The 72,089-nt window shown below is 47.8% G+C and overlaps 2 protein-coding genes and 1 long non-coding RNA gene across 4 annotated transcripts; 1 reads left to right on the top strand and 2 right to left on the bottom strand.

Annotated features, from left to right (window-relative positions):
* Positions 1 to 12,679: 12,679 nt before the first annotated feature.
* On the bottom strand, positions 12,680 to 15,924 carry LOC142919873 (uncharacterized). The gene is made up of 2 exons (XM_076062544.1): positions 15,122 to 15,924; positions 12,680 to 14,511 (listed from the first exon to the last, which is right to left on the bottom strand). Exons 1-2 carry the CDS (start codon positions 15,898 to 15,900, stop codon positions 13,566 to 13,568), a joined length of 1,725 nt encoding a protein of 574 aa, XP_075918659.1. The 5' UTR covers positions 15,901 to 15,924; the 3' UTR covers positions 12,680 to 13,565.
* A 15,423-nt stretch (positions 15,925 to 31,347) lies between these two features.
* Positions 31,348 to 34,090, bottom strand: LOC142919872 (uncharacterized). Its single transcript, XR_012938522.1, has 2 exons — positions 33,985 to 34,090; positions 31,348 to 32,216 (listed from the first exon to the last, which is right to left on the bottom strand). It is a non-coding gene; the product is annotated as an uncharacterized LOC142919872 (long non-coding RNA).
* Positions 34,091 to 51,264: 17,174 nt separating this feature from the next.
* Positions 51,265 to 67,293, top strand: LOC142919871 (uncharacterized). Of its 2 annotated transcripts, none has more exons than XM_076062542.1 (8): positions 51,265 to 51,315; positions 58,752 to 59,195; positions 59,523 to 59,758; positions 60,611 to 60,833; positions 61,357 to 61,577; positions 62,108 to 62,330; positions 62,843 to 63,024; positions 65,767 to 67,293. In XM_076062542.1, the coding sequence occupies exons 2-8, from the start codon at positions 59,048 to 59,050 to the stop codon at positions 65,770 to 65,772; spliced, it is 1,239 nt and encodes a 412-aa protein (XP_075918657.1). In that variant the 5' UTR covers positions 51,265 to 51,315; positions 58,752 to 59,047; the 3' UTR covers positions 65,773 to 67,293. The 2 variants fall into 2 exon arrangements, with proteins under 2 accessions (XP_075918657.1, XP_075918656.1); XM_076062541.1 differs by lacking the exon at positions 65,767 to 67,293 and adding an exon at positions 64,700 to 64,826.
* The last annotated feature ends 4,796 nt before the right edge of the window (positions 67,294 to 72,089 follow it).

The raw sequence follows: 72,089 nt of genomic DNA, 5'->3' as shown, positions 1-72,089 counted from the left end.
ATGAAGGCCGCTTGTGTTGTGGCCGAAAAGTCGTGGTTTTTGTTATTTAATTTTTTTACCTACGTGACTTTACCCAATAGAACCAAAGAGTATGGATCCTAGCAGTCACGAAAGCTTTAAAATCTAGAATAGAAATGTAATGCAATACAACACAGAGAGTCGGCCAACATAAGAGGCAACACCCCACCTGGTTGATAACGTTCTTCCAAAGATTGCTCAATTTGAAAGAGAGACAAAACACAGACACGGAGACACATAGGCAGAGAGAGATAACACAGAGACACACAGAGAGATACACACATACAATGAGGGAAAAAAGTATTTGATCCCCTGCTGATTTTGTACGTTTGCCCACTGACAAAGAAATGATCAGTCTATAATTTTAATGGAAGGTTTATTTGAACAGTGAGAGACAGAATAACAACAAAAAAATCCAGATAAACGCATGTCAAAAATGTTATAAATTTATTTGCATTTTAATGTGGGAAAAAAGTATTTGACCCCTCTGCAAAACATGACTTAGTACTTGGTGGCAAAACCCTTGTTGGCAATCACAGAGATCAGACGTTTCTTGTAGTTGGCCACCAGGTTTGCACACATCTCAGGAGGGATTTTGTCCCACTCCTCTTTGCAGATCTTCTCCAAGTCATTAAGGTTTCGAGGCTGACGTTTGGCAACTCGAACCTTAAGCTCCCTCCAGATTTCCTATGGGATTAAGGTCTGGAGACTGGCTAGGTCACCCCAGGACCTTAATGTGCTTCTTCTTGAGCCACTCCTTTGTTTCCTTGGCCGTGTGTTTTGGGTCATTGTCATGCTGGAATACCCATCCACCATCCATTTTCAATGCCCTGGCTGAGGGAAGGAGGTTCTCACCCAAGATTTGACGGTACATGGCCCCGTCCATCGTCCCTTTGATGCGGTGAAGTTGTCCTGTCCCCTTAGTAGAAAAACACCCCAAAGCATGTTTCCACCTCCATCTTTGATGGTGGGGATGGTGTTCTTGGGGTCATAGGCAGCATTCCTCCTCCTCCAAACACGGCGAGTTGAGTTGATGCAAAAGAGCTCCATTTTGGTCTAATCCGACCAAAACACTTTCACCCAGTTGTCCTCTGAATCATTCAGATGTTCATTGGCAAACTTCAGACGGGCATGTATATGTGCTTTCTTGAGCAGGGAAACCTTGCAGGCGCTGCAGGATTTCAGTCCTTCACGGTGAAGTGTGTTATCAATTGTTTTCTTGGTGACTATGGTCCCAGCTGCCTTGAGATCATTGACAAGATCCTCCCGTGTAGTTCTGGGCTGATTCCTCACCGTTCTCATGACCATTGCAACTCCACGAGGTGAGATCTTGCATGGAGCCCCAGGCCGAAGGAGATTGACAGTTTTTTTGCGTTTCTTCCATTTGCGAATAATCGCACCAACTGTTGTCACCTTCTCACCAAGCTGCTTGGCAATGATCTTGTAGCCCATTCCAATCTTGTCCCTGACATCCTTGGAGAGCTCTTTGGTCTTGGCCATGGTGGAGAGTTTGGGATTTGATTGATTGATTGCTTCTATGGACAGGTGTCTTTTATACAGGTAACGAGCTGAGATAAGGGGCACTCCCTTTAAGAGTGTGCTCCTAATCTCAGCTCGTTACCTGTATAAAGACACCTGGGAGCCAGAAATCTTTCCGATTGAGAGGGGGTCAAATACTTATTTCCCTCATTAAAATGCGAATCAATTTATAACATTTTCAACATGCGTTTATCTGGATTTTATTGTTGTTATTCTGTCTCTCACTGTTTAAATAAACCTACCATTAAAATTATAGACTGATCATTTCCTTGTCAGTGGGCAAACGTACAAAATCAGCAGGGGAACAAATACTGTTTTCCCTCACTGTAGGCACACAGAGAAACAACGCCTCTGTGTCGAGGCCTTAAATAGAGAGAGAGAGGGGGGCAGAGAGAGGGGAGGGGGTGTAGAGAAATTCGCGAGTCAATGCAAGGCCGTAGCCATGGAGTCAACATTGGGGGGGGAACAAATCTACCAGGGGCTCTGGGGTCTCCCCCCCCCCAGAAAGAAAATCTAAATTTGAAAACTAATTTCTAAAATATTGAAAAATTTCACTAACAATATTGTATAATATTGTATTGTATTACATTGCTCTGTTGTTTATTTTTTAACTTTTCTTGTTTCATAGTATGTAATGGCAGAGATTAGGGATTCATAAAGTACAACGCAATCATACAAACACAAATCTACGCATTGTTACATGAAGACAAGTCCACATTTTGTGGCCAAGGTTTAGCATATTGTTTTTATTAACATAGCATAGCAATTATTATTTGAAATAATATTTTTATAGCAATATATTTTGAGCATATTTGATTATTGGGGGGGGATATGTCCCCCACCAATATATATTATAACTATTATAACATATTATCATTACGGCCTTGTGTCAATGAGAGATTTGGAACTTTGGTGACTGCAGGAAATAATAATAACACGAGCACACGCAGAGAGAGAGAAAGCTCACTTATAATCTTGGTTCTTTCGGTAAAGTCACCACGTAGAAGGGAAACAATAAAATAATAAAAATATAAAACAATAAAATTCTCACGACGTTTCGACTGCAAGACGAGCAATCATCATCAGGTGTGAAAACCACAGCAACACATGCACATTTTCTTGCTGATGGTTTTCACACCTGATGATGATTGCTTCTTGTGTTGCAGTCGAAACGTCGTGAGAATTTTATTGTTTTATATTTTTATTATTTTATTGTTTCCCTTCTACGTGGTGGTGACTTTACCGAAAGAACCAATAATATTAATCCCTGCAGTCACGAAAGCTTTAAATCAAAAGCACACTTAATCAAACAAACTGAGTAAAACTTGTAAATGTAATGCAATGCAACACAGAGAGTCGGTCAACACACAATAAACGCATAGCCTGGTAGATTACTTTCTTACAAAGATTGCTCAACTAATCGAGATAATTGAAGCAAACACGATCAGGCGAGGGCAGGAGGCAAGGCCCCGCGTGGCTAGGCCCCGCGTTGTAAAGTTCCAACCTGGACATCGATTCCCATGCTCGCTGCTACTCAACTGACATCCCTACGAGAGAGAGGCTCTACCTCGGTAAACAACAACAACAACCACCACCACCACAACCACCACCACAACCGCGATGAGAATTTCTCACCTCGGATTTCAGTTCACGCGCGGAGCGGCAGATTTCTGTTACCTCGTGACGTCACGCAGCAGCAGGAGTGACGTCACTTGCATGGTACAAGAACACTCCCCTCCCGCAACGAGCGGGTCTTAATTTAAATAAATTATGTTAATGAGTCCGGCCAATACGTCGCAATAAACTCGCGACGGTCGACACGAACACATTATGTTAATGAGCCGCCAGTCACCGGGCGTAGCTTTGCCCAAATAAGGATTGTACTTGAACAGATAACGCAAGTTGACCCAGGCAGAGGTGACGTCACGCTCAAGGGCGCGGTAGACGGGGTGGGGTGAATACCTTGGTGACATGACGTCACTGGCGAGGTACACCTCACCCTGGCGTTTCACGCCGATGAGGTGATGCTGAGTAGTGACGTCACAGAGCGGGATTGGAGTTTAAGTTGATTTAGATTCATTTTCCATTGCTCCCTCCCTTGAACTCAGCAACAACAACGTGGACATTGCATCCCACTGGGATTTTTAGCACACAGCGTTGGTGTACGGTGCTTTTTTCAAGAACATTTTGCTGTTTTTTTCATGGATTTTCTGTTTGCAGAGTCACACAAAGTAGTAACTTTAAGATGTGTTTCTTGTTCTTGTTTGTGTTTGTTGTGGTTGCACTTGATTCAAGAGCCGAATGGCTCACAGGGGTATACCAATATATATCAACTGAAACTATTGTGTACACACTATGTGTATGTAAACTGTGTGCGTGTACACTGTGTGTACGTGTACACTGTGTGTACATGTACACTGTACACATACACACAGTGTGCACTGTGTGTGTGTGTACAGTGTGTGTACACAGTGTGTGTGTGTACACTGTGTGTCACTGTGCCTGGCACAAGCGTCGTGGTGACGTCACCCCCACTTAGTGGCGAATGGCAGTTGTTGTTGTGTCACTGTGTGTGTGTGTGTACACTCTGTGTGTACACTATGTGTCACTGTGTGTGTCACTGTGTGTATATACACTGTGTGTGTACCCTGTGTGTGTACACTGTGTGTATACACTGTATGTGTGTACACTGTGTGTGTACAGTGTATACCCTGTGTATGTGTACAGTGTATATACTGTGTGCGTGTACACTGTGTGCGTGTACACTGTGTGCGTGTACACTGTGTGCGTGTACACTGTGTGTGTGTGTACGGTATGTGTGTATACACTGTGTGTGTACACTGTGTGCATGTGTACACTGTGTGTACATTGTGTGTGTACACTATGTGTGTGTACACTGTGTGTACACTGTTTGTGTCCGAACCCCCGGCAAGGCCATCTACTTAATGACGAGAGAAAATTCACACGAAATGTCCTTTTCAATGAAGTCTTCCAGATGTAAATTGATACAAGCTTTTAATGAAGAAATAAAATCATCTAATTCAAAACACAACACAAGTCAAAGATGTTTCATTTTAAAACTTCAAAACGGAGCATGGGGTACTTGCGTGAATGCGTCCTTCGTGTGCCGGAAATGTTGTGACTTTCCTGGCCTGAAGGCCGTCAATGTGTTGGACCATTATTGGTGCACAGCGTCTCAACAACAGCAGTGGGGTTTGCTTCAACCGATAGGTAACGAACATCCAGACGTGAATCAGCAAGGAGCATTTCTAGTCCTAGTTAGACAAAATCTACGTCAACACGTAAGACAAAACTACAATTCGTGTTGTAGAGAATGTACCTCCTCCTATACGTGTAACTTTCAAGTGGTATGCCTTGTAACTGATGAATGATCCGAGCGTGCTCCCTATTTCAAAGACGATGAGTTGCTCCAGAGGCAGACGCTTCGTGAAACACAAGAGTTCTCTGTACAGGTTACTTCCAAAACACACACACACTTTGTCCTAACATCACTTATTCAATGTGTGACCCTCAGACAAAATATTACATGTACGCGCACAATCAGACAAGTATTCATTCTAAATCATTGACGGACATATTAGCAACATTGAATTACTGCAGCGAAATTGACTGCATCACGTTACATCGTATTAACAAGAAGTTATTTTACAAATACGCACCGTCTGCTTAACAGTGAATGTACAACGTACTATTGTTGCGTCATTCAAAACGAGTAGGCCGTTGCATGCTGGCATCTGGGTCAAAATGTAGCAAACTCTAAACATTACGCTACAAATAATAAATCACGGCGTTTCGATGGCAACACAAGCAATCGTCATCAGGTGGGACAAGCACAGCAGCAATAAGAAGAAACTGCTGGAGTACGCGCCTACTTCTTCAGCAGTTTCTCTTGCTGTGGTTGTCCCACCTGATGACGATTCCTTGTGTTGTGATCTAAACGCCGTGGTCTGTTATGTTGCTACCCACGTGGTGACTTTACCGAAATAACTCAAGTGTGTGGATTCCTGCAGTCACGAAAGTTTCGAATCAAGATTGCCTACAAACAGCACAACTGAGATGACGCATCAATCATCGCCCCCTACTGACAGGCTCTTGTCCACATGCAGGCCGGTGCAGGGCCACACCTTGTGCCACACAGGGGCAGATGCTACTTCGGGATGCTCTTTGAGTGTTTCAGACGAGGTACGACACAAAACTCCGTGTTGCTGATGCGATTAAGCAAGCACCGTGTAAATGCAATTATTATAACATAGTGAATGCTTGGGAGCTTATTGTCTCTCGCTGCTGGTTACAAATCTACCCAACCCACGGGCCCACAAAGCCTGGCCGCCCTTACTCTGCAAGTTGAACTAGGAACTGAGTGTCCAACTTCACATTCTTGTCATTAAAGGCCTGTGACAAAGGTGCATCTATTGGAGCGACATCATCTCAAGCTTACACATCTACCGGGTCTCCACTTGACTTTGTATTGTCTTGGAGTAAGTCCACCCACACCTCCACTTCCACGAACTGCTGGGAGTTGCCTCACTCTGACTCAGTCAGAATTCTCCTCCTGCTTTACGATGTGAAGGTCCCATTTTAGAGTTGAATCTTCTTCACATTTCACTTTCACTTCTTCGCTCTTCACCATCACCTCTTCACATTTCACCATCACCTCTTCATATTTCACCTCGATACCTTTAAAAGTGTCCAAGCTGGGATTTTCGTCCGGTTCTTGTTTCATGAGGGATGGGCTCATTGCGGCACTTTGACTTTCACAAGCTGATTTCAGACTCCACTCCTTGTGGATATTCTGATGCTTCTGTGTTCTCTGGTGTACTTGAAGATTTAATGAATGTGCAAATGCATTCCCGCACACACTGCACTTGAAGGGTTTCTCTCCCATATGTGTTCTCTGGTGTTTTACAAGAGCAGATGACCGTGAAAATGCCTTCCCACACACACCGCACTTGAAGGGTTTCTCTCCAGTGTGTGTTCTCTGGTGTATTGCAAGAGTAGATGAATCTGAAAATGTCTTCCCACACACACTGCACCTTAAAGGTTTCTCTCCTGTGTGTGTTCTCTGGTGTGTTTTAAGAGCAGATGACCGTGAAAATGCCTTCCCACACACACTGCACTTGAAGGGTTTCTCTCCCATGTGTGTTCTCTGGTGTGTTTTAAGAGTAGATGAATCTGAAAATGCCTTCCCACACACACTGCACCTGAAGGGTTTCTCTCCCGTGTGTCTTCTCTGGTGTTTTTTAAGAGTAGATGAATGTGAAAATGTCTTCCCGCACACAGTGCACTTGAAGGGTTTCTCTCCCGTGTGTGTTCTCTGGTGTGTTTTAAGAGTTGATGACCATGAAAATTCCGTCCCACACACACTGCACCTGAAGGGTTTCTCTCCTGTGTGTGTTCTCTGGTGTGTTTTAAGAGTAGATGAATCTGAAAATGTCTTCCCACACACACTGCACCTGAAGGGTTTCTCTCCCGTGTGTGTTCTCTGGTTTGTTTTAAGAGCAGATGACTGTGAAAATGCCTTCCCACACAGAGTGCACTTGAAGGGTTTCTCTCCCGTGTGTGTTCTCTGGTGGGTCTCAAGAACTGATGGCCATGCAAATGCCTTGTCACACACAGTGCACTTGAAGGGTTTCTCTCCTGTGTGAGTTCTCTGGTGCTGTGTCAAATTTCCAGTCCGATCCGTGCTGTATGCACGCTGGTCGCATTGTTGACTTGTCGTACCAAGCTGCTGTGCTGAGTGCCTTTGCTCCATCAGACCAGCGTCAGCTGCAGACAGAAAATAAGAATATCCACACCATCTACACGTCAGTATCGAGCCATGGAGGAATGAATATATACAGTCACACGTGACTTACACGTCTATATTGATTCATATATTCACGACTAGCTGTACTACCCGGCTTCGCCCGGAACTTGGATTCACCACGTTCGGCCACCTTTGTCTCCCCAGTGGCGATGTTCACACCACAGCAGTTACTCGTTTGAGGCTGAGTCGACCTAAGGGAGGCCCAGAATCGGTTCAAATAATCGTCGCCGGTGGTGGCCGTGAGCGGGAATCGAACTCGGGTCGCCGGGTTTGTAGCGCAGCGTAGCGCTAACCGCTACACTACAATGTGTGACGCTTCCACACACACAGATACACACGGACACACACACAGATACACACACACAGAGACACAGACACACACACACAGACACACACACAGACAACGCTAACCGCTACACTACAATGCGCGACGCTTCCACACACAGAGACGCACACACACAGACACACACACAGACACACACAGACACACACACAGACACACACAGACACACACACAGACAACACTAACCGCTACACTACAATGCGTGACGCTTCCACATGCGAGGGTCACGTGACAGATTTGACGTCACAGGTCACTTGCCGTGCAAAAAATCTATACATTATTGAGCTCCCCCCCCCAACAAAAACACAAAAGTGTATTTGTATAATGTTTGCACGGTGTACAGTCTGGAAAGTACCCACATGGCAAATTTCCAGTTTGTTGCATGTCGGGAAGTACGCTAAACATTTTGAACAGACAACACACACAATCACAACTTTGCCTTTTATATGTATTTGGAGATGCAGTGAAAAACTTTCCCAAATTCATCACGCGGTTTCAGTTTTTTGATTTTCAGTTTGATTTATTTTGGTTATAGTCCCGTGAGCCATTTGGCTCTTGAATCGGGTGCAACCACAACAAGCAAAACAAACTAAAACACGACCAAGAAAAACATCTTACAGTGACTATGTGTGACTGTGCAAACAGCACTGTCATGGCACGCAATGAGAGGGCAAATGTCATAAATATTCCTGTAAGCCCTTGCATCTTCAACATTAATGTTGCCATAGAAACGTCGTGGGGTGTTTTGCTTCATTGTAAAAAAGAATTATTTTTATCTGTTATTTTAATTTTATTTTCTATCTACGTGACTTTACCGAAAGAACCAAGAATATTAATTCCTGCAGTCACCAAAGTTTTAAGTCAAAACATTCACACACGTTGACAAAGCCTCACCTTGTGTTGTTGTGGGCAGGTCGCTTCTGATAACAAGAGCGGTATAGCAGCTCAAGCGGGCTTGGTCTGGTAACAAAAGAAAATAAAAACTGCGTGAATATTGACAATAAAACAAAGTTACAAAGTGGCGAGCCGGGTGAAGACAAATTAAACTTAAGCGAGATCATTAAAGTTAACGCAATCAGGCGAGGGCAGGAGGCAAGGCCCCACGTGGCTAGGCCCCGCGTTGTAAAGTTCCAACCTGGACATCGATTCCCATGCTCGCTGCTACTCAACTGACATCCCTACGAGAGAGAGGCTCTACCTTGGTAAACAACAACAACCACCACCACCACAACCACCACCACCACAACGATGAGAATTTCTCACCTCGGATTTCAGTGCAAGCGCGCACACGGCAGCTTCCTGTTACCTAGCGACAGCAGGAAGTAGTATAACGTCACTTCCCTCCCCCAGCGGCTCTGTAACTGAATAAATTATGTTAATGAGGCCGGCCCATATGTGGAGGGATGGGGGCGTGGGCGCTGAACCCGTCGCAATAAACTCGCGACGGCTTTAACAGAAACATTATGTTAATGAGCTACCAGTCACTGGGCGTAGCTTTGCCCAAATAAGGATTGTACCGGAACAGATATCGGCAGTGACCAAGCAGAGGTGACGTCACGCTCAAGAGAGCGGTGGACGGGGGTGGGGTGAATACCTTGGTGACATAACGTCACTAGCGAGGCACACCTCCCCCTGGCGTTTCACACCGATGAGGTCATGCTGAGTAGTGACGTCACAGAGCGGGAATGGAGTTTAAGTTGATTTAGATTCATTTTCCATTGCTCCATCTCTTGAACAGAGACCCCTTGGATGCGTGAGCTCAGCAACTACAACGTGGACATTACTGTGTGTACACACTGTTTCTGTGTGTACACACTGTGTGTGTGTACACTGTGTATACACTGTGTGTGTGTACACTGTGTGTACACTGTGTGTGTATACAGTGTCTACACTGTGTGTGTGTACACTATGTATGTACACTGTGTGTGTACACTGTGTGTGTGTACACACTGTGTGTCTGTATCTCTGTGTGTGCCTGAGTCTCTGTGTGTGTGCCTGTGTGACACCTGATGATGATTGCTTGTGTTGCAGTCGGAATGTCGTGAGAATGTAATTGTTTTATATTTGTGTTATTTTATTGTTTCCCTTCTACGTGACTTTACCGAAAGAACCAAGAATAAATATCAGCTCTATGTTTTCAAGTAAATACATTTTGGGTAGTGAATACATTATAGTCTAAATAAGCTACACATGACGAATTGTAGGCAATTATAGTTATAATCAAAGATATTTTTAAACAATCACGTGGTCCCTGTAGTCGCCGTTAAAGACACAAAACCTGCTTGAAAACAGTTCATCAACATATATGAATACATTGATTCGAATAAGCAGAGTTAATTTCCAATTTATGGCATGCCAGCTATGTGTCAGTTTTCGATATCAACATCACCTTATAAAAGAATAACATTTAAAATAAAAGCGCACAACTTTATCCGTGATGAACGCTGCCCTTTCCGTCGTTTTCACGCAGGGGGCGCTGTAAACCTACACGCACCCCCTACATGCGAACGACGGACAGGCACACCTGGCTACCCCAGTAACATTCACCACAATATGCGCAGTCTGCTAAACGGCGGATGTAAAACATAACGTTGCGTCATTCACAACGCATGTTGGTGTCACGGTCAAAATTGGGGTAATTCCAAACATTATCCAGCACCCCCTGTACCAACTACGGAGGCGCAGGGACAGACGCTCGATTACGTTGGAATCGATCTGCAGACGGCCAGCCGCTCCGTGTCGCCTCATCTCGATCCCGCGATCCCCTACCAGGTGAAAGTCCGCATCGAACCGAACCCCCGGCAAGGCCGTCTACTTAACGACGAGAGAAAATTCACACGAAATGTCCTTTTCAATGAAGCCTTCCGGATGTAAAATGAAATAAGCTTTTAATGAAGAAATAACAATCATCTAATTCAAAACACAACACGATTCAAAGATGTTTCATTTTAAAACTTCAAAACGGAGCACCGGGTGCTTGCGTGAATGCGTCCTTCGTGTGCAAATGTTGTGACTTTCCTGGCCTGAAGGCCGTCAATGTGTTGGACTATTATTGGTGCACAGCGTCTCAACAACAGCAGTGGGGTTTGCTTCAACCGATAGGTACGAACATCCACACGTCAATCAGCAAGGACCATTTCTAGTCCCAGTTAGACAAAATCTACGTCAACATGTAAGACAAAACTACAATTCGTGTTGTAGAGAATGTACCTCCTCCTATACGTGTAACTTTCAAGTGGTATGCCTTGTAACTGATGAATGATCCGAGCGTGCTCCCTATTTCAAAGACGATGAGTTGCTCCAGAGGCAGACGCTTCGTGAAACACAAAAGTACCCTTTGACCTGTATCACAAGAACAACGGGTCTCACCCGAGTTCTCTGTACAGGTTACTTCCAAACACACACACACTTTGTCCTAACATCACTTATTCAATGTTTGACCCTCAGACAAAATGTTACATGCACACGCACAATCAGACAAGTATTCATTCTAAATTATTGACAGGCATTTTAACAAAATTGAATTACTGCAGTGAAATAGACTGCATCAGGTTACATCGTATTAACAAAAAGCTATTTTTAAAAATATGCACCGTCTGCTTAACAGTGTATGTACAACAAACTATTGTAGTGTCATTCAAAACGAGTAGGCCATTGCATGCTGGCGTGTGGGTCAAAATTGATCAAATTCTAAACATTGCCTACAAACTCCACAGCTAAGATGCCACATCAACCATCGCCCCCTACTGACAGGCTCTTGTCCACATGCAGGCCGGTGCAGGGCCACCACCTTGTGCCACACAGGGGCAGCTGCTACTTGGGGATGCTCTTCGTGTGTCTGAGACGAGATACAAAAGTCCGAATTGCCAGAGGCGATTAAGCAAGCACCATATAAGTGGAATAATTAAATAACAAAAATCACGACGTTTCGGCCACAACACAAGTGGCCTTCATCAGGTGAAGGGACCGTGCTGTCATGATGAAGGCCACTTGTGTTGTGGCTGAAACGTCGTGATTTTTGTTATTTTATCTTTTTACCTACGTGACTTTACCGAATAGAACCAAAGAGTATGGATCCTTGCAGTCACGAAAGCTTCAAATCTAGAATGGAATTATTAAAACCGAGTGAATGCTTGGGAGCTTATTGGCTCTCGCTCCTGGTTAGAGATCTACCCAACCCACAGGTCCACAAAGACTGGCCACTCTCACCATGCAGGTTTAACCTAGGAACTGAGTGTTCAACTTCACATTCTTGTCATTAAAGTCCTGTGACTAAGGTGTATCCATTGGAGCGACCAGAGTGGAGTCGGCTCCGGGAGAGGCAACCACCTCGCCCCACGCTGCTCCTCCACTTCGAGGTCTGCGGAGAACTTCGCCACCACCACCACCACCAGCGTGGCGATCTTCACGGCTGTGCTCACTGTGGTTCTGCTGCTCACGCAGCCGATGGTGGAACTCCTCGGAGGATCTCGGCGTGGGGGTTCGAACATCAACGGCTCCAACGCCATCACCACCACCACCACCACCACGATCAACAACTACTCGGGACTCGTGAAGAACGTCTCTCCACCGGCAGCGGTCGCCACCTGGGGACCGATGTTCACCAGCGGCCACGCAGACGGACAGGAGAGGGACGGCCCAGCCTGGCCCCCTGGGATGTCCTGGCTCATGGACAGCGCGCCGACTCCTCTCCTGCAGCCTGCGGGTCAGCTGTGCAGTAGCCACAGTGAGGACATAGTGGACAGCATGCTCCCTGCCCTAGTGCAGGCTATGGGTCAGCTGTGCAGTAGCCACAGTGAGGACATTGTGGACAGCTAGCTCCCTGCCCTACTGCAGGCTATGGGTCAGCTGTGCAGTAGCCACAGTGAGGACATAGTGGACAGCGTGCTCCCTGCCCTAGTGCAGGCTATGGGTCAGCTGTGCAGTAGCCACAGTGAGGACATAGTGGACAGCGTGCTCCCTGCCCTAGTGCAGGCTATGGGTCAGCTGTGCAGTAGCCACAGTGAGGACATAGTGGACAGCGTGCTCCCTGCCCTACCGCAGGCTATGGGTCAGCTGTGCAGTGGCTGCCAGGACATAGTGGACAGCGTGCTCCCTGCCCTGCTCCACGTCGTGCGTCAGCTGTACAGCGGCAGCAAGGAGGCCATCGGCTCTACCGTGCCGCTGGACACCCCGCACATCGCCGTGCGTCTCCGGCGTTTCGTACCTCGCAGAGTTGAGTGAGCAACATCCATCGTCGTCGTCATCACCATCAGCCACCGTCAATCCACTGGCGGGTAGAGACCTCCCTGAGCCGTCGCCACCTCCCACGATGCCGCTGTGCGGTGATCCACCCAGCGCCTGACACGTGGAGCGATTTCATTGCTTAATCTCCCCACTGGGCATCCTCTCGGATGACCCCCTCGCCGCCCATCGGCATCACTCGCCCCCTTCGCGCCCTCCACCGTCACCCTCAATTCCACTCGCGGTTAAATTTTGATTTAAAGCTTTTGTGACTGCAGCTCTTTCGGTAAAGTCACGTTGAAGGGAAACAATAAAATATATATAAAACAATAAAAATTCTCACGACGTTTCGACACACCTGATGACGACCGTTTGTGTTATGGTCGAAACGTCATGAGAATTTTTATTGTTTTATATATATTTTATTATTTTATTGTTTCCCTTCAACGTGACTTTACCGAAAGAGCTAAGAATATCCACTCACGGTGTTTTCAACAGCCTGGTTGGGCACTGGAACGGTATCCCGGACAGTGCCGGATTAAGCTCGTGCGGGTCCTGTGGCATATATTATAAAGGTGCCCAAAATAAAATAACACAATTATTAAAACGCGAAGTTTACACATCTACCGGGTCTCCATTTGACTTTGTATTGTCTCGGAGGAAGTCCACCCACACCTCCACTTCCACAAACTGCTGGGAGTTGCCTCGCTCTGCCTCACAGTCAGAATTCTCCTCTTGCTTCACGTTGCCTCCATCAATGTGAAGGTTTGCCCATTTTGGAGTTGAATATCCATCTTCACATTTCACCTTCACTTCTTCGCTCTTCACCATCACTTCTTCACATTTCACCTTCACCTCTTCCCTCTTCACCATCACTTCTTCACATTTCACCTCGATACCTTTAAAAGTGTCCAAGCTGGGATTTTCTTCCGGTTCTTGTTTCATGAGGGATGGGCTCATTGTGGCACTTTGACTTTCACAAGCCGATTTCAGACTCCACTCCTTGTGGATCTTCTGATGCTTCTGTGTTCTTTGGTGTACTTGAAGATGTTGTTGCTGTGAAAACGCCTTCCCGCACGGAGTGCACCAGAAGGGTTTCTCTCCCGTGTGTATTCTCTGGTGTTTTACAAGATCAGATGAATGTGCAAACGCCTTCACGCAAACACTGCACTTGAAGGGTTTCTCTCCTGTGTGTGTCCTCTGGTGTATTACAAGAGCAGATGACTGTGCAAATGCCTTTCCACACACACTGCACTTGAAGGGTTTCTCTCCCGTGTGCGTTCTGTGGTGTACTTCAAGATTTGATGAACGTGCAAACGCCTTCCCACACACACTGCACCTGAAGGGTTTCTCTCCCGTGTGTGTTCTCTGGTGTGCTACAAGAGCAGATGAATGTGCAAACGCCTTCCCACACACACTGCACTTGAAGGGTTTCTCTCCCGTGTGAGTTCTCTGGTGCCGTGTGAAATCTCCAGTACGATCCGTGCTGTATGCACACCGGTCGCATTGTTGACTCGTCATACCGAGCTGCGCCGAGCGCCTTTGCTCCATCAGACCAATTCTGCAGAGGAAGCATCAGAGGAAGCGTCAGCTGCAGACAGAAAAAAATAATATCCACACCATCTACACGTCAGTATCGATGCACAGAGGAAAGCATATATACACAGTAACACGTGACTTACACATCTATACTTATTCATATATTCATGATATAGTGAAAAGTGTCCCAAATTCATCACACAGGCTGTTATGGCACACAATGAGAGGGCAAATGGTTATAAACATGCCTGGAAGCATTCGTATCTTCAAAATGAATGTTCACCCAAAACTCCGAGCACACAATTTCAGCTGTCTGGCTTCAAAATGATTAATTATAGATTTAAAGCTTTCGTGACTGCTAGGATCCATACTCTTTGGTTCTATTGGGTAAAGTCACGTAGGTGAAAATAAAATAACAAAAAAAATGAATATTTATGAAAGCTAAATTCAGCTGACATAGCAAAGGGTGTTTAAAACAATACTATTTGTGTTCGGCAGAAATGCATAAATTAATGTTCAATCGCAACTTAAGAGATGTGAAGCCAGGCACAGAAGTCCTTGAATGCTGGGATGAACAGATCCGACTTCAGCTGCACGTGTGTGCTGTGTTAACTTCCTGACTCCATTCTTACAAAGAGTTGCAGAGGAAAACATCTTCACATTTCACCTTCACTTCTTCGCTCTTCACCATCACTTCTTCACATTTCACCTTCACCTCTTCCCTCTTCACCATCACCTCTTCACATTTCACCTCGATACCTTTAAAAGTGTCCAAGCTGGGATTTTCTTCCGGTTCTTGTTTCATGAGGGATGGGCTCATTGTGGCACTTTGACTTTCACAAGCCGATTTCAGACTCCACTCCTTGTGGATCTTCTGATGCTTCTGTGTTCTTTGGTGTACTTGAAGATGTTGTTGCTGTGAAAACGCCTTCCCGCACGGAGTGCACCAGAAGGGTTTCTCTCCCGTGTGTGTTCTCTGGTGTTTTACAAGATCAGATGAATGTGCAAACGCCTTCACGCAAACACTGCACTTGAAGGGTTTCTCTCCTGTGTGTGTCCTCTGGTGTATTACAAGAGCAGATGACTGTGCAAATGCCTTTCCACACACACTGCACTTGAAGGGTTTCTCTCCCGTGTGCGTTCTGTGATGTACTTCAAGATTTGATGAACGTGCAAACGCCTTCCCACACACACTGCACCTGAAGGGTTTCTCTCCCGTGTGTGTTCTCTGGTGTGCTACAAGAGCAGATGAATGTGCAAACGCCTTCCCACACACACTGCACTTGAAGGGTTTCTCTCTCGTGTGAGTTCTCTGGTGCCGTGTGAAATCTCCAGTACGATCCGTGCTGTATGCACACCGGTCGCATTGTTGACTCGTCATACCGAGCTGCGCCGAGCGCCTTTGCTCCATCAGACCAATTCTGCAGAGGAAGCATCAGAGGAAGCGTCAGCTGCAGACAGAAAAAAATAATATCCACACCATCTACACGTCAGTATCGATGCACAGAGGAAAGCATATATACACAGTAACACGTGACTTACACATCTATACTTATTCATATATTCATGATATAGTGAAAAGTGTCCCAAATTCATCACACAGGCTGTTATGGCACACAATGAGAGGGCAAATGGTTATAAACATGCCTGGAAGCATTCGTATCTTCAAAATGAATGTTCACCCAAAACTCCGAGCACACAATTTCAGCTGTCTGGCTTCAAAATGATTAATTATAGATTTAAAGCTTTCGTGACTGCTAGGATCCATACTCTTTGGTTCTATTGGGTAAAGTCACGTAGGTGAAAATAAAATAACAAAAAAAATGAATATTTATGAAAGCTAAATTCAGCTGACATAGCAAAGGGTGTTTAAAACAATACTATTTGTGTTCGGCAGAAATGCATAAATTAATGTTCAATCGCAACTTAAGAGATGTGAAGCCAGGCACAGAAGTCCTTGAATGCTGGGATGAACAGATCCGACTTCAGCTGCACGTGTGTGCTGTGTTAACTTCCTGACTCCATTCTTATAAAGAGTTGCAGAGGAAAACAAAACGAAACTACTGTTATGATATAACCTCCGTGTTCAACAGAGTTAATAGACGTTACTGCAAACACAAACTGTACACTGTCACTGGGTAAACAGGCGGTGGCGTGTCTAGAATCACGCCTGGCCACCTTCATCTGCTTGGCATGAATGCTTCCTCACTCCACCAAGTAATGAATTGAGGATCAACGAACATAGCCAAGGCTAACTGGAGTTTGCGTGTCTCTCTCCGTGGTGAGATGTTAACTACCTCACCTGGTATACAGGAAGTCGTGGGTTCGATCCCGACCCTGATGCCTGCTGTATATTTGGAGTTTGCGTCTCTCCGTTTAGCGTCTTTGACCGATAAGACATTGACACACGTATTCTTGTTGATTTCGGTAAAGTTACGTAGATAGAAAATAACAATAACAGATAATACAATTACATTAAATAAAGAGCACTTGTGTTGTGATCAAAACGACGTGAGTTTTTTGCTTTATTTACAATTATTTGTTCATTTTATTGTTATTTTTATTTAATTTTCTATCTACGTGACTTTACCGAAAGAACCAAGAATATTCATTCCTGCAGTCACCAAAGTTTTAAGTCAAAACATTCACACACGTTGACAAAGCCTCACCTTGTGTTGTTGTGGGCAGGTCGCTTCTGATAACAAGAGCGGTATAGCAGCTCAAGCGGGCTTGGCCTGCTAACAAAAGAAAATAAAAACTGCGTGAATATTTACAATAAAACAAAGTTACAAAGTGGCGAGTCGGGTGAAGACAAATTAAACTTAAGCGAGATCATTAAAGTAAACGCAATCAGGCGAGGGCAGGAGGCAAGGCCCCGCGTGGCTAGGCCCCGCGTTGTAAAGTTCCAACCTGGACATCGATTCCCATGCTCGCTGCTACTCAACTGACATCCCTACGACAGAGAGAGGCTCTACCTTGGTCAACAACAACAACCACCACCACCACAACGACCACCACCACCACGATGAGAATTTCTCACCTCGGATTTCAGTGCAAGCGCGCAAACGGCAGCTTCCTGTTACCTCGCGACAGCAGGAAGTAGTATGACGTCACTTCGCTCCCACGAGCGGCTCTCCAACTGAACAAATTACATTCTTAGTTTTTTCGGTAAAGTCACGTTGAAGAGAAACAAAATATTAAAAGATATATAAAACAATAAAAAAAATTCTTTTTTATTTTTATTGTGTTTTATATATATATTATTATTTTGTTGTTTCTCTTCAACGTGACTTTACCGAAAAAACTAAGACTATGAATTACTGCAGACACGAAAGCTTTAAATCAAAATTTGAACAAATTATGTTAATGAGGCCGGCCCATTTGTCGAGGGATGGGGGCGTGGGCGCTGAACCCGTCGCAATAAACTCGCGACGGCTTTAACGGATACATTATGTTAATGAGCTGCCAGTCACTGGGCGTAGCTTTGCCCTAAGGATTGCCACTGGAACGATATAGGCAGTGACCCAAGCGGAGGTGACGTCACGCTCAAGAGCGCGGTGGACGGGGGAGGGGTGAATACCGTGGTGACATGATGTCACTAGCGAGGTACACCTCCCCCTGGCGTTTCACGCCGATGAAGTAATGCAGAGTGGTGACGTCACAGAGTTGGAGTTTAATTTGATTTAGATTCATTTTCCATTGCTCCCTCCCTTGGGTGTGTGAGCTCAGCAACAACAACGTGGACATTATTGTGTATACACTGTGTGTGTACACTGTATGTGTGTACACTATGTGTATACACTGTGTGTGACACTGTCACTGTGTGTCGCTGTGTGTCACTGTATGTGTCACTGTGTGTGTCACTGTGCCTGGCACAAGCGTCGTGGTGACGTCACCGCCACTTAGTGGCGAATGGCGATTGTTGTTGTGTCACTGTGTCACTGTGTGTGTCACTGTGTGTGTGTACACTGTGTGTACACTGTGTCACTGTGTGTACACTGTGTGTGTACACTGCGTGTGTGTACACTGTGTGTGTGTACACTGCGTGTGCACACTGTGTGTGTGTCACTGTGTGTGTCCCTGTGTGTGTGTCACTGTGTGTGTATATACACTGTGTGTACCCTGTGTGTGTACACTGTGTATACACTGTATGTGTGTACACTGTGTACAGTGTATACCCTGTGCATGTGTACAGTGTATACACTGTGTGTACACTGTGTATACACTGTGTGTGTGTGTACGCTATGTGTGTATACACTGTGTGTGTCTGTGTGTACACTGCGTCTCAACAACAGCAGTGGGGTTTGCTCAGTCAGAGGAGGAGTTGGAGACTCTGCTGCTGAGACTGGAGCGTGCCACTAAGAGGTGGGGCCTTACCATCAGCCCCACCAAAACTAAGCACCTGCCTGGGTATTTTGTATCATCGGACACTCCACCCCCACAACTCCCAATCGGTGATGGGGCAGTTGTGGAGAGAGTGGAGAGTTTCCCATACCTGGGCAGTGTGCTTATGACTGGCTCCAGTTTAACAGCAGAGGTCTCACTCCGAATCAGTCGAGCGGCAATATCTTTTCATCGGTTGCGTAACGCTGTGTGGAAGCTACCTGGTCTGTCGCTCCGCACTAAGCTTCAGGTCTTCTCGGCCACGGTCATTCCCTCCCTTCTCTACGTTTGCGAAACGTGGACCCCCCTAATAGAACATCTTCGCCGGGTAGAAACATTTAGGCTGGCCTGCCTACGATCCATCCTGGGTTTAACCAGACTGGATTGTGTGAGGAGCTCACAAATCCTTGAAAGATCTGGGCAGGGTCCCATCGGTGAGCTCCGGCAGGCAAGGCTGCGATGGCTGGGTCATGTAGCCCGCATGCCCAACCACCGCATGCCGAAACAGCTTTTGTTTGGCCGGATTGAGGGGGCTAAGCGGGCGCGGCACGGGCTAGAGAAGAGATGGAGTGATGTGGTACAGGAGGACGTGGAGCTGAGTGGACTTGCCGATGACTGGTACCAGCGGTGTCAAGATCGGCCTATGTGGAGGAGGCTCGTGAAGGATGCTACTGGGCAGTTGGAGGCAGTCGCCCTCCAACAACAACGGAGGGCGGAGGAGCGACGCTCAGAACAACAAGCGGAGTGCCGGGTGGCTAAAGCACAGCAGGTTGGCACAGTAGGGGGCACAGGTGGTGCATCAGCCAGTCATCTCAGTCAGTTGATCCGTGGCACCTGGGTCTGCCCCGTGACCTCCTGCCAGCGGGCGTTCGACACTTCATGTGGCCTCAGGGTGCACATAGCCTGGCACAAGCGTCGTGGTGACGTCACTGCCACTTAGTGGCGAATGGCGGTTGTTGTTGTTGTACACTGTGTGTCACTGTGTGTGTGTACACTGTGTGTATACACTGTGTGTGTGTACACTGTGTGCATGTGTACACTGTGTGTACACTGTGTGTATACTGTGTGTGTGTACACTGTGTGTGTGTACACTGTGTGTGTGACACTGTTTGTGTCCGAACCCCCGGCAAGGCCATCTACTTAACGTTGAGAGAAAATTCACACGAAATGTCCTTTTCAATGAAGTCTTCCAGATGTAAATTGATACAAGCTTTTAATGAAGAAATAAAATCATCTAATTCAAAACACAATACAAGTCAAAGATGTTTCATTTTAAAACTTCAAAACGGAGCGTTTGGTACTTGCGTGAATGCGTCCTTCGTGTGCAAATGTTGTGACTTTCCTGGCCTGAAGGCCGTCAATGTGTTGGACTATTATTGGTGCACAGCGTCTCAACAACAGCAGTGGGGTTTGCTTCAACCGATGGTTACGAACATCCAGACGTCAATCAGCAAGGAGCATTTCTAGTCCCAGTTATACAAAATCTACGTCAACACGTAAGACAAAACTACAATTCGTGTTGTAGAGAATGTACCTCCTCCTATACGTTTAACTTTCAAGTGGTATGCCTTGTAACTGATGAATGATCCGAGCGTGCTCCCTATTTCAAAGACAATGAGTTGCTCCAGAGGCAGACGCTTCGTGAAACACAAAAGTACCCTTTGACCTCTATCACAAGAACAACGGGTCTCACCTGAATTCTCTGTACAGGTTACTTCCAATACACACACACACACACACTTTGTCCTAACATCACTTATTCAATGTGTGACCCTCAGACAAAATGTTACATGCATGCGCACAATCAGACAAGTATTAATTCTAAATCATTGACGGGCATATTAACAAAATTGAATTACTGCAGCGAAATTGACTGCATCACGTTACATCGTATTAACAAGAAAAATATGCACCGTCTGCTTAACAGAGTATGCACAACGTACTATTGTTGCGTCATTCAAAACGAGTAGGCCGTTGCATGCTGGCGTCTGGGTCAAAATGTAGCAAATTCTAAACATTACGCTACAAATAATAGATCACGGCGTTTAGATGGCAACACAAGCAATCGTCATCAGGTGGGACAAGCACAGCAGCAATAAGAAACTGCTGGAGTAGGCGCCTACTACTTCAGCAGTTTCTCTTGCTGTGGTTGTCCCACCTGATGACGATTGCTCGTGTTGTGATCTAAACGCCGTGATCTGTTATGTTTCTACTACGTGGTGACTTTACCGAAAGAACTCAAGAGTGTGGATTCCTGCAGTCACGAAAGCTTCGAATCAAGATTACCTACAAACTACAAAACTGAGATGACGCATCAATCATTGCCCCCTACTGACAGGCTCTTGTCCACATGCAGGCCGATGCAGGGCCACCACCTTGTGCCACACAGGGGCAGCTGCTACTTGGGGATGCTCTTCGAGTGTTTCAGACGAGGTACGACACAAAACTCCGAGTTGCTGAGGCGATTAAGCAAGCACTGTGTAAATGCAATTATTATAACATAGTGAATGCTTGGGAGCTTATTGTCTCTCGCTCCTGATTAAAGATCTACCCAACCCACAGGTCCACAAAGACTGGCCGCCCTTACTCTGCAGGTTGAACCTAGCAACTGAGTGTCCAACTTCACGTTCTTGTCATTGAAGGCCTTTGACAAAGGTGCATCTATTGGAGCAACATCATCTCAAGGTTACACATCTTCCGGGTCTCCACTTGACTTTGTATTGTCTCGGAGGAAGTCCACCCACACCTCCACTTCCACAAACTGCTGGGAGTTGCCTCGCTCTGCCTCACAGTCAGAATTCACCTCCTGCTTTACGTTGCCTCCATCGATGTGAAGGTCCCATTTTGGAGTTGAATCTTCATCTTCACATTTTACCTTCACTTCTTCGCTCTTCACCATCACTTCTTCCCTCTTCACCATCACTTCTTCACATTTCACCATCACCTCTTCACATTTCACCTCGATACCTTTAAAAGTGTCCAAGCTGGGATTTTCTTCCGGTTCGTGTTTCATGAGGGGTGGGCTAATTGCGGCACTTTGACTTTCACAAGCTGATTTCAGACTGCACTCCTTGTGGATCTTCTCATGCTTCTGTGTTCTCTGGTGTACTTGAAGATTTGATGAATGTGCAAATGCCTTCCCGCACACACTGCACTTGAAGGGTTTCTCTCCCGTGTGTGTACTCTGGTGTGTTTAAAGAGCAGATGACTGAAAATGCCTTCCCACACACACTGTACTTGAAGGGTTTCTCTCCCGTGTGTGTTATCTGGTGTGTTTTAAGAGCAGATGACCGTGAAAATGCCTTCCCACACACACTGCACTTGAAGGGTTTCTCTCCCGTGTGTGTTCTCTGGTGTGTTTTTAGAGCAAATGAATCTGAAAATGTCTTCCCACACACACTGCACCTGAAGGGTTGCTCTCCCGTGTGTGTTCTCTGGTGTTTTTTAAGAGTAGATGAATCTGAAAATGTCTTCCCACACACACTGCACTTGAAGGGTTTCTCTCCTGTGTGTGTTCTCTGGTGTGTTTTAAGAGTAGATGAATCTGAAAATGTCTTCCCACACACACTGCACCTGAAGGGTTTCTCTCCCGTGTGTGTTCTCTGGTGTGATTTAAGAGTAGATGAATCTGAAAATGTCTTCCCACACACACTGCATTTGAAGGGTTTCTCTCCTGTGTGTGTTCTCTGGTGTCTTTTAAGATGAGATGAATCTGAAAATGCCTTTCCACACACACTGCACTTGAAGGGTTTCTCTCCTGTGTGTGTTCTCTGGTGTGTTTTAAGAGTAGATGAATCTGAAAATGTCTTCCCACACACACTGCACCTGAAGGGTTTCTCTCCCGTGTGTGTTCTCTGGTGTTTTTTAATATTAGATGAATCTGGAAATGCCTTCCCACACACACTGCACTTGAAGGGTTTCTCTCCCGTGTGTGTTCTCTGGTGTGTTTTAAGAGCAAATGAATCTGAAAATGTCTTCCCACACACACTGCATTTGAAGGGTTTCTCTCCTGTGTGTGTTCTCTGGTGTCTTTTAAGATGAGATGAATCTGAAAATGCCTTTCCACACACACTGCACTTGAAGGGTTTCTCTCCTGTGTGTGTTCTCTGGTGTGTTTTAAGAGTAGATGAATCTGAAAATGTCTTCCCACACACACTGCACCTGAAGGGTTTCTCTCCCGTGTGTGTTCTCTGGTGTTTTTTAATATTAGATGAATCTGGAAATGCCTTCCCACACACACTGCACTTGAAGGGTTTCTCTCCCGTGTGTGTTCTCTGGTGTGTTTTAAGAGCAAATGAATCTGAAAATGTCTTCACACACACACTGCACTTGAAGGGTTTCTCTCCCGTGTGTGTTCTCTGGTGTTTTTTAAGAGTCAATGAATCTGAAAATGCCTTGTCACACACAGTGCACTTGAAGGGTTTCTCTCCTGTGCGAGTTCTCTGGTGCTGTGTCAAATTTCCAGTCCGATCCGTGCTGTATGCACGCTGGTCGCATTGTTGACTTGTCGTACCGAGATGCTGTGCTGAGGGCCTTTGCTCCATCAGACCAGCGTCAGCTGCAGACAGCAAATAAGAATATCCACACCATCTACACGTCAGTATCGAGCCATGGAGAAATGAATATAAACAGTCACACGTGACTTACACGTCTATATTCATTCATATATTCACGACTAGCTGTACTACCCGGCTTCGCCCGGGACTTGGATCCACCACGTCCGGCCGCCTTTGTCTCCCCAGTGGCGATGTTCACACCACAGCAGTTACTCGTTTGAGGCTGAGTCGACCTAGGGGAGGCCCAGAAGCGGTTCAAATAATCGTCGGCGGTGGTGGCCGTGAGCAGGAATCGAACTCGGGTCGCCGGGTTCGTAGCGCGGCGTAGCGCTAACCGCTACACTACAATGCGTTACGCTTCCACACACACACACAGACACACACAGACACACACACACAGATACACACACACAGACACACACACACACAGACACACACACAGACACACATAGACACACACAGACACACACAGACACACACACAGACACACACACAGACAACGCTAACCGCTACACTACAATGCGTGACGCTTCCACATGCGAGGGTCACGTGACAGATTTGACGTCACAGGTCACTTGCCGTGCAAAAAATCTATACATTATTGAGCTCCCCCCCCCAACAAAAACACAAAAATGTATTTGTATAATGTTTGCACGGTGTACAGTCTGGAAAGTACCCACATTGCAAATTTCCAGTTTGTTGCATGTCGGGAAGTACGCTAAACATTTTGAACAGACAACACACACAATCACAACTTTGCCTTTTATATATATTTGGAGATGCAGTGAAAAACTTTCCCAAATTCATCACGCGGTTTCAGTTTTTAGATTTTTAGTTTGATTTATTTTGGTTATAGTCCCGTGAGCCATTCAGCTCTTGAATCGGGTGCAACCACAACAAGCAACAAAACAAAAACACGACCAAGAAAATCATCTTACAGTGACTCTGTGTGACTGTGCAAACAGCACTGTCATGGCACGCAATGAGAGGGCAAATGTCATAAATATTCCTGTAAGCCCTCGCATCTTCAACATTAATGTTGCCATAGAAACGTTGTGGGGTGTTTTGCTTCATTGTAAAAAACAAAAATTATTATCTGTTATTTTATTTTCTATCTACGTGACTTTACCGAAAGAACCAAGAATATTAATTCCTGCAGTCACCAAAGTTTTAAGTCAAAACATTCACACACGTTGACAAAGCCTCACCTTGTGTTGTTGTGGGCAGGTCGCTTCTGATAACAAGAGCGGTATAGCAGCTCAAGCAGGCTTGGCCTGCTAACAAAAGAAAATAAAAACTGCGTGAATATTTACAATAAAACAAAGTTACAAAGTGGCGAGCCGGGTGAAGACAAATTAAACTTAAGCGAGATCATTAAAGTGAATGCAATCAGGCGAGGGCAGGAGGCAAGGCCCCGCGTGGCTAGGCCCCACGTTGTAAAGTTCCAACCTGGACATCGATTCCCATGCTCGCTGCTACTCAACTGACATCCCTACGAGAGAGAGGCTCTACCTTGGTAAACAACAACAACCACCACCACCACCATGAGAATTTCTCACCTTGGATTTCAGTGCAGCCTCGGATCGGCAACCTCCTGTTGCCTCGCAACATCACGCGGGTAAGCAGGTAACATGACGTCACTTCCGGGGTAAGAGACACGCCCCTCCCATAAGGAGTGGCTCTGTAACTGAATAAATTATGTTAATGTTAACTGGCCATATGTCGAGGGATGGGGCGTGGCTGCTGAACCCGACGGCTTCAACGGTAAATTATGTTAATGAACCGCAGTCACTGGGCGTAGCTTTGCCCAAATAAGGATTGCCACTGGATTGATATCGGCAGTGACCCAAGCTGAGGTGACGTCACGCTCAAGAGCGCCGTGGACGGGTTTGGGGGAGTGTGAATACTTTGGTGACATGACGTCACTAGCGAGGTGCACTTCCCGCTGGCACTTCATGCCGATGAGGTCATGCTGAGTGGTGACGTCACAGAGCGGGGATGGAGTCTAAGTTGATTTAGATTCATTTTCCATTGCCCCCTCCCTTGGGTGCGTGAACTCAGCAACAACAACGTGGACATTATTGTGTATACACTGTGTGTGTACACACTGTGTGTGTGTGTACGTACACACACGCACTTGCCCCAACAGTCTGTTAAAGGTTACCACGGCGGGGATCTGCGTCTTTTGTTGGCCGGGCTAATGCTACGTTAATTCCCGATGCTTCAGAGACATTGCACACGAGGTTTCTTTGCTAGTGGGAGTCATCAAGTGAGTACCTCTCAGTCAAGCGTCTCAGCCGTGCCACTGCAAACTGCAAGGCAGGTCCCCCCCCCCCCTACAAGACTTGTAGGGTTCGTGTTGCTGTGTTGAAGGCCAGGAGCGTAGACGTGGGTTCAATTTAGTTTATTTTGGTATAGCCCTGTGAGCCATCCGGCTCTTGAATTGGGTGCAAAAACAACAAGCACAAAAACAAAAATAAGAACAAAAAAAACATCTTATTACAATGGGGGAATTGTAATAAAAAATCATTGACATTTATAATGCGCACTTCGTCCGGGGATCACGTTACAACAATGGATTCTACATGTAATTGCTCGTTATTTGGTGACGCTGCATCGGCAGTGTGGCAGTGACACAATCGTGTGACGTGTTGCTTTCTTGTTAATGGCTCGACACGGGGCTGCAACGTGACTGTGCGGGACGTGTCACGTGACGGCAAAACAATCGTGTATCCGCGACGGCCCGTGTGTTCCAATGAAACGCGGGCCTTGTTAGACTGATGGCCTTAATCTAAGTTGTCTTGTTGTTGTTGTTTGACTTGCATCCCGCTGGGATTTTTGCACACAGCGTTGGTGGTGTTCGGTGCTATTTCCGGAATATTTTGATGTTTTTTTTCCTGGATTTTCTGTTTGCACAGTCACACAAAGTCACTTTAAGATGTTTTCTTGTTCGTGTTTTTGGTTTTTTTGTTTGTTGCGGTTGCACCCGATTCAAGAGCCAAATGGCTCACAGGGCTACACCAAAATAAATGAAACTAAAACAAACCAGGAGAGAATGTCACGTGATTATGTCTTTGACGACCCAACGGGGGCGGTGACGCGACCACTTGCACCCTGCCATCCCCAACAGCCACCCCACCCTCCCGTCGTGCTACACAATCTTCCCGTCCTGACAGGGCCTCCAGCCAATTCCTTCTCGACCTTTAAGCTCGGCGGGTGGCGATCGTGGCAGGGGCGGAGCCAGGATTTTCAGCCCGGGGTGACATTCAACAAATGTTAATTTCAAGAATGATTTAGAGAGAGTCTGGCTGTTGAACCGGACGCCATCGGTTGGCAACACGCTCTGACATTGCAGTTGCACCGAGTTCGCCAGACCGAGTGTCGTGCACTTACACGCAGAATGTCACCCCTGTCACCACCCCCCCTGGCTCCGCCTCTGGATTGTGGTATATGCAAATCTTGGCCATACGCACAAGACACCGGGGTCAGCCCTTACCACAGCCACCGCGTCTCCCCCGCCTGCAGGCCCAGACTTGATTGGCCGGTGGGACGTGCTGCTGGGTGGGCGGCGAATCTCAAGGCCCGTGCGGCGCACGGAAGGGTGGCGTGGCCAACTCCATTCCCGGTTGCCGCCTTTGTCTCCCCATGCCGAGTAGACCCAGGGGAGACCCAGGACCGGGACGAACAGAATCCCTCACTCGTGTTAGCCGTGGCTGGGAATGTAACTGGGGTAGCTGGGGTACATCGTGCAGTTGTCTCGCTACTGCACCCACCACTCCCCCCATAATAGATACACACAAGTATCCCTTGTACAGCATTAACACACTTTAGGGGGAAGTGCCGTTGTCGAGTGGCGCCGATGAAGGCCGGCACATCACACGAGGGGGTGGGTGGCCAGCACCACGCCCGGCCGCCTTTATCTCCCGAGTGGTAATATACCCCTGCATACACACACACACAACAACAACCTCGTTGGACATGTTTGTTTTGTTGTAGTACTGATGGCCTTAATCTAAGTTTTTGTGGTCGTTGTTGTTGTTGTTTGACTTGCATCCCACTGTGAGTTTTTGCACACAGCGTTGGTGGTGCACGGTGCTTTTTTTTCAGGAATATTTTTGCTGTTTTTTTTTCTCCATGGATTTTCTGTTTTGCACAAAGTCACACACAAAGTAGTCACTTGAAGATGTTTTTCTTGTTCGTGTTTTATTTTTTTTGTTTGTTGTGGTTGCACTCCGATTCAAGAGCCGGATGGCTCACAGGGCTACACTCTTTGGTTCTATTCGGTAAAGTCACGTAGGTAAAAAATAAAACAACAAAAATCACGACGTTTCGGCCACAACACAAGCGACCTTCATCAGGTGTGGCCGAAACGTCGTGATTTTTGTTGTTTTATTTTTTACCTACGTGACTTTACCGAATAGAACCAAAGAGTATGGATCCTTGCAGTCAGGAAAGCTTTAAATCTAGAATTCACAAGGCTATACCAAAATAAACTGAAACTGAATAAAACTGAACTGATGACGACCGTTTGTGTTATGGTCGAAACGTCGTGAGAATTTTTATTGTTTCATATATATTTTATTGTTTCCCTTCAACGTGACTTTACCGAAAGAGCTAAGAATATGAACCGAACCTACTATTGAAGGCACCGCTTTGTCCGATGCCCAATTCGTGTTCGCCCCCTGGCGGACTGAATGTGAAACCACTGGCAGGCAGTCGGTGCGCCCTCTCACACTTAAGTGGAAATTCCACACTCGCGCGGCAGGGACGAGTGTTTCAAAAAGGACAAACGCCGTTGACCTCTCACCAAGTCGTTTTTTTTGTATCGACGCCGATGATGGCTGCCCGCGACGATTGAACCGTCCACGTGACGATCGAGACGCAGTCCCCGTGTCAGTCGCTGATGGATCAATTCGGGTGCGCATCGGCCTGGTGGTGTTCTGATGCGGTTGTCGATGAAACAGGTGTCTTCCGAGGAACGCCAAAGCCAGGGAGGTTGCCGTGTTTTGGGGTTTTTGAACGAGTTTGTTTTTTTATTCTGGACGTCCGCGCTAATAATGATTGTGATGTTTTTTTTTTCCTGCATGCCGCTCGTCCGGCCCGCGTGATGCCTGGAAGAATTTCGATTTAAAGCTTTCGTGACTGCAAGGATTCATCCTCTTTGGTTCTTTCGGTAAAGTCACCACGTAGAATGAGAATAAAATAATAAATTAATAAAATAAAATAACACAATGTTCATTGAAGCTCTGTCGTCCCGACAGGTCTGTTCCTTTCACCTGAAGAGGGCCACTTGTGTTGTGGCCCGAAACGTCGTGAGAATTTTATCGTGTTATTTTATTAATTTATTACTTTATTCTCATTCTACGTGGTGACTTTACCGAAAGAACCAAAGAAGGTGAAGCCTGGAAGAGTTTGTTGTTTGTCTGGGCGACCGTCCGCGTGGCGAGCACAGGGCTGTTTGTTTCGCCCGCCCTCCTGCAGCCTCTTGACAGGGCAATGTGGACGCCCTGAATGCGCGTGGAGTTATTCACGTCCCCGGGATCTAGTGTGCCTGCGCCGGTGGCCTTTATCCGCCCAAAAGAAATCGAGCTCATCTCCTTTGGTTCTTTCGGTAAAGTCACCGCCACGTAGAATGAGAATAAAATAATAAAATAACACAATAAAATTCTCACGACGTTTCGGCCACAACGCAAGCGGCCGTCTTCAGGTGAAAGGTACAGAACTGTCGGGACGACAGAGCTTCAATGGAGCTTTCACCTGAAGACGGCCGCTTGCGCTGTGGCCAAAACGTCGTGAGAATTTTATTATTTTATTATTCTATTCTCATTCTACGTGGTGACTTTACCGAAAGAACCAAAGAAGATGAATCCTTGCAGTCACGAAAGCTTCAAATCGAAAAATCGAGCTCAGTTAATTGCATCGTCGCACCGCAAATCGACGGCGTGCTGTAGTGTCTCCATCGTTACAATTCGCCGTGCGCCTGCGACCGTAATGATTTGCTATTATGGACCCGTATCTCATGGGTGGGTGAATTAATCGCATCCTTTCAAATACTCTCCCTTGGTTTAATTCTGTTATGGAATGTTGGCCGATGGTTGGTTGAGGATAGTGATGGAATGACAGCCAAGGAATGGAATGCGGCCAATAGGATGCCCATCGAGACGACGGGATGATATCAGCTGATGAGTATCACCTGCAGGTACTGGGTGGATTAATACTTTTCGGGATCTCGGGAGATAGTGAGAGCTTTTTGAGAACCTCATCCAGCAGTGGATTGACCATGGATTCTGATGGTGATGGCACTGGACCACTCAGCAACTGTCGGTACAAAGGCACAATCAATGTTGAAGGCCTCTTTTTATCTGTGTTTCACAAAGCCAAGATAATATAACACATCTGTTCCATTTTTCGATTTAAAGCTTTCGTGACTGCAGGGATTCATATTCTTGGTTCTTTCGGTAAAGTCACCACCACTTAGAAGAGAAACAATAAAATGATAAAAATATAAAACAATACAATTCTCACGTTTCGACTGCAACACAAGAAGCAATCATCATCAGGTGTGAAAACCACAGCAATATTTTTTTTCAAATTTTCTTGTGTGAAAACCACAGCAATAATTTTTTTGAAATTTTCTTGCTGTGGTTTTCACACCTGATGATTGCTTCTTGTGTTGCAGTCGAAACGTCGTGAGAATTTTATTGTTTTATATTTTTATTATTTTATTGTTTCCCTTCTACGAGGTGACTTTACCAAAAAAACCAAGAATACTCATCTGTTCCAGTTATCGACGTCACTGATGATTTGAGATTAGAATGTATATGCTCTGAACCCTCAGCCCTGTTCACAAAAATGTAATGCTGCTTTGGTTAATTCATGAGAACCAGACAGGAGTTAATTAAGGGTAGACACTCGGATAGTAATACAAGAATGGTTATGACAAGAATGTTTATTAACTCAATTATAATTGCCCAAACGTCGTAGCATTGAAATGGTTGTGGTGGCTTTTGAATAGTGAAAAACTCCTTTTAAAAAAGTTTTATTTTAAAGTGCACTAAAAAGTAAAGAACTCGATTGGACAACGGGAAGTGGACGACATCTTGAGTACAAGATTTGACCACGACATCAAACAGAGGAATGAAGTTGAATAACTTTTTTGTCACAACTTCGTTCAACTCACCGTCGAGAAGTACGTCAATGATGCGGCGCCTGCTCACACATCAACGCTTACTTGAATTAATTGGTTATTTTATGAATCAATCTTCAATATACAACTTTTGTTTGTGTGGAGTGAGGGTGCCCGTAACTCGTTCACATGGAGCAGGCGAGGCGATTCCACAGTTTAGGGACCGCGGCGTTTTTGACCTACACACAAATATATATGCATAATAAGGCGTCCATACAAATGTTAATCACTTAAAGGGAGCCAATTAATTGATTAATTGATGCCGATTTTGATACAGGCATGCATTGTCACCGGATCTGAGTACGTGTGCAAAATATGGAATTGATTGGACGACGGGAAGTGGATGAAATCTTTATCACAACATTTGACCACGACAGAGGAATCAAGTTAAGTAAAACCATTTTGAACGCGAATGAGAAATCTCCCCCCACCCTCCCCCGATGACGCGCGAGCGTTGCTAGGGGCAACCCCCGGGCAGCTTTAGCGGCGCAAGGAAATACTTAAATAATGCGAAATAGCACTAAATTGTTAATTTAACAACTTTTAAAGTTTACGGATGGGAAAACAGAATGGCGCTGGCTCACCACGGGGCTTACGGTGTGGTACCCGGCTACTTTTTTAAAAGTAAACTCCACGATTCGCGAGCAAGTGTGCGTCCACACAGAGACAGACAGATGCACAGAAAAAATGCCTTTTATAGGTAAGAAAAGAAAAACGATGACGAGACTCAATATGTGAAGAACACGGGATTTATTCGGTTCACAAGTCAACGGATATAACTTCAAAACACTTTTATCGGTCATCTTTTTCTCGAGACAGCGTTCCCGTGGGATTATTTCCAAGTCGATAGACGACACCTTTTTTTTACTCATCCTGGCAGACACACACACAGACACACGCCTCTGTCTGTGTGTGTCTGTCTCTGTGTGTGTGTGACTGTGTCTGTGAGTATGTCTGTGTGTTTCTATATGTGTGTGTCTGTGTGTGTCTATGTGTCTGTGTGTGTGCCTATGTGTCTCTGTGTGTGTCTGTGTCTCTGTGTGTGTCTATGTGTCTTGTGTGTGTCTGTGTCTATGTATCTCTGCGTGTGTCTGTCTTGGTGTGTTTGTCTATGTGTCTGTGTGTCTCTGTGTGTCTATGTGTCTGTGAGTATGTCTGTGTGTGTCTGTTTGTGTATTTCTATGTGTGTGTCTGTGTGTCTACGTGCTCTGCATGTGCCTATGTGTCTTTGTGTGTCTGTGTCTCTGCCTGTGTCTATGTGTCTTGTGTGTGTCTGTGTCTATGTATCTCTGCGTGTGTCTGTCTTTGCGTGTGTTTGTCTGTGTCTCTGTGTGTGTCTATGTGTCTCTGTGTGTGTCTATGTGTCTGCGTGTGTCTATGTGTCTGTGTGTCTATGTGTATGTGTCTACAGTGACACGCGGTGGTGGTAGTGATGGCGGTAGTGGTGGCGGCCGTGTGGTGCGTGTCGAACTTCTTTCACGCCGTACGTATCGTAAACATCGCCACAGGGGAGATTAAGGTGGCTGCGGGTGCTGGCGATGATTACTGGGCGCCCCCCTGCCCGCCTACGCCGCTAAACGTCGCTCGCCAGTCTGTTCCAAGCTATGGGGTAGGGGGAGCGAGATAGAGAGGGGGGGGGTGGTGGTGGTAGACCTTTGTCTTGCGGCGTGTAAATATTGTTGCGTGCGTGCGGGGTTTGTCCATGTGGTGGCGGTAATGGTGAGTCGAGCAAAAGCGGTGAAAGTTTGTGGGGTCGCTCCGAGCTCACCCTGTCACCCATCGCTCTCGAGCTCCCTCCTAGGGGAGGATGACGAGGTTGACGAGGTTGATGATCCTCATCGTTTGTGGTTGTGAATGCAGAAATAAACATCAGAATCTGGTGGTTTCATTCTGACCTCCGATCCTGGTCAGCAATTGAACGTCGGGAAACCCTCGCACCGAGGGGCCCCACCAGTGGGCGTGGCCGTGCCCCACCAGTGGGCGTGGCCGTGCCCCACCAGTGGGCGTGGCCGTGCCCCACCAGTGGGCGTGGCCGTGCCCCACCAGTGGGCGTGGCCGTGCCCCCATCACGTGGCGTGTGTAGTGACGGCAGCTACGCTCGGAGTGGCTGGATAATAAAGCTTGAAACGCACAGCAAACCACGTGGCTTCTGAATTATTGGGTGACACGCGATGCGAGGAGGACAGGCAGCCTATACAAAGACAAAGGCACCCCCAGTAGCCTCAGCACACTTTTGTGGCAAGTTCTGTTGGGAGTAGCAATTAAGGGCAGCACTGTAGGGCACTCCGGGGTGGGGAGATAGGGGGGTGGACAGCACCACAGGCCATCAGCCAGCTGCAGAAACATTCCCCTCCTCCACTCACCCCACTCACCCAGTCACCCCTCCACTCACCCCTCCACTCACCCCACCACTCATCTCACTCACCCCTCCATTCATCTCACTCACCCAGTCACCCCATTCACCCCCCCACTCACCCCTCCACTCACCCCTCCACTCATCTCACTCACCCCTCCACTCACCCCTCCACTCATCTCACTCACCCAGTTACCCACTCACCCCTCCACTCACCCCTCCGCTCACCCCTCCGCTCACCCCTCCACTCATCTCACTCACCCCTCCACTCACCACTCCGCTCACCCCTCCGCTCACCCATCCACTCACCCCACTCACCCCTCCACTCATCTCACTCACCCAGTCACCCACTCACCCCTCCACTCACCCCTCCGCTCACCCTCCGCTCACCCCTCCGCTCACCCCTCCACTCATCTCACTCACCCCTCCACTCACCCCTCCGCTCACCCCTCCACTCATCTCACTCACCCCTCCACTCACCCCTCCACTCATCTCACTCACCCCTCCACTCACCCCTCCACTCACCCCTCCGCTCACCCCTCCGCTCACCCCTCCACTCATCTCACTCACCCCTCCACTCACCCCACTCACCCCTCCGCTCATCTCACTCACCCCTCCACTCACCCCACTCACCCCTCCACTCATCTCACTCACCCAGTCACCCACTCACCCCTCCACTTATCCCACTCACCCCTCCACTCACCCCACTCACCCCTCCACTCATCTCACTCACCCACTCACCCCTCCACTCACCCCACCACTCACCCCTCCACTCATCTCACTCACTCACCCCTCCACTCACCCCACTCACCCCTCCATTCATCTCACTCACCCAGTCACCCACTCACCCCTCCATTCACCCCACTCACCCCTCCACTCATCTCACTCACCCACTCACCCCTCCGCTCACCCCTCCGCTCACCCCTCCACTCATCTCACTCACCCCTCCACTCACCCCTCCGCTCACCCCTCCACTCACCCCTCCACTCACCCCACCACTCATCTCACTCCGCTCACCGCCCAGCCCCCCAGTAGCCCGAGCTGCTGCTGCTGCTGGGGGGCGTTGTCCCCCAGCGCCGCGTTGGCCCTCAGCAGGAACCTCGTGCGGTGACGCCGCCTCTCCCCCCCCTCCCTCCCCTGCCAGCAGCGCCCTCCTGCACCACCACCTCGTCTGCCTCCTCCTCCGCGTAGGCCGCTGCCAGCAGCAGCTCCGCAATGCCTCCCACCGTGTCGCCGTCCCTCAGGGCCCTCCCCGGGGGGGTCGCCCCCCCCCCCACCGCCCCCCCCGCCGCGTGGATCCGCGCCGAGCGGCGCACCGGCGTCACGAGCCGCGGCCGCGAGGGGGGGGCCGCCAGCGCTGCGGTGGAAGGGGGGGCCGTGATGTTAGGGGGGGCAGCCAGGGTGGTGGTGGTGGTGCTGGAGATGTGGGCGGCTGGGGTGGTGGTGGTGGTGGTGCAGGAGATGTGGGCGGCTGGGGTGGTGGTGGTGCAGGAGGTGTGGGCGGCTGGGGTGGTGGTGGTGGTGGTGGTGCAGGAGGTGTGGGCGGCTGGGGTGGTGGTGGTGGTGCAGGAGGTGTGGGCGGCTGGGGTGGTGGTGGTGGTGGTGCAGGAGGTGTAGGCGGCTGGGGTGATGGTGGTGCAGAAGATGTGGGCGGCTGGGGTGGTGGTGGTGCAGGAGGTGTGGGCGGCTGGGGTGGTGGTGGTGCAGGAGATGTGGGCGGCTGGGGTGGTGGTGCAGGAGGTGTGGGCGGCTGGGGTGGTGGTGGTGCAGGAGGTGTGGGCGGCTGGGGTGGTGGTGCAGGAGATGTGGGCGGCTGGGGTGGTGGTGGTGGTGCAGGAGGTGTGGGCGGCTGCAGTCACGAAAGCTTTAAATAAAAAATGTTCGACTTTAAATTAAAAAAAATATTCGACTAAATGAAATTAAAAACTTAAAACATTTTTCGACTAAAATAAATTAAAACAAATTTTAAAAAAAATTCGCCCTCAAAAGCACTCGAACCTTGGGCAGCTGAGGCGCGCGAGTTCTCTTTGTCCATCGTAGACATCGCCGGAGAAGTTGTTGTTGTTGTGCTGTTGTTTAGTCGTCGTTGTATAGCTGTTGTATAGTCGTTGTTGTGCTGTTTAGTCGTCGTTGTATAGCTGTTGTATAGTCGTTGTTGTGCTGTTGTATAGTCGTCGTTGTATAGCTGTTGTATAGTCGTTGTTGTGCTGTTGTTCAGTCGTCGTTGTATAGCTGTTGTATAGTCGTTGTTGTGCTGTTGTATAGTCGTCGTTGTCTAGCTGTTGTATAGTCGTTGTTGTGCTGTTGTATAGTCGTTGTTGTGCTGTTGTATAGTCGTTGTTGTGCTGTTGTATAGTCGTTGTATAGCTGTTGTATAGTCGTTGTTGTGCTGTGGTTTAGTCGTCGTTGTATAGCTGTTGTATAGTCGTTGTTGTGCTGTTGTTTAGTCGTCGTTGTATAGCTGTTGTATAGTCGTTGTTGTGCTGTTGTTTAGTCGTCGTTGTATAGCTGTTGTATAGTCGTTGTTGTGCTGTTGTTTAGTCGTCGTTGTATAGCTGTTGTAGAGTCGTTGTATAGCTGTTGTATAGTCGTTGGTGTGCTGTTGTATAGTCGTCGTTGTATAGCTGTTGTATAGTCGTTGTTGTGCTGTTTAGTCGTCGTTGTATAGCTGTTGTATAGTCGTTGTTGTATAGCTGTAGTATAGTCGTTGTTGTATAGCTGTTGTATAGTCGTTGTTGTGCTGTTGTATAGTCGTCGTTGTATAGCTGTAGTATAGTCGTTGTTGTGCTGTTGTTTAGTCGTAGTTGTATAGCTGTTGTATAGTCGTTGTTGTGCTGTTGTATAGTCGTCGTTGTATAGCTGTTGTATAGTCGTTGTTGTATAGCTGTTGTTTAGTCGTCGTTGTATAGCTGTTGTATAGTCGTTGTATAGCTGTTGTATAGTCGTTGTTGTGCTGTTGTTTAGTCGTCGTTGTATAGCTGTTGTATAGTCGTTGTTGTGCTGTTGTTTAGTCGTCGTTGTATAGCTGTTGTAGAGTCGTTGTATAGCTGTTGTATAGTCGTTGTTGTGCTGTTGTATAGTCGTCGTTGTATAGCTGTTGTATAGTCGTTGTTGTGCTGTTGTTTAGTCGTCGTTGTATAGCTGTTGTATAGTCGTTGTTGTATAGCTGTAGTATAGTCGTTGTTGTATAGCTGTTGTATAGTCGTTGTTGTGCTGTTGTATAGTCGTTGTTGTGCTGTTGTTTAGTCGTCGTTGTATAGCGGTTGTATAGTCGTTGTTGTGCTGTTGTATAGTCGTCGTTGTATAGCTGTAGTATAGTCGTTGTTGTGCTGTTGTTTAGTCGTAGTTGTATAGCTGTTGTATAGTCGTTGTTGTGCTGTTGCTTAGTCGTAGTTGTATAGCTGTTGTATAGTCGTTGTTGTGCTGTTGTATAGTCGTTGTTGTGCTGTTGTTTAGTCGTCGTTGTATAGCGGTTGTATAGTCGTTGTTGTGCTGTTGTTTAGTCGTCGTTGTATAGCTGTTGTATAGTCGTTGTTGTGCTGTTGTTTAGTCGTCGTTGTATAGCTGTTGTATAGTCGTTGTTGTGCTGTTGTTTAGTCGTCGTTGTATAGCTGTTGTATAGTCGTTGTTGTGCTGTTGTTTAGTCGTAGTTGTATAGCTGTTGTATAGTCGTTGTTGTGCTGTTGTATAGTCGTTGTTGTGCTGTTGTTTAGTCGTCGTTGTATAGCTGTTGTATAGTCGTTGTTGTGCTGTTGTTTAGTCGTCGTTGTATAGCTGTTGTATAGTCGTTGTTGTGCTGTTGTTTAGTCGTCGTTGTATAGCTGTTGTATAGTCGTTGTTGTGCTGTTGTTTAGTCGTCGTTGTATAGCTGTTGTATAGTCGTTGTTGTGCTGTTGTATAGTCGTTGTTGTGCTGTTGTTTAGTCGTCGTTGTATAGCTGTTGTATAGTCGTTGTTGTGCTGTTGTTTAGTCGTCGTTGTATAGCTGTTGTATAGTCGTTGTTGTGCTGTTGTTTAGTCGTCGTTGTATAGCTGTTGTGTAGTCGTTGTTGTGCTGTTGTTTAGTCGTCGTTGTATAGCTGTTGTATAGTCGTTGTTGTGCTGTTGTTTAGTCGTCGTTGTATAGCTGTTGTAGAGTCGTTGTATAGCTGTAGTATAGTCGTTGTTGTGCTGTTGTATAGTCGTCGTTGTATAGCTGTTGTATAGTCGTTGTTGTGCTGTTGTATAGTCGTCGTTGTATAGCTGTTGTATAGTCGTCGTTGTGCTGTTGTTTAGTCGTCGTTGTATAGCTGTTGTATAGTCGTTGTTGTGCTGTTGTTTAGTCGTCGTTGTATAGATGTTGTATAGTCGTTGTTGTGCTGTTGTATAGTCGTTGTTGTGCTGTTGTTTAGTCGTCGTTGTATAGCTGTTGTATAGTCGTTGTTGTGCTGTTGTTTAGTCGTCGTTGTATAGCTGTTGTATAGTCGTTGTTGTGCTGTTGTTTAGTCGTCGTTGTATAGCTGTTGTATAGTCGTTGTTGTGCTGTTGTTTAGTCGTCGTTGTATAGCTGTTGTAGAGTCGTTGTATAGCTGTAGTATAGTCGTTGTTGTGCTGTTGTATAGTCGTCGTTGTATAGCTGTTGTATAGTCGTTGTTGTGCTGTTGTTTAGTCGTCGTTGTATAGCTGTTGTATAGTCGTTGTTGTGCTGTTGTTTAGTCGTCGTTGTATAGCTGTTGTATAGTCGTTGTTGTGCTGTTGTTTAGTCGTCGTTGTATAGCTGTTGTAGAGTCGTTGTATAGCTGTAGTATAGTCGTTGTTGTGCTGTTGTATAGTCGTCGTTGTATAGCTGTTGTATAGTCGTTGTTGTGCTGTTGTATAGTCGTCGTTGTATAGCTGTTGTATAGTCGTCGTTGTGCTGTTGTATAGTCGTCGTTGTATAGCTGTTGTATAGTCGTTGTTGTGCTGTTGTTCAGTCGTCGTTGTATAGCTGTTGTATAGTCGTTGTTGTGCTGTTGTTTAGTCGTCGTTGTTGTATAGCTGTTGTATAGTCGTTGTATAGCTGTTGTATAGTCGTCGTTGTATAGCTGTTGTATAGTCGTTGTATAGCTGTTGTTTAGTCGTCGTTGTATAGCTGTTGTATAGTTGTTGTTGTGCTGTTGTTTAGTTGTCGTTGTATAGCTGTTGTATAGTCGTTGTTGTATAGCTGTTGTATAGTCGTTGTTGTGCTGTTGTATAGTCGTCGCTGTATAGCTGTTGTATAGTCGTTGTTTATTTGTAGTTTCATGTTTAAAGTCGTACAGTTAAATGGTTAAAGTCGCAGCCTAAGTGGAGGCCTTCGAGGCGGCCATCGACAAATTCTGAAATTTCGCGACCTTTGCCCCCTGAACTCGCCTCCCATTGGCTGCGGGAGAGGATGGTGCTCGCCTCTGGTTGGCTGTAGGCCGAGGGAGGTGAGGGGAGGGGTGATGAAGCTCACCTTTGATTGGCTGTGGGCCGAGGAGGGAGGGGAAGGGGGTGATGCTCGCCTCTGATTGGTTATGGGCCGAGAGGTGTGGTCAGGGGTGATGCTCGCATCTGATTGGCTGTAGGCCGAGGGAGGTGAGGGGAGGGGTGATGATGGCTGCCTCTAAGTGACACAAAACTCGCCGCTGATTGGGTCTCGGGGCAGTTCGTGTTCCCGCGTTTTATTGAAACTTTCATGGACGATTCGATTCGTAGTCACGAATAAACGTTTTTCGATTCCAACACCCACCCCGCCTGCACATTGCCTCTGAATAGATTCGATTCCAACATTCACCCTCCTGTACATTGCCTCTGAATCGATTCGATTCAAACATCCACCCGCCGACACGTTGCCTCTGAATCGATACGATTCCAACACCCACTCGGCACATTGCCTTTGAATCGATTCGATTCCAACAACAGACCCAGCAGGTGCCATGGGTTGACTGCTGTGCCAGGCTAGGTACAGGTCACGGGACAGACCCAGCAAGTGCCATGGGTTGACTGCTGTGCCAGGCTAGGTACAGGTCACGGGACAGACCCAGCAGGTGCCATGGGTTGACTGCTGTGCCAGGCTAGGTACAGGTCACGGGACAGACCCAGCAGGTGCCATGGGTTGACTGCTGTGCCAGGCTAGGTACAGGTCACGGGACAGACCCAGCAGGTGCCATGGGTTGACTGCTGTACCAGGCTAGGTACAGGTCATGGGACAGACCCACAAAGTGCCATGGGTTGACTGCTGTGCCAGGCTAGGTACAGGTCACGGGACAGACCCACAAAGTGCCATGGGTTGACTGCTGTGCCAGGCTAGGTACAGAGGCAGCGCGCCAAGAAATAGTGCGGTCTGCTTCTTGCTGTGCGGCCGAGTTGAATGCATTGGTACATATTTGTTGTCTAAAGCACAAATATTGGAATACGTACCTGTAAGATGGTGCAAATCTTTGATCGATGTATCTGTCTCGTCTTGTTAACAACACGCTTGCGTAATGGATTAATATTCTGTTGGGGTTTTTTTTGTCCTCCCTCCTTTACCAGCCCAGCCAACTCACTCTTTCTCTCTTCCCTGATGTGGCAACTTCTCATTTATACAATTATACTTCCAAATGTGCATATATTGTCTCCCGCTTTTTATTTTCATGTGTTCCAAATAAAGACCAATTACAGTTGAAAAAAAGGAGCGAATGAAGGTGGTGAGGGAATGATGAGCAGAATGAAGAGTCTTGTGATGAGTAGTGGTGGTGGTGGTAGTGTGAGTAGTGGTGGTGGTAGTGTGAGTAGCAGTGGTGGTGTGATTAGTAGTAGTGGTAGTGTGAGTAGTGGTGGTGGTGTGAGTAGTGGTGGTGGTGTGAGTAGCAGTGGTAGTGTGAGTAGTGGTGGTGGTAGTGTGATGAGTAGTAGTGGTGGTGGTAGTGTGATTAGTGGTGGTGGTAGTGTGAGTAGTGGTGGTGGTAGTGTGATTAGTAGTGGTGGTGGTAGTGTGATTAGTGGTGGTAGTGTGAGTAGTAGTGTGAGTAGTAGTAGTATTAGTAGTGTGAGTAGTGGTAGTGTGATTAATAGTGGTGGTGGTGGTGGTGTGAGTAGCAGTGGTGGTGTGAGTAGTAGTAGTGGTAGTGTGAGTAGTGGTGGTGGTGGTAGTGTGATTAGTAGTGGTGGTGGTGTGAGTAGTAGTGGTGGTGTGATTAGTAGTAGTGGAAGTGTGAGTAGTGGTGGTGTGATTAGTAGTAATGGTGGTGGTGTGAGTAGTAGTAGTGGTGGTAGTGTGATTAGTAGTGGTGGTGGTGTGAGTAGTAGTGGTGGTAGTGTGAGTAGTAGTGGTGGTGGTGTGATTAGTAGTAGTGATGGTGGTGGTAGTGTGAGTAGTGGTAGTGGTGGTAGTGTGAGTAGCAGTGGTGGTGGTAGTGTGAGTAGTAGTAGTGGTGGTAGTAGTGTGAGTAGTAGTAGTGGTGGTACAAGTGGTAGTAGTAGTGGTGGTAGTAGTAGTGGTACTAGTGGTAGTAGTGGTGGTGGTAGTAGTGGTGGTACTAGTGGTAGTAGTGGTGGTAGTGGTGGTGGTACTAGTAGTAGTAGTGGTACTAGTGGTAGTAGTGGTGGCGGTAGTGGTGTGAGTAGTGGTGTGAGGCGGTCTGCGGTAATAGTCCACGGACTGAGAGATGGACCTGGCAACTACCAGACCCTGGCACGGAGGGTGAGGGAGGTGAGTGGTGGTGGTGAGTGTGGTGAGTGTGGGGTGAGGGTGGTGAGTGTGTGGTGAGTGGTATGTGTGCTGTGTTTGGTGAGTGTGTGGTGTGTGCTGGGTTTATGGGTCTCTGTGTGATGAGTCTATGGGTCTCTGTGTGATGAGTCTATGGGTCTCTGTGTGATGAGTCTATGGGTCTTCGTGTGACGATTCTATGGGTCTCTGTGTGGTTATTCTATGGATCTTTGTGTGATGAATCTATGGCCTCTCAAGCTAATTAACATTGGGACTCACCCCTTACCAAGATGGCCTCTCCAAGCTAATTAACATTGGGACTCACCACTTACCAAGATGGCCTCTACAAACTCATTACATTGGGACTCACCCCTTACTAAGATGTCCTCTCCAAGCTAATTAACATTGGGACTCACTCAAATACCAAGATGGCCTCTACAAGCTAATTAACATTGGGAATCACCCCTTACCAAGATGGTCTCTACAAGCTAATTAACATTGGGACTCACCCCTTACTAAGATGGCCTCTCCAAGATAATTAACATTGTGATTCACCAGGATGGCCTCTGTAAGGTAAATAACATTGGGACTCACCACTTACCAAGATGGCCTCTACTAAATCATTAACATTGGGACTCACCCCTTACCAAGATGGCCTCTCCAAGCTAATTAACATTGTGATTCACCAGGATGGCCTCTGCAAGGTAATTAACATTGAGACTCACCACTTACCAAGATGGCCTCTACAAACTCATTAACATTGGGACTCACCCCTTACCAAGATGGCCTCTCCAAACTAATTAACATTGTGATTCACCAGGATGGCCTCTGCAGGGTAAATAACATGGGGACTCACCACTTACCAAAATGGCCTCTACAAACTAATTAACATTGGGACTCACCCCTTACCAAGATGGCCTCTCCAAGCTAATTCACATTGTTATTCACCAGGATGGCCTCTGCAAGGTAATTAACATTGGGACTCACTCCTTACCAAGATGGCTTCGTGACGTTATACAGCCAGCAGCGGCACCTCCCCTACTACCTAGAATGACGTCACGGCCGTCCACACATTGAGTCGGGCTTAATGACGTCACGACTCTCCGAGCATTGACACCTCCTCTACTAAACATGACGTCATGACCCCTGTCAATAAAGATTGAGACTCCCTCTACTAAAGATGACGTCATGACGTCCGTACATAAACATTGACCCCAACCCTTCCGAGCGTGGATTATTGACGTCATACAATTACTATCGACACCCCCGCCCCTGCTCGAGTGTTAAAGACGCCATACAATGAACATCGACAGCCCCGCCCCCGCTCGAGTGTTAATGACGTCATACAATGGCCATCGACAGCCCCGCCCCACCTGGAGTCGACTTCCGCGGTTTGTTCTTTGACAGCGGCCGCCTCGCTCCGCGTGGATAATTTATCTTTCATTCTTAGCGAGTCGACGGGGGAACGAAAGCAGGAGGGAAGGAGGGAGAGGGGAAGGAGGGAGGGAGGGAACGAAAGAAGGAGGAACGAGGGAACGGAGGGGGAAGGAGGGAGGGAACGAAAGAAGAAGGAACGAGGGAACGGAGGGGGAAGGAAGGAGGGAGGGAACGAAAGCAGGAGGGAAGGAGGCAGAGGGGAAGGAGGGAGGGAGGGAACGAAAGAGGGAGGGAACGAGGGAAGGAGGGAACGAGGGAACGAAGGAGGGAGGGGGAAGGAAGGAGGGAGGGGGAAGGAAACAAGGAGGAACGAGGCAAGGAATGAAATAGAGAACGTCAGGGGCCAGAGTGGTGGTGGTGGCTGTGTTGTTGTTGTTGCTTCCGTTCGTTCCTTCGCTCGCAGCGGTGGCGAGGGAAGGAGCGAATGAAGGAGGTGGTGAGGGAATGATGAGCAGAATGAAGAGTCTTGTGATGAGTAGTGGTGGTGGTGGTAGTGGTGGTGTGAGTAGTAGTAGTGGTGGTGTGAGTGGTGGTAGTAGTGGTGGTAGTGGTGGTAGTAGTAGTGGTAGTACTAGTGGTAGTAGTGGTGGTACTAGTAGTAGTAGTGGTAGTAGTGGTGGTAGTAGTGGTGGTAGTAGTAGTAGTGGTGGTACTAGTAGTAGTAGTGGTGGTAGTAGTGGTGGTAGTTGTGTGAGTAGTGGTAGTAGTAGTGGTGGTACTAGTGGTAGTAGTAGTAGTGGTGGTGGTACTAGTGGTAGTAGTAGTGGTGGTAGTAGTGGTGTGAGTAGTGGTGTGAGGCGGCCTGTGGTGATAGTCCACGGACTGAGAGATGGACCTGGCAACTACCAGACCCTGGCACGGAGGGTGATGGAGGTGAGTGGTGGTGAGTGTGTGGTGTGTGTGGTGTGTGTGGTGACTGTGGTGAGTGAGTGAGTGGTGTGTTTGTGCTGGGTTTATGGGTCTCTGTGATGAGTCTATGGGTCTCTGCGTGATGAGTCTATGGGTCTCTGTGTGATGAGTCTATGGGTCTCTGTGTGATGAGTCTATGGGTCTCTGTGTGATGAGTCTATGGGTCTCTGTATTGAGTCTATGGGTCTCTGTGTGATGAGTCCATGGGTCTCTGTGTGATGAGTCTGTGGGTCTCTGTGTGATGAGTCTGTGGGTCTCTGTGTGGTGAGTCTATAGGTCTCTGTGTGATAAGTCTATGGGTCTCTGTGTGATGAGTCTGTGGGTTTCTGTGTGATGAGTCTATGGGTCTCTGTGTGGTGAGTCTATGGGTCTCTGTGTGACGAGTCTGTGGGTCTCTGTGTGATGAGTCTATGGGTCTCTGTGTGATGAGTCTATGGGTCTTCATGTGATGAGTCTATGGGTCTCTGTGTGATGAGTCTGTGGGTCTCTGTGTGATGAGTCTGTGGGTCCGGTGTGGTGAGTCTATGGGTCTCTGTGTGACGAGTCTATGGGTCTCTGTGTGATGAGTCTATGGGTCTCTGTGTGGTGAGTCCATGGGTCTCTGTGTGGTGAGTCTGTGTTTCTCTGTGTGATGAGTCTGTGGGTTTCTGTGTGGTGAGTCTATGGGTCTCTGTGTGGTGAGTCTGTGGGTCTCTCTGTGATGAGTCTATGGGTCACTGTGTGGTGAGTCTATGGGTCTCTGTGTGGTGAGTCTATGGGTCTCTGTGTGATGAGTCTATGGGTCTCTGTGTGGCGAGTCTGTGGGTCTCTGTGTGACGAGTCTATGGGTCTCTGTGTGGTGAGTCTATGGGTCTCTGTGTGGTCAGGCTATGGGTCTCTGTGTCATGAGTCTGTGGGTCTCTGTGTGGTGAGTCTGTGGGTTTCTGTGTGGTGAGTCTATGGGTCTCTGTGTGACGAGTCTATGGGTCTCTGTGTGATGAGTCTCTGTGTGACGAGTCTGTGGTAGCAGCATCATCATCAGTCATAGTAGCATCCACACTCTTTGCTTCTTTCGGTCAAGTCATCACGTGGTAGGTATAAACATAACAGATCACGTGACTTTTCGATCGCAACACAAACAATCGTCATCAGGTGGGACAACCACAGCGAGACACAACAGCCGAGGGCTCCTACTCTAGAACTTGGTCCCACAGCAGATCTCTCGCCCACTACTTCAGCACTTTGTTTCTCGCTGTCGTTGTACCACCTGATGACGATTGCTTGTTGTGTTGCGATCGAAACGTCACGTGATCTGTTATGTTTCTACCTACCACGTGACGACTTTACCGACAGAACCAAAGAGTGTGGATTCCTGCAGTCACGAAAGCTTCAAATTAAAATAGTAGCATCATCAGTAGTAGTATCATCATCATTATCAGTAGTATCATCATTAGTAGTAGTATCATCACTATCATTAGTAGCATAATCAGTAGTAGTATCATCATCATTATCAGTAGTATCATCATCAGTAGTAGTATCATTATCAGTAGTAGCATAATCAGTAGTAGTATCATCATCATTATCAGTAGTATCATCATTAGTAGTATCATCATTATCAGTAGTAGCATCATCAGTAGTAGTATCATCATCATTATCAGTAGTATCATCATTAGTAGTAGTATCATCATCATTATCAGTAGTATCATCATTAGTAGTAATATCATCATTATCAGTAGCATAATCAGTAGTAGTATTATCATCATTATCAGTAGTATCATCATTAGTAGTAGTATCATCATTATCAGTAGTAGCATAATCAGTAGTAGTATCATCATTATCAGTAGTATCATCATTAGTAGTAGTATCATTATCAGTAGTAGCATCATCAGTAGTAGTATCATCATTATCAGTAGTATCATCATTAGTAGTAGTATCATTATCAGTAGTAGCATCATCAGTAGTAGTATCATCATCATTATCAGTAGTATCATTAGTAGTAGTATCATCATTATCAGTAGTAGCATAATCAGTAGTAGTATCATCATTATCAGTAGTATCATCATTAGTAGTAGTATCATCATTATCAGTAGTAGCATAATCAGTAGTAGTATCATCATTATCAGTCGTATCATCATTAGTAGTAGTATCATAATTATCAGTAGTAGCATAATCAGTAGTAGTATCATCATTATCAGTAGCTGTCGGGTTCAGCAGCCACGCCCCATCCCTCGACATATGGCCCTGACTCATTAACATAATTTATTCAGTTACAGAGCCGCTCGTGGGAGGGGCGTGTCTCTTACCCTGGAATGACGTCATGTTACATGCTTACCCGCGTGACGTCGCGAGGTAACAGGAGGCTGCCGATCCACGCTTGCACTGAAATCTGAGGTGAGAAATTCTCATGGTGGTAGTGGTGGTGGTTGTTGTTTACCAAGGTAGAGCCTCTCTCTCTCGTAGGGATGTCAGTTGAGTAGCAGCGAGCATGGGAATCGATGTCCAGGTTGGAACTTTACAACGCGGGGCCTAGCCACGTGGGGCCTTGCCTCCTGCCCTCGCCTGATTGCATTCACTTTAATTATCTCGCTTAAGTTAAATTTGTCTTCACCCGGCTCGCCACTTTGTAACTTTGTTTTATTGTAAATATTCACGCAGTTTTCATTTTTTTCACCAGGCCAAGCCCGCTTGAGCTGCTATACCGCTCTTGTTATCAGAAGCGACCTGCCCACAACAACACAAGGTGAGGCTTTGTCAACGTGTGTGAATGTTTTGACTTAAAACTTTGGTGACTGCAGGAATTAATATTCTTGGTTCTTTCGGTAAAGTCACGTAGATAGAAAATAAAATAAAAATAACAATAAAAAATAGTAAATAAAGCAAAAAAAACCCACGTTTTGATTGCAACACAAGTAGTCTTTATTTAATTTAATTGTATTATCTGTTATTGTTATTATCTGTTATTGTTATTTCCTATCTACGTAACTTTACTGAAAGAACCAAGAATACGTGTGTCAATGTTTATCGGTCAAAGACGCGCAAACTCCAGATATACAGCAGGCGTCATTGTCGGGATCGAACCCACGACTTCCTGTATACCAGGTGAGGTAGTTAACATCTCACCACGGAGAGAGACACGCAAACTCCAGTTAGCCTCGGCTATGTTAATTGATCCTCGATTAATTACTTGGTGGAGTGAGGAAGCATTCATGCCAAGCAGATTAAGATGGCCAGGCGTGATTCTAGACACGCCACCGCCTGTTTACCCAGTGACAGTGTACAGTTTGTGTTTTTTAGTAACGTCTATTAACTCTGTTGAACACGGAGGTTATAGCATAACAGTAGTTTACTTTTGTTTTCCTCTGGAACTCTTTATAAGAATGGAAACAGGAGGTGAACACAGCACACATATGCAGCTGAAATCGGAACTGTTCATCCCAGCATTCAAGGACATCTGAGCCTGGATTCACACCTCTAAGTTGCGATTGAACATTAATTTATGAATTTCGGCATAACACAAATAGTATTGTTTTCAACACCCTTTGCTATGTCAGCTGAATTTAGCTCTCATAAATATTCCTTTTGTAGCCAGACAGCCGAAATTGTGTACTCGGAGTTTTGGGTGAACATTCATTTTGAAGATACGAGGGCTTCCAGGCATGTTTATGACCATTTGCCCTCTCATTGTGTGCCATACCAGCCCGTGTGATGAATTTGGGAAACGTTTTTACTACATCATGAATATATGAATATAGACGTGTAAGTCACATGTGACTATATATGCATTCCTCTGTGCCTCGATACTGACGTGTAGATGGTGTGGATATTATTTTTTTCTGTCTGCAGCTGACGCTTCCTCTCACGCTTCCTCTGCAGAATTGGTCTGATGGAGCAAATGCAGTCAGCGCAGCTCGGTATGACAAGTCAACAATGCGACCAGCGTGCATACAGCACGGATCGGACTGGAAATTTGACACGGCACCAGAGAACTCACACAGGAGAGAAACCCTTCAAGTGCACTGTGTGTGGGAAGGCATTTTCACAGTCATCAAATCTGCAAATACACCAGAGAACACACACGGGAGAGAAACCCTTCAAGTGCAGTGTGTGTGGGAAGGCATTTGCACAGTCATCAAATCTGCAAAGACACCAGAGAACACACACGGGAGTGAAACCCTTCAGGTGCACCTTGTGCGGGAAGGCGTTTGCACGTTCATTAGTTGTTCAGACCCACCAGAGAACACACACAGGAGAGAAACCCTTCAAGTGCAGTGTGTGTGGGAAGGCATTTTCACAGTCATCTGGTCTTAAAAAACACCAGAGAACACACACAGGAGATAAACCCTTCAAGTGCACTGTGTGTGGGATGGCGTTTGCACAGTCACCACATCTTAAAGTACACCAGAGAACACACACAGGAGAGAAACCCTTCAGGTGCATTCTGTGCAGGATGGCATTTGTACATGTGTCACATCTTCAAAGACACGAGAGAACACACACGGGAGAGAAACCCTTCAGGTGCACTCTGTGCGGGATGGCGTTTGCAGATTCATCAAATCGTCAAAGACACCAGAGAACACACACGGGAGAGAAACCCTTCAAGTGCAGTGTGTGTGGAAAGTCATTTTCACAGTCATCTGTTCTTCAAAAACACCAGAGAACACACACAGGAGAGAAACCCTTCAGGTGCAGTGTGTGCGGGATGGCGTTTGCACAGTCATCATATCTTAGAGAACACCAGAGAACACACACAGGAGAGAAACCCTTCAGGTGCATTCTGTGCAGGATGGCGTTTGTACATGTGTCACATCTTCAAAGACACGAGAGAACACACACGGGAGAGAAACCCTTCAGGTGCACTCTGTGCGGGATGGCGTTTGCAGATTCATCAAATCGTCAAAGACACCAGAGAACACACACGGGAGAGAAACCCTTCAAGTGCAGTGTGTGTGGAAAGTCATTTTCACAGTCATCTGTTCTTCAAAAACACCAGAGAACACACACAGGAGAGAAACCCTTCAGGTGCACTCTGCTGGAAGGCGTTTGCAGATTCATCAAATCTTCAAGTACACCAGAGAACGCACAAGCATCAGAAGATCCACAAGGAGTTTAGTCTGAAGTCAGCTTGTGAAAGTCAAAGTGCCGCAATGAGCCCATCCCTCATGAAACAAGAACCGGAGGAAAACCCCAGCTTTGACACTTAAAGGTATCGAGGTGAAATGTGAAGAGGTGATGGTGAAGAGGGAAGAAGTGATGAGCGAAGAGGTGATGGTGAAGAGGGAAGAAGTGATGGTGAAGAGCAAATAAGTGCAGGTTAAATGTGAAGATGAAAATTCAACTTCAAAATCCGACCTTCACATCGATGGAGGCAACGTGAAGCAGGAGGAGAATTCTGACTGTGAGGCAGAGCGAGGCAACTCCCAGCAGTTTGTGGAAGTGGAGGTGTGGGTGGACTTCCTCCGAGACAATCCAAAGTCAAGTGGAGACCCGGTAGATGTGTAAGCCAGAGACGATGTCGCTCCAATAGATGCACCTTTGTCACAGGCCTTTAATGACAAGAATGTGAAGTTGAACACTCAATTCCTAGGTTCAACCTGCAGAGTAAGAGCGGCCAGTCTTTGTGGACCTGTGGGTTGGGTTAATCTCTCACTAGGAGCGAGAGCCATAAAGCTCCCAAACATTCATGATGTTATCATAATTGTTTTTGCGTGGTGCTTGCTTAACCGCCTCAGCAACTCGGAGTTTTGTGTAGTACCTCGTCTGAAACGCTCGAAGAGCATCCCCAAGTAGCAGCTACCCCTGTGTGACACAAGGTGGTGGCCCTGCACCAGCCTCCATGTGACCAAGAGCCTGTCAGTAGGGGGCGATGATTGATGCGTCATCTCAGTTGTGTAGTTTGTAGGTAATCTTGATTCGAAGCTTTCGTGACTGCAGGAATCCACACTCTTGAGTTCTTTCGGTAAAGTCATCACGTGGGTAGAAACATAACAGATCACGGCGTTTAGATCACAACACAAGCAATCGTCATCAAGTGGGACAACCACAGCAAGAGAAACTGCTGAAGTAGTAGGCCCCTACTCCAGCAGTTTCCTCTTATTGCTGCTGTGCTTGTCCCACCTGATGACGATTGCTTGTGTTGCCATCGAAACTCCGTGATCTATTATTTGTAGCGTAATGTTTAGAGTTTGATACATTTTGACCCAGACGCCAGCATGCAACGGCCTACTCGTTTTGAATGACGCAACAATAGTATGTTGTACATACACTGTTAAGCAGACGGTGCGTATTTGTAAAATAACTTCTTGTTAATACGATGTAACGTGATGCAGTCAATTTCGCTGCAGTAATTCAATGCTGCTAATATGCCCGTCAATGATTTAGAATGAATACTCGTCTGATTGTGCGCGTACATGTAATATTTTGTCTGAGATTCACACATTGAATAAGTGATGTTAGGACAAAGTGTGTGTGTGTTTTGGAAGTAACCTGTACAGAGAACTCTTGTGTTTCACGAAGCGTCTGCCTCTGGAGCAACTCATCGTCTTTGAAATAGGGAGCACGCTCGGATCATTCATCAGTTACAAGGCATACCACTTGAAAGTTACACGTATAGGAGGAGGTACATTCTCTACAACACGAATTGTAGTTTTGTCTTACGTGTTGACGTAGATTTTGTCTAACTAGGACTAGAAATGCTCCTTGCTGATTCACGTCTGGATGTTCGTTACCTATCGGTTGAAGCAAACCCCACTGCTGTTGTTGAGACGCTGTGCACCAATAATGGTCCAACACATTGACGGCCTTCAGGCCAGGAAAGTCACAACATTTACGGCACACGAAGGACGCATTCACGCAAGTACCCCATGCTCCGTTTTGAAGTTTTAAAATGAAACATCTTTGAATTGTGTTGTGTTTTGAATTAGATGATTTTATTTCTTCATTAAAAGCTTGTATCAATTTACATCTGAAAGACTTCATTGAAAAGGACATTTCGTGTGAATTTTCTCTCGTCATTAAGTAGATGGCCTTGCCGGGGGTTCGGACACAAACAGTGTACACACAGTGTACACACACACAGTGTACACACACAATGTACACACAGTGTACACACAGTGTACACATGCACACAGTGTACACACACAGTGTATACACACATAGCGTACACACACACAGTGTATACACAGTGTACACACTGACAGTGTACACGCACACAGTGTATACACTGTACACATACACAGGGTATACACTGTACACACACAGTGTACACACATACAGTGTATACACACAGTGTACACACACAGGGTACACACACAGTGTATATACACACACAGTGACACACACAGTGACACATAGTGTACACACAGAGTGTACACACACACAGTGACACAACAACAACCGCCATTCTCTACTAAGTGGCGGTGACGTCACCACGACGCTTATGCCAGGCACAGTGACACACAGTGTACACACACACACAGTGTGTACACACACTGTACACACACACAGTGTACACACACACAGTGCACACTCTGTGTACGTGTACACAGAGTGTACACACACACAGTGTACGCACACACAGTGTACACACATAGTTTACATACACACAGTGTGTACACAATAGTTTCAGTTGATATATATTTGGTATACCCCTGTGAGCCATTCGGCTCTTGAATCAAGTGCAACCACAACAAACACAAACAAGAACAAAAAACACATCTTAAAGTTACTACTTTGTGTGACTCTGCAAACAGAAAATCCATGAAAAAAATAGCAAAATGTTGCTGAGAAAAGCACCGTACACCAACGCTGTGCTAAAAATCCCAGTGGGATGCAATGTCCACGTTGTTGTTGCTGAGTTCAAGGGAGGGAGCAATGGAAAATGAATCTAAATCAACTTAAACTCCAATCCCGCTCTGTGACGTCACTACTCAGCATCACCTCATCGGCGTGAAACGCCAGGGGGAGGTGTACCTCGCCAGTGACGTCATGTCACCAAGGTATTCACCCCACCCCGTCTACCGCGCCCTTGAGCGTGACGTCACCTCTGCCTGGGTCAACTTGCGTTATCTGTTCAAGTACAATCCTTATTTGGGCAAAGCTACGCCCGGTGACTGGCGGCTCATTGACATAATATATTCGTGTCGACTGTCGGGAGTTTATTGCGACGGGTTCAGCACCCACGCCCCATCCCTCCACGTATGGGCCGGGCTCATTAACATAATTTATTTAAATTAAGACCCGCTCGTTGCGAGAGGGGAGTGTTCTTGTACCACGCAAGTGACGTCACCTACTGCTGCTGCGTGACGTCACGAGGTAACAGAAATCTGCTGCTCCGTGCGTGAACTGAAATCCGAGGTGAGAAATTCTCATCGCGGTTGTGGTGGTGGTGGTTGTTGTGGTTGTTGTTTACCGAGGTAGAGCCTCGCTCTCTCGTAGGGATGTCAATTGAGTAGCAGCGAGCATTGGAATCGATGTCCAGGTTGGAACTTTACAACGTGGGGCCTAGCCACGCGGGGCCTTGCCTCCTGCCCTCGCCTGATCGCGTTTGCTTTAATTATCTCGCTTAGTTGAGCAATCTTTGTAAGAAAGTAATCTACCAGGCTTTGCGTTTATTGTGTGTTGATCGACTCTCAGTGTTGCATTGCATTACATTTCCAAGTTTTACTCAGTTTGTTTGATTAAGTGAGCTTTTGATTTAAAGCTTTCTTGACTGCAGGGATTCATATTCTTGGTTCTGTCGGTAAAGTCACCACCACGTAGAAGGGGAACATTAAAATAATAAAAATATAAAACAATAAAATTATCACGACGTTTCGACTGCAACACAAGAAGCAATCATCATCAGGTGTGAAAACCATCAGCAAGAAAACCATCAGCAAGAACAGGGGGAGATCATACAAACTCCAATCACTCCCTCTGTAGCACAGCAAGAGATCATACAAACTCCACTCACTCACTCTGTAGTACAGGGGGAGATCATACAAACTCCACTCTGTAGAACAGGGAGAGATTATACAAATTCCACTCTCTAACTATGTAGAACAGGGGGATATCATACAAACTCCACTCTGTAGAACAGGGGGAGATCATACAAACTCCACTCTCTAGAACAGGGGGAGATCATACAAACTCCACTGACTGTAGAACAGGGGGAGATCATACAAACTCCACTCTCTAGAACATTGGGAGATCATACAAACTCCACTCTCTAGAACAGTGGGAGATCATACAAACTGCCCTCACTCTGTAGAAGAGGGGGAGATCAAACAAACTTCACTCTTTAGAACAGGGGGAGATCATAAAAAACTCCACTCTCTCACTCTGTAGAACAGGGGGAGATCATACAAACTCCACTCACTCTGTAGAAGAGGGGGAATCATACAAACTCCACTCACTCTTTAGAACAGGGGGAGATCATATAAACTCCACTCTCTACAACAGGGGGAGATCATACAAACTCCACTCTCTCACTCTGTAGAACAGGGGGAGATCATACATACTCCACTCACTCTGTAGAACAGGGGGAGATCATACAAACTCCACTCACTCTGTAGAAGAGGGGGATATCATACAAACTCCACTCTCTAGAACAGGGGGAGATCATACAAACTTCACTCACTCTGTAGAACAGCGGGAGATCATACAAACTCCACTCACTCTGTAGAACAGGGGGATAACATACAAACTCCACTCTCTAGAACAGGGGGAGATCATACAAACTCCACTACAGGGGAGATCACACAAACTCCACTCACTCTGTAGAACAGGGGGAGATCATACAAACTCCACTACAGGGGATATCATACAAACTCCACTCTCTAGAACAGGGGGAGATCATACAAACACCACTCTCTTAGAACAGGGGGATATCATATAAATTCCACTCTCTAGAACAGGGGGAGATCATACAAACTCTACCCTCGCTCACTTTGCAAAACAGAAGGATATAATACAAACTCCACTCGCTATTATCAGGTAAGCTACTTTACGTAACTTTCAGCCACGGATTATTCAATGCACACTATAACTGTAGTTTGTGTGTTTTTATGGTTTTGGTCGAATAGTTGGTTAATATAGCAGCAGACACAACACCGTGCATTACTAGGCCCGACCCAGGCTCTTCCACGTGGGCGACCCACTAGGCCCAAACTCCGTGTAGACGTGGAACCGTGCCTCTAATGCTGTTCTTGCCGTTGTTGTTGCTGCTGCTGTTGTTGCTGTGACACCTCTCAGCGTGGTTGTCTCTCTCTCGTCTCATTGGGCACACTGCCTCGTGTCTCTAGTCCGGAAGACTCCACCATCCATTTCAACTGGGTGGACCCCGTGCCCTCTGAATCTGGTTAGACCTTCACACATTCGAACCTCATGGTGGGACCTCAGGGTCCCGTAAGCCCCCGGCTCTCGCACGAACTGCGTTGCGACGTCATTTTATATCTGTTCAAGGCGAACTATTCCTCTCGACGAGCTTTACACGATGCGCTAATCAAAATTTTGTTCAGTCTGCGCATTCGTCCTCGCTGCTGTGCTTGGACGACGCACCATGACGAGGACAGAATTATCTCAGCGCCAGGTGGGTCACGGCGTTTACGTGCGCGGTGGGGACGGAGTCGCCCAAAATAAACGAATTTCGATTTTTACTTCCGTTTGGTTCATTTCACGTCAGGGGCCCTCCGACAACATTGACCGCCACTGAGTTGTCACGTGACTGTTCATTACTGCACCCCCCACCACCTCCCACCCCCCCTTTGCATTTTACAATTCTCACGAAGAAAAATTAGTTGCAAAGAAAAATAAAATACAAACATCATCCCAATGTCTGTGTTCACTTTCATTATTTTTTTTGTATCTCGAAACTTAAACTCAAAATGTCAATGCCAAGACAACTATCTCCCCATCCCCATGTAGACTGTAACAGGTTGTAGGGGCAAGTGGTGCTAGTAGCGAGCAGCAGCACCTACGGCGGCACCGCCCTCGGGGGGGGGGGGGGGGGGCAGGGTCAAGGTCAGGCACGGGGTAAAGGTCAAAGTCAGGAGCATCAGGGTCAAGGTCACGAGCGGGGTGATGGTCAAGAGCCAATCCAGCTCGTGCCCTCACCCTTGGGGAGCAGGACACCTCTGGAGGCTGCAGCTCCACGCCACCAAATCGCTGCACCGCCACCGCCGCTCCCACAACGCAGCAGGGACGTTGCAGCAGTCAGAACAAAGGGTTTGGATATCCACTGCGGTCATTCTCAATGCAGCAACGGACGGAGGCCTCCACCCACCCCCCACTTTACATCGCCGTCGGTAAATCACGCGTCACGCATTGAGACTCACACGAGCACCGTCAGTAGTGGGCGCAGTAGTGGCTGGGAAGTCGTGGGTTCGATCCTGACCCTGACGATGCCTGCTGCTGCTGCTGCTGTATATTGGGAGTTTGTGTGCCTCTCATCACGGTGGCTATGAGATGTTAACTACCTCGCCTGGTGTACAGGAGGTTGTGGGTTCGATCATGTCCCTGAGAGATGTTAACTACCTCGCCTGGTGTACAGGAGGTCGTGGGTTAGATCATGTCGCTGAGAGATGTTAACTACCTCGCCTGGTATACAGGAGGTCGTGGGTTAGATCATGTCCCTGAGAGATGTTAACTACCTCGCCTGGTATACAGGAGGTCGTGGGTTAGATCATGTCCCTGAGAGATGTTAACTACCTCGCCTGGTATACAGGAGGTCGTGGGTTAGATCATGTCTCTGAGAGATGTTAACTACCTCGCCTGGTCTACAGGAGTTCGTGGGTTAGATCATGTCCCTGAGAGATGTTAACTACCTCGCCTGGTGTACAGGAGGTCGTGGGTTCGATCATGTCTCTGAGAGATGTTAACTACCTCGCCTGGTGTACAGGAGGTCGTGGGTTAGATCATGTCCCTGAGAGATGTTAACTACCTCTCCTGGTCTACACGAGGTTGTGGGTTAGATCATGTCCCTGAGAGATGTTAACTACCTCGCCTGGTGTACAGGAGGTCGTGGGTTAGATCATGTCCCTGAGAGATGTGAACTACCTCGCCTGGTGTACAGGAGATCGTGGGTTAGATCATGTTTTTGAGAGATGTTAACTACCTCGCCTGGTGTACAGGAGGTCGTGGGTTAGATCATGTCCCTGAGAGATGTGAACTACCTCGCCTGGTGTACAGGAGGTTGTGGGTTAGATAATGTCCCTGAGAGATGTCAACTACCTCGCCTGGTGTACAGGAGGTCGTGGGTTAGATCATGTCCCTGAGAGATGTTAACTACCTCGCCTGGTGTACAGGAGGTCGTGGGTTCGATACTGACCCTGACGATGCCTGCTGTTGCTGTATATTTGGAGTTTGTGTACCTCTCATAATGGTGGCTATGAGATGTTAACTACCTCGCCTGGTGTACAGGAGGTCGTGGGTTCGATCATGTCCCTGAGAGATGTTAACTACCTCGCCTGGTGTACAGGAGGTCGTGGGTTAGATCATGTCCCTGAGAGATGTTAACTACCTCGCCTGGTCTACAGGAGGTTGTGGGTTAGATCATGTCCCTGAGAGATGTTAACTACCTCGCCTGGTGTACAGGAGGTCGTGGGTTAGATCATGTCCCTGAGAGATGTGAACTACCTCGCCTGGTGTACAGGAGGTCGTGGGTTAGATCATGTCCCTGAGAGATGTGAACTACCTCGCCTGGTGTACAGGAGGTCATGGGTTAGATCATGTCCCTGAGAGATGTCAACTACCTCTCCTGGTGTACAGGAGGTCGTGGGTTAGATCATGTCTCTGAGAGATGTTAACTACCTCGCCTGGTATACAGGAGTTCGTGGGTTAGATCATGTCCCTGAGAGATGTTAACTACCTCGCCTGGTGTACAGGAGGTCGTGGGTTCGATCATGTCCCTGAGAGATGTTAACTACCTCGCCTGGTGTACAGGAGGTCGTGGGTTAGATCATGTCCCTGAGAGATGTTAACTACCTCTCCTGGTCTACAGGAGGTTGTGGGTTAGATCATGTCCCTGAGAGATGTTAACTACCTCGCCTGGTGTACAGGAGGTCGTGGGTTAGATCATGTCCCTGAGAGATGTGAACTACCTCGCCTGGTGTACAGGAGATCGTGGGTTAGATCATGTTTTTGAGAGATGTTAACTACCTCGCCTGGTGTACAGGAGGTCGTGGGTTAGATCATGTCCCTGAGAGATGTGAACTACCTCGCCTGGTGTACAGGAGGTTGTGGGTTAGATAATGTCCCTGAGAGATGTCAACTACCTCGCCTGGTGTACAGGAGGTCGTGGGTTAGATCATGTCCCTGAGAGATGTTAACTACCTCGCCTGGTGTACAGGAGGTCGTGGGTTCGATACTGACCCTGACGATGCCTGCTGTTGCTGTATATTTGGAGTTTGTGTACCTCTCATAATGGTGGCTATGAGATGTTAACTACCTCGCCTGGTGTACAGGAGGTCGTGGGTTCGATCATGTCCCTGAGAGATGTTAACTACCTCGCCTGGTGTACAGGAGGTCGTGGGTTAGATCATGTCCCTGAGAGATGTTAACTACCTCGCCTGGTCTACAGGAGGTTGTGGGTTAGATCATGTCCCTGAGAGATGTTAACTACCTCGCCTGGTGTACAGGAGGTCGTGGGTTCGATCATGTCCCTGAGAGATGTTAACTACCTCGCCTGGTGTACAGGAGGTCGTGGGTTAGATCATGTCCCTGAGAGATGTTAACTACCTCGCCTGGTCTACAGGAGGTTGTGGGTTAGATCATGTCCCTGAGAGATGTTAACTACCTCGCCTGGTGTACAGGAGGTCGTGGGTTAGATCATGTCCCTGAGAGATGTGAACTACCTCGCCTGGTGTACAGGAGGTCGTGGGTTAGATCATGTCCCTGAGAGATGTCAACTACCTCGCCTGGTGTACAGGAGGTCGTGGGTTAGATCATGTCCCTGAGAGATGTCAACTACCTCGCCTGGTTTACAGGAGGTCGTGGGTTAGATCATGTCCCTGAGAGATGTTAACTACCTCGCCTGGTGTACAGGAGGTCGTGGGTTTGATCATGTCCCTGAGAGATGTTAACTACCTCGCCTGGTGTACAGGAGGTCGTGGGTTAGATCATGTCCCTGAGAGATGTTAACTACCTCGCCTGGTATACAGGAGGTTGTGGGTTAGATCATGTCCCTGAGAGATGTTAACTACCTCGCCTGGTGTACAGGAGGTCGTGGGTTAGATCATGTCCCTGAGAGATGTGAACTACCTCGCCTGGTGTACAGGAGATCGTGGGTTAGATCATGTTTTTGAGAGATGTTAACTACCTCGCCTGGTGTACAGGAGGTCGTGGATTAGATCATGTCCCTGAGAGATGTGAACTACCTCGCCTGGTGTACAGGAGGTCGTGGGTTAGATAATGTCCCTGAGAGATGTCAACTACCTCGCCTGGTGTACAGGAGGTCGTGGGTTAGATCATGTCCCTGAGAGATGTTAACTACCTCGCCTGGTGTACAGGAGGTCGTGGGTTCGATACTGACCCTGACGATGCCTGCTGTTGCTGTATATTTGGAGTTTGTGTACCTCTCATAATGGTGGCTATGAGATGTTAACTACCTCGCCTGGTGTGCAGGAGGTCGTGGGTTCGTTCATGTCCCTGAGAGATGTTAACTACCTCGCCTGGTGTACAGGAGGTCGTGGGTTAGATCATGTCCCTGAGAGATGTTAACTACCTCGCCTGGTCTACAGGAGGTTGTGGGTTAGATCATGTCCCTGAGAGATGTTAACTACCTCGCCTGGTGTACAGGAGGTCGTGGGTTAGATCATGTCCCTGAGAGATGTGAACTACCTCGCCCGGTGTACAGGAGCTCGTGGGTTCGATCCTGACCCTGACGATCATCATGGGGGCTGTGAGATGTTAACTACCTCGCCTGGTGTACAGGAGGTCGTGGGTTAGATCATGTCCCTGAGAGATGTTAACTACCTCGCCTGGTATACAGGAGGTTGTGGGTTCGATCCTGACCCTGACGATGCCTGCTGCTGTATATTTGGAGTTTGTGTACCTCTCATCACGGTGGCTATGAGATGTTAACTACCTCGCCTGGTATCCAGGAGGTCGTGGGTTCGATCCTGACTTTGACGATGCCTGCTGCTGCTGTATATTTAGAGTTTGTGTGCCTTTCATCACGGTGGCTGTGAGATGTTAACTACCTCGCCTGGTATACAGGTGGTCGTGGGTTCGATACTGACTTTGACGATGCCTGCTGCTGTATATTTGGAGTTTGTGTGCCTCTCATCACGGTGGCTATGAGATGTTAACTACCTCGCCTGATGTACAGGAGGTCGTGGGTTCGATCCGGACCCTGACGATGCCTGCTGCTGCTGCTGTATATTTGGAGTTTGTGTCTCTCTCTCCGTGATCGTGTGGATGTTTCTCCGGGTCCTCCGGTATTTGGCTGCGATCCATGTCCACGTGATAAGCCAACTAAGTTGAACTTTCATTTGTGGCCAGGTCGCTTCTGAAAAAATAGCTACGTAGCTCTGTGGAGACTTATAAATATATATTTTTTTATGTAAAAAATGGTTTATTATAACATATTAAATATAAAATATAATATATCCATTAAAACAAAATGCTATATTATATGAAATAAATCTATAAAAAGAATTACGAACAAAAAGGTGTATTATATATTTAATATTATAACATGAAATATAATAAAACCATTAAGGGGCCATTCATTTAGTAGACACGCAAAAATCTGTCAAAACTTGACCACCTCTCTCCCTCCCTGTACGCACGCGGAATTTTTACACCACCAGCACCACCCATCAGCACCACCCACCACCAGCAGCACCACCACTACCAGCACCACCAGCAGCAGCACCACCACCCATCAGCACCACCCACCACCAGCACCACCCCCCTCAGCACCACCACCAGCAGCAGCAGCACCACCACCACCAGCACCACCACCACCAGCAGCAGCACCACCACCATTACGATCCACTACCACCACAATCCACCAGCACCACCACCACCACCACGATCCACCAGCATTACGATCCACCACCACGATCCACCAGCACCACGATCCAGCACCACCACCATCAGCTCCATGGCCTCGGGATTTGTCCGCACGGCGTCTCTGTACAGCAGCAGCAGCAGGAGGAGGAGGAGGAGGCGTCTGGGGTCTCTCCCGGGGTCTCTCCTCGCAGTCTGTGTCGCCGCCACCGCCGTCTACGCGGTGGTGACCGCTCACGAAGGTAACGAGACGAGTGGGGAGCTCACAAAGTGTGTCACACTGTCACACACACTGTGTGACAGTGTGTGTCACTGTGTGTTAGTAACACTGTTACACACAGTGTGTGTGTGTTATACACACACAGTGTGTTACATACAGTGTGTATATAACACATTGTGTGTATATAACACACAGTGTGTGTGTTATATACACACAGTGTGTGTTACACACACACACACTGTAACACTCCCTCTCCTCCCTCCTTGACCCCGTGACCCCCGACGCTCGTCCTGACCCCGTCACCACCCGGGGGGCGGCTCCCCCCTCCCCCCCTCCCCCCGGCGTGCAGGGCGGGGCCAGCCCCAGCGCCCCTCCCTGCAGGACGGCCTCCCGGCCAACGTCACGGCGGTGGTGGGGAGCGACGCTCAGCTCCGCTGCGTCGTTCTGAAGCAGGGCGGCGATGGCGGCGATGAGCACCACCACCAGCACCAGCAGCACCACCACCACGTGCAGTGGCTCAAGCACGTGGAGGTGAACGGGAGCCTGGAGGCGCCCAACAGCTCGCCCTACGTACGCATTGTCACGGTGAGCGAGCGAGGCATGGGGGCACTCACTCACCACTCACTCACTCATCCACTCACTCACCACTCACTCACTCACCACTCACTCACCACTCACCCACTCACTCACCCACTCACCCACTCACCACTCACTCACTCACCACTCACCCACTCACTCACCCACTCACTCACTCACCACTCACTCACCACTCACCCACTCACTCACCCACTCACCCACTCACCACTCACTCACTCACCACTCACTCACCACTCACTCACTCACTCACCACTCACTTACCACTCACCCACTCACTCACCCACTCACTCACTCACTCACCCACTCACTCACTCACTCACCCACCCACTCACCCACTCACTCACCCACCCACCCACTCACCCACTCAGCCACCCACCCACTCACCCACCCACCCACTCACTCACTCACCCACCCACTCACTCACTCACTCACCCACTCACCCACCCACACTCACCCACCCACTCACCCACTCACTCACCCACTCACACACTCGCCCACTCACTCACCCACTCACTCACCCACCCACTCACCCACCCACTCACTCACCCACCCACTCACCCACCCACTCACCCACTCACTCACCCACCCACCCACTCACTCACTCACCCACCCACTCACCCACCCACTCACTCACCTACCCACCCACCCACCCAAACTCAGCGGAGGCCGACGTCGCCCTCAACACAACAGGACCCAGAAGCTCCCGGCTTGGCTCAGACTCTACGCGTTCGCTGAGTAACAACAAATACAAAAAAATGAACCCCACGTTGGCGTGGGAACGCAAGATTCTGACTTCCTCTCGCCTCGCTCTCTCCGTGCCGCCCGTCGGTTCGCGTCAAGACGGTCGGAGTGGAGGTCACGGACGTGGAGGCGAACGTCCTCTACCTGCGTAACGTCAGCACGGACGACTCGGGCCGCTACACCTGCCTGGCGGTCAACGCCGTGGGGTTCGCTCGGCGCTCCGCCTGGCTGCTCGTCGTGCCAGGCGAGACGCCGGCGGGGGGCCGCACACTCGCCGCCACGACGACCTCGGGGGCCGGGAAGATGTTGACCACCTCGCCTGGTACGCAGGAGGTCGTGGGTTCCATCCCGACCCTGACGACGCCTGCTGCTGCTGCTGTATATGTGGAGTTTGCGTCTCTCTCTGTCATCGTCATCATCCTCACGGTGGCTAGGGAGACGTGACAACAAGAGTGACCCCGGCAGTGTCGTGTGTCACCGTGTGTCACCGTGTGTCACCGTGTGTCACCGTGTGTGTGTCACCGTGTGTCACCGCGTGTCACCGTGCGTGTGTCACCGTGTGTCACCGTCTGTGTGTGTGTGTCACCGTGTGTCACCGCGTGTCACCGTGTGTCACCGTGCGTGTGTCACCGTGTGTCACCGTGTGTGTGTCACCATGTGACACAGTTTGTAACACAGTGTGTGACACACAGTGTCACACACTGTGTGACACTGTGTGTCACACTCCCTCCCTCCCTCTCCTCCCTCCCTCCTTGACCCCGTGACCCCCGACGCTCGTCCTGACCCCGCCACCACCCGGGGGGTGGCTCCCCCCTCCCCCCTCCCCCCCTCCCCCTGGCGTGCAGGGCGGGGCCAGCCCCAGCGCCCCTCCCTGCAGGACGGCCTCCCGGCCAACGTCACGGCGGTGGTGGGGAGCGACGCTCAGCTCCGCTGCGTCGTTCTGAAGGGCAGCAATGGTGGCGATGAGCACCACAACAACCACCACCACGTGCAGTGGCTCAAGCACGTGGAGGTGAACGGGAGTCTGGAGGCGCCCAACGGCTCGCCCTACGTACGCATTGTCACGGTGAGCGAGCGAGGCACGAGGGGACTCACTCACTCACCACTCACCCACCCACTCACTCACACACTCACTCACCCACTCACTCACCCACTCACTCACCCACTCACCCACTCACCCACCCACTCACTCACCCACCCACTCACCCACTCACTCACTCACTCACCCACTCACTCACTCACCCACCCACTCACACACTCACCCACTCACTCACCCACTCACTCACTCACCCACCCACTCACTCACTCACCCACCCACTCACCCACTCACTCACCCACTCACTCACTCACTCACCCACTCACTCGCCCACTCACCCACCTACCCACCCACTCACCCACCCACCCACCCAAACTCAGCGGAGTCCGACGTCGCCCTCAACACAACAGGACCCAGAAGCTCCCCGCTTGGCTCAGACTCTACGCGTTCGCTGAGTAACAACAAATACAAAAATATAAACCCCACGTTGGCGTGGGAACGCAAGATTCTGACTTCCTCCCACCTCGCTCTCTCTGTGCCGCCCGTCGGTTCGCGTCAAGACGGTCGGAGTGGAGGTCACGGACGTGGAGACGAACGTCCTCTACCTGCGCAACGTCAGCACGGACGACTCGGGCCGCTACACCTGCCTGGCGGTCAACGCCGTGGGGTTCGCTCGGCGCTCCGCCTGGCTGCTCGTCGTGCCGGGCGAGACGCCGGCGGGGGGCCGCACGCTCGCCGCCACGACGACCTCGGGGGCCGGGAAGATGTTGACCGCCTCGCCTGGTACGCAGGAGGTCGTGGGTTCCATCCCGACCCTGACGACGCCTGCTGCTGCTGCTGTATATGTGGAGTTTGCGTCTCTCTCTGTCATCGTCATCATCGTCATCATCACGGTGGCTAGGGAGACGTGACAACAAGAGTGACCCCAAGGTCACCGTGTGTCACCGTGTGTCACCGTGTGTGTGTCACCGTGTGTCACCGTGTGTCACCGTGTGTGTGTGCTCCCCGTGTGTCACCGTGTGTCACCGTGCGTGTGCTCCCCGTGTGCTCCCCGTGTGTCACCGTGCGTGTGTCACCGTGTGTCACCGTGTGTGTGTGTGTGTGCTCCCCGTGTATCACCGTGTGTCACCGTGTGTCACCGTGCGTGTGCTCCCCGTGTGTCACCGTGTGTCACCGTGTGTCACCGTGCGTGTGCTCCCCGTGTGTCACCGTGTGTCACCGTGTGTCACCGTGTGTGTGTGTGCTCCCCGTGTGTCACCGTGTGTCACCGTGTGTGTGCTCCCCGTGTGCATCAGCGATGTTTCCCGATGTCCCCGTCACGGAGGAGGCCGTCTCGGCCGCTCCCTTGACGGCGGGCGACGTTTCTTGCACCGCCGGCTTCCTCCTGCTGACCGCCATCGCCGGCGTCGCCGCCTTCTGCCTCACGCAGACGCGGAGGGCGAGGAGAGAGTCGACCGGCGGAGAGGTGGAGATGCAGGTACAGTTGTGGTGGTGGTGGTGGTGGGGGTGGTGGTGGTCGTGGAGGTGGAGGTGGTGGTGGTGGTGGAGGTGGTGGTGGAGGTGGCGGTGTGTGGTGGTGGCGGTGGAGGTGGCGGTGACGGTGTGTGGCGGTGGCGGCGGTGGCGGTGGCAGTGGCGATGGCGGAGGCGGCGGCGGAGGCGGCGGCGGCGGAGGCGGTAGTGGCGGTGGCGGTGGTGGAGGTGGCGGTGGAGGTGGCGGTGGTGGTGGCGGAGGCGGTGGAGGTGGCGGTGGATGTGGTGGTGGAGGTGGTGGTGGTGGTGGCGGTGGTGGAGGTGGTGGTGGTGGATTGGCAGTCACTTGTAAGTGCAATAAACTAGTTTTAATAACAATGATAATGATAAAAACAACGATAATAATGGTAACAATGATAATAAAGGGGGAGTAGTTTGCATGTCTCTGCCATCATCATCATCCTCATCACGGTGGCTACGTAGATGTTCACTGTGAAAAGAGTGACCCCGGCACTCATTTTCACAGCATTAAACAAACGTTAAACAAACGTTTGGCGCTGAGCAGTAATGTTTAGCATGCCTCCCAACATGCAAAACAAACTTGAAATTTGGCATTTGGGTAGCTTCCAGACTGTACACAATGCAAAAAGTATAAAAATAGACTCGTGTATTTTGCACGTCAAGTGAGCGGTGACGTCACGTCTGTGATGTCACCGGCATGCGGCAGCGTCACGCGGTCTGACTGCTGACGTCATCCCCCCCCAAGCCTCCGCGTAGGCCGTGTGTCCCGCACAGACGCGCCGCATCGCTGTCTCGATGTTCTGAGTCAACACGACTGTTTCCAGTTCGCCCTCATAAACACAAAGCAAAAGGTTCGTCTTCTTAGCTCTTTCGGTAAAGTCACGTTGAAGGGAAACAATAAAATAATAAAATAAAGTCTTCTTTGGTTCTTTCGGTAAAGTCACCACGTAGAATGAGAATAAAATAATAAATTGATAAAATAAAATAAGACAATAAAATTATCTTATTTTATCAATTTATTATTTTATTCTCATTCTACGTGATGGTGACTTTACCGAAAGAACCAAAGAAGATGAATCCTTGCAGTCACGAAAGCTTTAAATCGAAATAAAATAAAGTATTCGGCTGTTTGTGCGAAGCGGCAAAAAACTCTCGAACGCTGACCCTCCGACGTCATGAAATTTCTTCTTTGGTTCTTTCGGTAAAGTCGCCGTGTAGAATGAGAATAAAATAATAAATTAATAGAATAAAATAACACAATAAAATTCTCACGACGTTTCGGCCACGACACAAGTGGCCCTCTTCAGGTCGGACGACAGGTCTGTTCCTTTCACCTGAAGAGGGCCACTTGTGTTGTGGCCAAAACGTCGTGAGAATTTTATTGTGTTATTTTATTAATTTATTATTTTATTCTCATTCTACGTGTTGGTGACTTTACCGAAAGAACCAAAGAAGATGAATCCTTGCAGTCACGAAAGCTTTAAATCGTCATGAAATTTGCACAGCTTACGCCGTCTGGAATTTCTAAGGGAACGCGACGATTCTCAGCTCGCCACATCATTCCATTTCCGAGTTGCCTGGTTAAGGTTCAATTTCCTTGAGTGAAAGACATCCGATTTAGTGAAATTGATTTGTTTCGGATTTTTTTCTTTCTTGTAGGCATCAATGTTTTTTCAGGGTTTTCCACTGAAATAAAAGGGAATATTAAATTAATCCAAGACGATAATCCAAGTCCCGGGCGAAGCCGGGTAGTAAAGCTCGTTCATAATAAAGGCTGTCACAAGTCCTACCTGCCTCACGTGGATTTACAATTCCATTTACGTACGAATAAGGTGCACAGAGGTTGATCAAATACAACTGTAAAAGCGAGGTATTGTTGTATAAGCTGAGCGGTATTAACTTCGTATTGTCTTACTCGGGGTCAAGAGGTTGATCAAATACAACTGTAAAAGTGAGGTGTTGTTGTAAAAACTTAGCTGTATTAACTGCGTATTGTCTTACTCGGGGTCAAGAGGTTGATCAAACACAACTGTAAAAGCGAGGTGTTGTTGTATAAGCTGAGCCGTATTAACTGCGTATAGTCTTACTCGGGGTCAAGAGGTTGATCAAATGCAACTGTAAAAGCGAGGCTATTGTTGTTTAAGCTGAGCGGGATTAACTGTGTATAGTCTTACTCAGGGTCAAGAGGTTGATCAAATGCAACTGTATAAGCGAGGTGTTGTTGTTTAAGCTGAGCAAGATTAACTGTGTATAGTCTTACTCGGGGTCAAGAGGTTGATCAAATACAACTGTAAAATCGAGGTGTTGTTATACAAGCTGAGCGGTATTAACTGCGTATAGTCTTACTCGGGGTCAAGAGGTTGATCAAACACAACTGTAAAAGCGAGGCTATTGTTGTATAAGCTGAGCGGTATTAACTGTGTATAGCCTTCCTCGGGGTCAAGAGGTTGAACATTCAAATGAAAGTCGAAGGTCGACTTAGGCCATAATCCGTCAGAGGCGATAACAAAAAAACCGAGCACCACAAAGGCCCTTCTCTCTTAAAACACACATCCCGAGTAGGCGTGTGTATTAATATATAACGCGAGACTACGGTCGTGCACACATCAAACTCTCCCGTACCGCAGCCTGAGCTGCCAATGCGTCCAGTCGCCGCTATCCACATCTTCAGTTGCATTGCCGTCGTAAGACGCTGTTTGTAATCGTGGTCGTCTTTCGCGTCGCAGCAATGAGGGATCTTCACGACGAGCTCGCAGCTGCCGATCTGGGAAGGGTGGCGGCAATGCTTGGGTGAGCAGCAGCAGCAGCAGCAGAAGAAGAGACGCTTTGAAATGGGTTCCATTGGCAAAGAAGTCAGCGGCTCTCGTCTGGTACGGCCACCGAGGGAGGAGGAAGTGGGGCAAGCCCCCCCAAGTTTCGGGTTTGCTCCGACAAGCCCACAGCTGCGAGCCACAGCGGTCTCCACCGCTGGCAGCAAACTCTGAGTCTGAACCGACGACGTTCCACAAATACGCAGCTCCCTATGCGCCAACACCGCCGTCGCATCGAACAAACATCCACTGAATTAATCTTTGTTTTTTTCGGTAAAGTCACGTAGAAATAATAAAAAATCAAATTACATAATATACGACGTTTCGATCGCAACACAAGCAATCATCATCAGGTAGAGGAAACACATAACCGCAGATATATATAGACCTTAAGTAGAAGGAATTAACACAGATATACCAGGGGATACAGAGAGACGGAGCATCACACTAAATCAAACAGGGTTTAGCAAAATTTGGAAACTATGTAAAGCAACACAGACGGTTAAAACACAATTAGCGCATGGTCTAGTTGAATACGCTATTTCAAAGATTGTTAAATTGTAAGTTGAGTGTGAAATTTAAGATAGTGATAGAATACATACCGTAGAGAGACCTATGGGGGAGACACGCACACAGTTAAGAGGTGAAGCAGCTCTGTACCGAGACCTTAAATAGCCAGAGATGGAGGGACTGGGTTTCAGAGACAATGGGACACAAATTAGCATGTACCCAGGCGCAAACCGTTTAGCTATTGCGAATCGTGTGTTGTGTTTCACATCGATATTCTCGATTCTTTCGGTAAAGTCACGTAGACGTAGACGGCAAATGAGGAATATTTTAATTCCTGCAGCCGCGAAAGTTTTCGGTGAAAATTTCATCTTTCAATAACGCGTGGGGTGGAGCGGTTGTCGCCGTGGTGAGCGCGGTGCGCGATGAACTTCACCGCCCGAGTTTGATTCTCCGTCACGGCTAACCGTCAGGTGGCGAGTGACACCTGAGCCAGACCTGGACACCCCCTCATTCAGTATTTGATCCCCTGCTGATGATTTTGTACGTTTTCCCGCTGACAAAGAAATGATCAGTCTAGAATTTTAATGGTAGGTTTATTTGAACAGTGAGAGAACAGAATGACAACAAAAAAATCCAGAGAAACGCATGTCAAAAATGTTATTAATTGATTTGCATTTTAATGAGGGAAATAAGTATTTGACCCCTCTGCAATTTGTCGGTAATGTGTAGAATTCGCCAGCATGCAATGACCTACTCGTTTTGAATGACACTACAATAGTATGTTTTACATCCACTGTTAAGCAGACTCTGCATATTTTTTTTTAAATAGCTTCTTAATCAGATGTTATCTGATGCAGTATATTTCACTGCAGTAATTAAATTTTGTTAAAATGCCTGTCAATTATTTCGATTAAACACTTGTTTGATTTTGTGTGTACATGCATCATTTCATTTATAAGGGTCAAACATTGAATAAGTGATGTTAGGACAAAGTGTGTGTGTGTGTTTTGGAAGTAACCTGTACAGAGAACTCAGGTGAGACCCGTTGTTCTTGTGATACAGGTCAAAGGGTATTTTTGTGTTTCAGGAAGCATCTGGAGCAACTCATTGTCTTTGACATAGGAAGCACACTCGGATCATTCATCAGTTACAAGGCATACCACCTTAAAGTTACACGTATAGGAGGAGATACATTCTCTACAACACGAATTATAATTTTGTCTTACGCGTTGAGGCCACGTGATGTGTCGAAGGCTCTCTGCCAGCTCACAGGACAGACCCAAGTGCCATGTGCTCAATAAGATGACTGACAGGCACCACTGCACCGACTTGGTGTGGTAGACGCTCCGCTCGTTGTTGTGAGCGTCGCTCCTCCGCCCTCCGTTGTTACTGGAGGGCGACTGCCTCCAACTGCCCAGTAGCGTCCTTCACGAGCCTTCTCCACAGAGGCCGATCTTGACACCGCTGGTACCAATCATCGGCAAGCCCACTCAGCTCCACATCCTTCTTGTACAGCATCAGTCCATACATCTTTAAGAGGGTTATCGAAATGCCATGCTACAGATGGGCAGATATGAACGAACATAGCTAATGCATTAACATCTCAACCTTGGTTGGAAAGCGTTAAAAAGGAATGTCTTATTTGACCTGAACTGCATATTGATTGATTTGCATGTAATTTCTAAGACAATGCAAATTTGGCCCAATATGTACAAATCTTTTCCACTAAGCATACATGTTCCAGGCAATGGTTATTCACCGTGAAACGCGATGCAGTTAAGGACAATAAAAAACAACTGTAATACAGAAATCGTGCACTCACATCAGTCTGGGTTAGCGCGTGAGAGGACCTCCTGTAATACTATGATCTTACCAGATACGGAGACAAATTGGCATTAATGCAGATTTGAGGCTATGCGGATGGCTTTGAACCCAATGCACCCTTCAATATTAATGCACATAATGGAGACATGCTTTGTTCACTTTTCTAAACCCATGCTTTTAAAATAATCAAGCAATTTTCTCTGCCAGTCATATTGCCTGATATTACTGTACACACTCACACACACACTCACACACACAAAGATCCCCCGTACAGCCTTCAACAGACTGCTGGGGCAAGTGCTGTTGGTGAGCTCCTATGAACGCCGGCACGCACGGCACTCTAGGGGGAGGGTGGCCAACACCGCACTGGGCCGCCTTTGTCTCCCTTGATATTTACACACCACACTAGGAAGTCATTCAAGACTACATCGATGTAGGGAAAACTCAGAACTGGTTTAAATATCTGCCACTGTTGTGTGTCATGAGCAGGAATCCAATTTGGGTCACCGGGTTACGGAGTGCAGTGCGATAGCCACTAAATTACCGCTCCCCACTCATACACAACAACAAGAACAAAGATCCCCGGTAGAGCATTAACAGACTCTAGGGGCAAGTGCTGTTAGCAAGCACCTATGAAGGATGGCACGGCACACGAGGGGGGTGGGTAGCCAGGACCGCGCCTGGCCGCCTTTGTATCCCAAGTGGCGATGCTCACATCACACGAAGTACTCATTTTTAGGCTGAGTCGACCTAGGGAAGGCCCAGGACCGGTTCAGATAATCGTCACTGGCGGTGTTGGCCGTGAGCGGGAAACGATCCCGGGTCTCCGGGTTCGTAGCGCAGCGTAGCGCTAACCGCTGCCCTACCGCTCGTACAAAGATACGTTTAAACACGCGCACGCAAATACACATTCTGTTTGACTAACACTTCTTTCAAACCGTTCGTAGCCAAACATTTCCGTTGTAGAGTTTCTGGATAATGTCTGGAATTACCACAATTTTAACCGTGACACCACAGTGTGTACACGTACACACACTGTGTGTGTGTACGTATACACACAGTGTGTGTACGTGTGTACACAGTGTGTACACACACACGTACAGTGTGTGTGTACACACAGTGTGTACACACACAGTGTATACATATAGTGTACGTACATACACAGTGTGTACACACGCACAGTGTACACAATAATGTCCACGTTGTTGCTGAGTTCACGCACCCAAGGGAGGGGGCAATGGAAAATGAAGCTAAATCAACTTAAACTCCATCCCCGCTCTGTGACGTCACCACTCAGCATGACCTCAACGGCATGAAGTGCCAGCGGGAGGTGTAACTCGCTAGTGACGTCATGTCACCAAGGTATTCACGCTCCCCCAACCCCGTCCACAGCGTTCTTGAGCGTGACGTCACCTCCGCTTGGGTCACTGCCGATATCAATCCAGTGGCAATCCTTATTTGGGCAAAGCTACGCCCAGTGACTGCGGTTCATTAATATAATGTATCCGTTGAAGCCGTCGGGTTCAGCAGCCACGCCCCATCCCTCGACATATGGCCAGTTAACATTAACATAATTTATTCAGTTACAGAGCCAGCTCTTTAAGGGAGGGGCGTGTCTCTTACCCCAGAAGTGACGTTATGTTACCTGCTTACACGCGTGACGTCACGAGGTAACAGGAGGCTGCCGATCCACGCTTGCACTGAAATCCGAGGTGAGACATTCTCATGGTGGTGGTTGTGGTTGTTGTTTACCAAGGTAGAGCCTCTCTCTCTCTCTCAGGGATGTCAGTTGAGTAGCAGCGAGCATGGGAATCGATGTCCAGGTTGGAACTTTACCACGCGGGGCCTAGCCACGCGGGGCCTTGCCTCCTGCCCTCGCCTGATAGCGTTTACTTTAATTATCTGGCTTAAGTTTAATTTGTCTTCACCCGGCTCGCCACTTTGTAACTTTGTTTTATTGTCAATATTCACGCAGTTTTTATTTTCTTTTGTTAGCAGGCCAAGCCCGCTTGAGCTGCTATACCGCTCTTGTTATCAGAAGCGACCTGCCCACAACAACACAAGGTGAGGCTTTGTCAACGTGTGTGAATGTTTTAACTTAAAACTTTGGTGACTGCAGGAATTAATATTCTTGGTTCTTTCGGTAAAGTCACGTAGATAGAAAATAAAATAAAAATAACATAATAAACATAAAAAATAGTAAATAAAGCAAAAAACCCACGTTTTGATTGCAACACAAGTAGTCTTTATTTAATGCAATTGTATTATCTGTTATTGTTATTTTCTGTCTACGTAACTTTACCGAAAGAAACAAGAATACGTGTGTCAATGTCTATCGGTCAAAGACGCTCAGCGGAGAGACTCGCAAACTCCAAATATACAGCAGGCGTCAGGGTCGGGATCGAACCCGCGACTTCCTGTATACCAGGTGAGGTAGTTAACATTTCACCACGGAGAGAGACACGCAAACTCCAGTAAGCCTCGGCTATGTTCATTGATCCTCGATTAATTACTTGGTGTAGTGAGGAAGCATTAATGCTGAGCAGATGACGGTGGCCAGGCATGATTCTAGACACGCCACCGCCAGTGTGTGACAGTGTCAAGTTTGTATTTGCAGTAAAGTCTATCAACTCTATTTAACATGGAGGTTATGTCAAAACAATAGTTTATTTTTGTTTTCCTCTGGAACTCTTACTAAGAATGGAAACAGGAGGTGAACACAGCACACACATGCAGCTGAAGTCGGAACTGTTCATCCCCAGCATTCAAGGACATATGAGCCTGGATTCACACCTGAGTTGCGATTGAACGTTAATTTATGCATTTCTGCACAACAGAAATAGTATTGTTTTCAACACCCTTTGCTATGTCAGCCGAATTTAGCTTTCATAAATATTCCTTTTGTAGTCAGACAGCCGAAATTGTGTGCTCGGAGTTTTGGGTTAACATTCATTTTGAAGATACGAGGGCTTCCAGGCATATTAATGACATTTGCCCTATCATTGTGTGCCATAGCAGCCCGTGGAGAGAAACCCTTCAGGTGCACTCTGTGCGGGAATGCGTTTTCAGATCCATGTCATCTTGTAACACACCAGAGAACACACACGGGAGAGAAACCCTTCAAGTGCAGTGTGTGTGGGAAGGCATTTGCACAGTCATCTGCTCTTGTAGAACACCAGAGAACACACACGGGAGATAAACCCTTCAAGTGCAGTGTGTGCGTGAAGGCATTTGCACAGTCATCTGCGCTTGTAAAACACCAGAGAACACACACGGGAGAGAAACCCTTCAGGTGCACGATGTGCGGGATGGCGTTTACACAGTCATGTAATCTTGCAACACACGAGAGAACATACACGGGAGAGAAACCCTTCAAGTGCAGTGTTTGTGGGAAAGCATTTTCACGGTCATCTGCTCTTAAAAAACACCAGAGAACACACACGGGAGAGAAACCTTTCAGGTGCACTCTGTGCGGGAAGGCGTTTGCACGTTCATCAAATCTTGAAGTACACCAGATAACACACACGAGAGAGAAACCCTTCAGGTGCAGTGTGTGTGGGAAGACATTTTCAGATTCATCAAATCTTCAAGTACACCAGAGAACACAGAGGCATCAGAAGATCCACAAGGAGTGGAGTCTGAAATTAGCTTGTGAAAGTCAAAGTGCCGCAATGAGCCCATCCCTCATGAAACATGAACCGGAAGAAAATCCCAGCTTGGACACTTTTAAAGGTATCGAGGTGAAATATGAAGAGGTGAAGGTGAAATGTGAAGAAGTGATGGTGAAATGTGAAGAAGTGATGAGCGAAGAAGTGAAGGTAAAATGTGAAGATGAAGATTCAACTCCAAAATGGGACCTTCACATCGTGAAGCAGGAGAAGAACTCTGACTGTGAGTCAGAGTGA

The sequence above is a fragment of the Petromyzon marinus genome, unplaced genomic scaffold (genome assembly GCF_048934315.1).
Source record: "Petromyzon marinus isolate PM22_M1 ecotype Great Lakes invasive population unplaced genomic scaffold, UKy_Petmar_22M1.pri1.0 PM_G_Scaffold_65, whole genome shotgun sequence".
Classification (NCBI taxonomy): Eukaryota; Metazoa; Chordata; class Hyperoartia; order Petromyzontiformes; family Petromyzontidae; genus Petromyzon; species Petromyzon marinus.
The sequence above is the reverse complement of the archived record's forward strand: the minus strand, read 5'-3'. Positions and strand labels throughout refer to the sequence as shown.

Coding starts and splice junctions, on each gene's coding strand:
- LOC142919873 (XM_076062544.1), bottom strand. CDS start 15,900: ATGGAGCAAAGGCGCTCGGCGCAGCTCGGTATGACGAGTCAACAATGC. Junction 14,512..15,121: donor GTTTTCCTCTGCAACTCTTT/GTAAGAATGGAG, acceptor CTTCCTCTGCAG/AATTGGTCTGATGGAGCAAA.
- LOC142919871 (XM_076062541.1), top strand. CDS start 59,048: ATGGCCTCGGGATTTGTCCGCACGGCGTCTCTGTACAGCAGCAGCAGC. Junction 62,331..62,842: donor GATGTTGACCGCCTCGCCTG/GTACGCAGGAGG, acceptor CGTGTGCATCAG/CGATGTTTCCCGATGTCCCC. Junction 63,025..64,699: donor GCGGAGAGGTGGAGATGCAG/GTACAGTTGTGG, acceptor TCTTTCTTGTAG/GCATCAATGTTTTTTCAGGG.